Source organism: Neopsephotus bourkii, unplaced genomic scaffold (genome assembly GCF_033783945.1).
Source record: "Neopsephotus bourkii isolate Nb327-2 ecotype Australia unplaced genomic scaffold, CSIRO-AGI_Nbou_v1 NB_1413, whole genome shotgun sequence".
NCBI lineage: Eukaryota > Metazoa > Chordata > Aves > Psittaciformes > Psittacidae > Neopsephotus > Neopsephotus bourkii.
This window is the reverse complement of record NW_026901890.1, coordinates 341,056-413,144: the sequence shown is the minus strand read 5'-3', so window position 1 is coordinate 413,144 and position 72,089 is coordinate 341,056. Positions and strand designations below refer to the sequence as shown.

The 72,089-nt window shown below is 40.3% G+C and overlaps 1 protein-coding gene and 1 pseudogene across 1 annotated transcript; one reads left to right on the top strand and one right to left on the bottom strand.

Annotated features, from left to right (window-relative positions):
* The first annotated feature begins 19,537 nt into the window (after nt 1-19,537).
* On the top strand, nt 19,538-19,666 carry LOC133220095 (U2 spliceosomal RNA; annotated as a pseudogene).
* A 3,077-nt stretch (nt 19,667-22,743) lies between these two features.
* Nucleotides 22,744-47,603, bottom strand: LURAP1L (leucine rich adaptor protein 1 like). The gene is made up of 2 exons (XM_061367928.1): nt 47,110-47,603; nt 22,744-23,883 (listed from the first exon to the last, which is right to left on the bottom strand). The coding sequence occupies exons 1-2, from the start codon at nt 47,311-47,313 to the stop codon at nt 23,509-23,511; spliced, it is 579 nt and encodes a 192-aa protein (XP_061223912.1). The 5' UTR covers nt 47,314-47,603; the 3' UTR covers nt 22,744-23,508.
* Between the last annotated feature and the right edge of the window lie 24,486 nt (nt 47,604-72,089).

Genomic DNA, 72,089 nt, shown 5'->3' with positions numbered 1-72,089 from the left:
CTGCGGAAATGAATAGCAGTTTGGAAAGAACACAAACCCTGGGATACAACGCTGCTTCTGCTGCTACTACATAAATCATGTTTTTTAAAGTTCAGAGCAGCTTGTCCACAATTTTACCTCCATTATCTCTGCTTTGAGGAATAGAAGCCTGAATGACTCGAGAGCTAATTCTTGAGGCTGTCTCCAGCTCAAGAGATCAAATCCCATAGGATGTCTTAGTACTCACAATAATTTCCTATAACTTGACCAGTCTCTACTTCAAAACTGAAGAAATGCCTACTAGGTAACATGCAAGAAGCAAAGTGACCCCTGCCTGTGTTGTATCTTCAGTGTTAGCTTGTTGATATCAGAAACATAAATATCCATGGCAAAGATGTACAGGACTTCTGGCCTGTGGCTTTCTGTCTCCTTAGTGGTATCATACCAAAAGTAACGAAATCTCAGCCACAAGTAGTGGAACAGGCTATGCTCTGGAAAACAACCTGAAATTTTTCCAGTCTGCACAGAAGAAACTAAGTTCTGAACAACTGCATAACACTGGTGGGTTTGCAGTAAACCCATAATTTCTGTTTGAATTATAGCGTATCTTTTGAAAAGACAGCTTGTATTGATTTAATAGTTTCAGGTGGCTCGAAAACCACTCCACTGTTAATGAAGTGCTTTATTTTTAGTTTGCATTCACTTCTACCAGCTTGCTTCTCTTGATCTCTTTATGTTTGTTGTTTTTTTTCTTCTGCTAAAATCCATAAATCTCTCCTATGTAGGTATTTTAAAAATGAGATCAAGCCACTGGATAACCTCCTGTTGGATTATTTGATGGACTGATACCTTAAATCTTCCACGCAGAAGGATCTTAAATCTTATCCTATATAGTCCATTATTCAGACTTCAGACCATCTCAGCAGACCTTTTCCAATTTTATGTATTACTTTTAAATATGTATGTCAGACACACTTAATAGCCTCACTGATGCTATAAAGGGTGAGAGCATTTTGCTCTTCCTCCTAATATTCTCTGCCTGCTTCGTTTTAAGACTATATCTGAGGCATGTTTTTCAAGCTTCTTTTTAAATCAAAGGACACTTTTTTCAAGAAAGATGGACCTTTTAAGAAAGCATGTCATCCATAGATGAGAATTGCCATTTATCTTTTTGACTGAGTTTGTCCATTCAATAGGGTTTATATGGTATGTTTTAAAAATCAGAATGTGTGAACTGAGCCAAAAACTTTCTTGGTCTCACTCCTGGACAGTGAAGGTATGTTTCTACTGTGCAGCCCTGTTTTAAGTATTAAAAAATAAGGCCTTAAGTGTATACAGGACCACAGTGTACTCTGTAGCACTTTCTTCTCAAGCAGGTTATAAATGCTTCTTCAACTCTAGAATCATGTGAACCACAGAAAGGAAGATGCAATGGTGTTTGTATCAGAGCTTTGCTTAATACATAGGGGACAATCCCTTGAGGTTGAAATGAAAACTGTCCAACCAGCCTCACACTGATATTCAAACAAATTGGAAAAGCAAAACCATGTCAGTAAGCATAGCTAGTGCAGTCGTTCCCTCAAACATCTTTTCTCTCTGCATGCTAAGAGAAACACAGGACGAAGAGGCTCATTCCTCTGCCTATCAGACAAAAGCCTCTTGTTATATGCATTAAAACGTTGCATCCTCCAAGAGGTAGTGCCTCACTGCACACCCAGAACCATGATGAAACAAGCACGGTGGCTTTCTGAGGCCAAGAAGAGAAAAAGCAATGAGGAAATCTGTAGGAAATACACACACACACAAAAAAATATTTTTATCTCACAGCGCTTTACAAATATACACTTTTAGACATAGATCACCACATTAAAACCTGGAGATGGAATTACTTGTCCAAGATCTAAAAAAAGTTCAAGACAGGGCTGCTTGCAGTAGCATTCAAGTTTCAGGATCTTCCTTTAGGAACTATCAGCAGGATATTAGTAAATTACTCAGATTTAATTCCTTGGGAAAAGGACTGTTGCTCTGGAATATTAGAAAAGGCATCTAACATATTTAGACAAAGAATCACTATGTTTAAATTGTATAGTAAACACTCTAAAATCTATGGCATGCTGTAGAAAATGCAAACCATTTCTCCAGAACAATGAAGAACTTAGTAAAATCACACTGAGTGATAAAACTCTGGTTTAGAGAAAAATAGATATGGATATTTCCTTCAGAATTCTTGAACCAGTGTCTATATCTCTCCTGACTTTTTGCTTGGAGATTGAACTTCCCCTACTCTGCATCATTTCAGAATCATAGGCACCAAAGAATGTTTTAATGTTATTTATTATTAGGTCTGCTTAAACATTTTCTCTGGAATAGTTATGCTCGAAAACACTCTTTTTTAGAACATGAAATATTTTGGTTCTGTGAATTCTTGCTGAGCAAACAGCAGAGCTTCATTTACCTGTCTTCTGTAGTAAACTACAAGTCACCTTGTTCCCGGTTATATGGCACAGCTGCGGCCCAAACTAGTGGGGTCTGGTAAAGGAGACAAGCAAGATTTCAGGGACTTGTTCTGATGTTTTTTTCCATAAGGTGGATTGGTGGTTTTGAAAAATTCTGTTTCCAGTCTATCTTGGAAATGGATTTCCTGAAGTATCTATTGAAAAAAAGAGAACATGTGAGATAATAGGATAAAGTAATATACAGCAATTTGCTGATCTATAAGGGACAACTCAGACTTTTCCACTGAACAAGAAGGTGTGGAATACTTTCAACAATATATGTATATAGTGTATATGTATTAATAACAGACTAAAATCTAACTACCTATGAGTAATGTCTTTCAAGGAAAGAAGTCTTCACTTTCCTGAAGTCCTTTCTGACATGTTATAGGTTTTTGGCAATATGCATAGCATCTCATATCAGATTCCATGGTACAAGTTAAGGTTTCAGACCTACAGACCTACACTTTAAGTTTCCAAGGCTTTACTTTCTTTGCTCCTTAAAAAAAAAAACAACAAAAAAACCCCTAAACCCCCTTATCCAATAAATCTACCCTTTAAAATTTTAACTTTCTATTTCTGATGAAAACCATTTGGTATGTTCTTTGCTGATTAAGCAAACATATAGAACATTTCTTCATTATATTTGTAATAAAGTGTCAAATAAAATATTGTTCACTCTTTACATAATAGACACCCATCTCATCAGTAGTTCTCCATTAGCAACAAAATGAAATCCAGACCTCTACTCAATAAAACTGACACCTTCCCACATTCCAAGTAAAGCTATATCAACCATCTCTCATTCCTTAAGAAATAACAACTCTCTTCATGGTTATTATTCATGTACAATGTCTTTGCAAGTACTGTTATTAAACTCCTTTTGATGCTTGTGTAGAATAGCTCAGACTGGTTTGTTGTTTTTTTTATTGCATTGCCCCAACCTCCTTTTTCAACAGCACAGTGATTACAGGCAAATACTTTGAAGTAAGCCTTAGAATTAACGTTCCTATGGACAAATTAAAACTTTTTGAAACATTACTGTTATTTCTATGTATGAATATATTGTTTTTAACTCACTGGAAACATATCTCTATAATAGGAATTGAAGCTTCTTAATTCTTGCTTTTTGCATGATAACTTTTTCTACTGCTTCATTATTTTATTTTAATAAAATCATATTGTTGATTCTCTCCAATGATTTTAATTTCTATGAGAGTAAATTAGGACAAAGAATCCTTATTCACTAACATGCTGCAGTGGTTAGGGTCCAGACATTCCTGTTAGTCATAGATTCAGTCTTTTTTGCCCTATTCCAGCATTTGCATTAAATGGAAGTAATGACAAGTTAATTAAATTTAAAATTTGAAGATTCTCATATACAAAAATAATCCATACATATGAATTCTTAAAGTAATGTGCATTGAAACAGTTATGCCCCTAAGTTTGAAACTCGTTTTATTGATCTGAATTTTCATCTTCCTAGCTACCAAAGGACAGAAGTCAGGCAAGAACAAGGTAGTGACAGCACATACTCACACTTTGCTAAGGGTTATAGTAAAAATATAAATTAAGAAATAATGCTTTAAGTGACAAGATAGTCAGTAGCAGAGAGAGAAAGAGATCCACCTGAAATCTTTTCTCAGTAAAATTGCTCACTGATGAAATAAAAAAAAAAAAAGAGGAATTGAATGTAAATGCTATTTACATATTATGTGGTCTGATGTGCTAAAAGAGGAACATTAAAGCCAGAAGAGAAATTAGAAAGACCAGAAACTTGGGCAGGAAATAAGAAAATGAAGTTCAATCTGGAAAATATGCAAGCTATTGCATCTACGGGAAAACTAACCTGAAACACAGATATTTAGCAGTAGAGGGATTCAGCCAAAATCCTTCAGGGTGACACTGAATAGCAAATTATAAGGGAGCTTGCAAAGGAACACAGCAACAAAAAATGCCAGTGTAAGTTTAGGCTTCACATGTAGAGGCACAATACTGTGAATTAGGGAGAAGATAGCTCTGATCTATGTAGTATAAAGTAGACCACACCACACATACTGTTTATGGTTGCAAACACTTCTGTGATAAAAAATATCAGCAAGCTGGAGGGAGTTCAGGGAGAGCAACAGAAATACACATGTGGTTGTAGGGATTCATTTATGAGGAAAGCTCAAATGAGATAAATACCTTCGTTTAGATAATAGCAACTAGGAGGGGATATGTCTGCATGCTTCAAACACTTCAGGACTGTTATCATCAAGGAAGAATATAAATAAGATGCATAGAAGATCTGGCTCTACCTCTCCTTTCATAACATACATGTGCTGGAAAGAACCTTCTGTGCTCTCTTTCAAATGACCACTTTCACCTGCAAATCCCCCTTAAAAATAGAAGTCTTCGTGTAGAGGTCAAACTGGGAGAGGATGGGGGAATCAAACAAAAAAAAAAACAACAAAAAAACACCAACCGACCCCCTCAAAAAAGCCAACCCTCCCCCCCAAAAAAGAAAAAATCCACAAACAAACAAACAAAAACAACCAACCAAAACCAAATCAACTGACCAACCAAAAACAACAACAGAAAAGTTTCAGGTCAAATTAAACAATTTGTACAGCCTGAAATACTGCTTTAACTTTACTTCTCTTTCAGCTTGGTCTAGGGAAGACATTATGACAAAGTTTTGCTGTTTCATAACAAGAATGCCCTTAGAAGCAAGTGAGGAGGAGGTATTCTGTATATGAGCCCTTCAATTTATCCTGAAAATATGGTTCCAGTCTGTACAAAATGCATATATATGTATTAACAGCAGGACTGAAACTCAAATGTTTCGGTTCCCAGGGTATTGATTTAATCTGTAAATGATATCACTCAACAAGGAAGTATCTAGAGGCAAAGGAATTGAAGTCAGGGTTACGATGGATCTGAATCAGATTTTCACATCTGAACAGTAGGCTGAAAAATGGGCTTTAAGAAGAAGAGTCTGTTTTAAGAACTTTTTTCCTATTCATTTAGAATATTGGGGTTTGGTCCCCTTTCTAAGGCTGTCTTGGAAACTTAAAACAGAAGGTTCACAAAAAGTCAAAGTTAACTTTTTTGAGATCTCCAAAATAATTCTCCTTTCAGTTCAACCTAAACAGTTAAGTGAATTAGGGCTGGATTTATAAATAGCTTTAATGTGGCAAAACTGGTATTTCTCAACAAAGATGACTTTTAAACAAGACAGGAAACAATAGATCCCAAACATAAAACTCATTTCAGCTGTAAATACTTCCTGTATAAATCAGTTTATCCAAGTCATATCCACAGCTTAACTGATGCTCATAAAGTCCCAGTTAATTTTGAATCTGATGGAGTTAAATCATTAATGAAGCTGCTCAGTCATGTGCATGGTTAATTGATTAATATGAAGTTAATGGGCATTCTGAACTTAGCTTCACCACTGGGGCTTACAGCTGGTAAAATCAATCTTTCTCAGTGGAAAGACCTTAAATCTGGGTATGAGTTACACAACTTGCCAGAGTTAAATTAAGTAGCCAGTGTCACATTAGTAGGACTCCTCATGAGCACAACTGAGCCAAAAAATCTTCAAACTAACTGGGAAATACAAGCATTTTGGTGCCGGTTTATAAGTTCAAGGACTTCACTATGTGCACCTCATTTGTGCACTTACCATACATTTCCAGACACAGAAAATTTAATATGTTAATACCTTTCTGCTAAGATGCTGGAAATAACTTTCTGCTAAGTAAATGTGTAACTGTGACGAGTATGCAGTTTCACATTGCTGCTCAATGCTTTGGGAAAGTAAACCACTTCCTTATGTATGTAAATGTGAATTTATTTGCTGAATTTTAGACTATATAGTTTTAAGTAGCTGACCTTTATTTTAGGACAACTCATTCAAGGCTAAGGTAAACTCTCACAGAATTCAATAAAAGTAGTTAAACTTTATCTCACAATACTGACAAGAACATCAATATTCATCTAGTTCTGTTGGCTAAGGAAGTCAATCAACCATATGAGAGAATCACATTTAAAAAATAATTGACTCTAGCTGCCTGTGTTTTTTAAAGCATCAGGCTACATCCTTATTATAGGGAAAACATAAATATGAAAACCTCACACATAGAAATATCTCCAACAAGCAGTACAAAATGTAAAGGACACTTCTATGCCAGATTTTTTGACAAGAGGGTATGAGAGTTTCTGTTTGCACTTTTTTTGGCCAAGCAAATTGTGTTTTGTCTGTCTACACTGATACTGTTTATGATTCAGTCCTACACTTCTGTGAGATGTTGGCCCAAAATCTTCCTGATTTCTTCAACAATTATCTGGAAGCCTTTCCTGTGTAACCAGCATGGAACCCCCTGGAGCCATTTTACTCATAGCTTTTCAGAGTGAAATGAGTATAAACTGATGTTCTTGTCCTAATGCAATTACAGACATTCCAGCTCTTGTCAGACTAGTTCAGGCCCCTGTAAACATTTAGACAATTCTGGAAAAACTTACGCCACCTGTATTTTTTTGCCACAAAGATATGATCTATTTTGACAAAAATAACTGTCCCTGTCCTGCTTCTTCTTTTCAGTGAAAGCAACAATCGGATTGGATAATAATTCCAAGTTGGTTTTTTTTCTATTGTTGGGCTCCAGTGCCTAAACAGAAAAAAGCTTGAAAAGCTCAAACAATTGTATGTGTTTATATGCTTATACCCTGAGGATGCAATCTACTGTAATCATTCTTTTTTCAACAGCCATTGATTTCTTCTGCACTGGTCAATACTTATTTAATTCCACAGCCTATTATATAAGTTTTTTGGTTCTTGCATTCTATTTGCTGTACACAATTAAATGTGATCACACCGACCATTTTTCTGAATGCCTTTGAACTTCTCAATGATATAAACATTCCCTACACAATCTTGCATTTTGGGTGAAAACAAAACAGGTACAGATTCTGGTAAGCATGAATCACCTTTTTAATTAAAATGTGAGTTACATTAAAGAAATTAGGATTACTTATCTTGAACTTCCCTTGCAAGACAGTTTTTTATTTAAAATAAAATATCCAATGAATAATAGAAATGGATTTGAGCCACAAAATGAGGGCTTGGGTCTACTTTCTCTTTTCTAAGAAGAGTGGCAGTTCCAAGTCTGCCAACACCTTCTGGATTACACTAATCAGATGCTTATGCTTTCAGATTAAGGCTTGATTTCATGTACTGGATTTATGAATTTTAGAAGTCACAACACAACAGTGCAAGGAGGAGATAGAATGACACTAAACTTTGCTATACTGTATACCGTTTGTTGTCACACACGAATCACTTTATCAAATTCCCTGGGAATATTTGGATAAATAAATTCTAGCAAGTGTGTAGCTGTTGTCATAAAGAGGGTTAGTCCTCTAACATTTATGAATGATGTAGTTCATGCAAAGATCTTATTGCTATATTTTCATCTTAAAAGCCAGCTATTCCTATACATTTCTCCTTCCTCATTCCTAGAACTACCAAGACTATTTTCTGCTTACAGGGCCTGTGAAAAAGCATGAAGATAGTTAGGACACATTTAACTTTTTCTTCTAATTTTAAAAGAAAAAAGAAATGTCCTTTTGTTAATCCATATCCAGCTCCAGACACACTGTATGAAAAGTCCAGTAGCATGAGCTTTGTGAATAATGATCACAAGACACATGTAGTCTTCCACAGTGATACTGCTTCTTTTGTATGTCCCTACTAAAACCTTCTGCTGGATTTCTCTCCCTTTGTGTGCTATAGTCTCATGACTTCACAGGTTCTTTGAGTCTTTCTCCCATGACTTCTTAGGAGACAAAAAGAAGAGGCTTTTGTTGCTTGTTTTGTGCAGACAAAAATGGAAATCCAGCAGCAAAAGCAGCATTGGCAAAAAAAAAAAAAAAAAGCGCCTTTGCCTACAATCCAGTCTAAGTCACTACCAGTTGACTATTCGTGGAATGAGGATATCAGTAAAAAAATAATAGGGACTTAGCAACACTATCCATGCAAGCAGTTAGAGAATTACAGATAGTTTTATCCTTCCTTCTCCTGCTCTCATTTTCTGGATTTTAACACCACATGTAATGTCTTCAGGCACAGCACTACAGTATGTTAGTGCACAATTCACAGGAGTACATACTAGCAATGTGAAGGGCAGCTCTTCAGTGAAAGAACTGAGAAGTGCAGTCTATTACTCAGTATGATGAAACAGCTTCTCTTATTCTTTAATAACAATAATAATAGGAAAAAGAAAAAGAAAGCTGTTGATACTTCTTTCTTTTTTTCCCCCATGGAGCTAATTTGAAGGTATCTGGCAAGCTGACAAAGAAACTTGAAATGTAGAACATTTTAAGCAGGTGCTATGATGGAAAGGAGGAAATTCTTTCCTGTTAGGGTGCTGAGGCAGTGGAATAGGTTGCCAAGGGAGGCTGTGAATGCTCCATCCCTGGCAGTGTTCAAGACCAGGTTGGACGAAGACATGGTTTAGTGTGAGGTGTCCCTGCCCATGGCAGGGGGGTTGGAACTGGATGATCTTAAGGTCCTTTCCAACCCTAACCATCCTATGATTCTATGACTCTGTGAAAGTAGTACTGATTTAGCAATGGACGAATAATTAGCATTTTCCCTTACTCCTGACCAAACAGATATTTTCCATTTGTTTAGAATGACTGTCTGAAAAATTGGCCTAGATTATCACAACCCTTAAAAGAAATACTAGTTCTTAAAAGAGAAAACTACCTCATACCCTGACTAATAAACCCCCTGCTTTTTGGTTGAACCCTGGTAGCGTCACAATTTCAATGACAGGGTTATCAGAGAATAATGTTGCATGATGATCTCTGTGGTGATTAAGGAAACAATTTGAAGTTGAACTATCTTCTTGAACTATCTGTGTAATGTGATGATTACAGAAGAATTTCAGAGGCAGTGAAAACAATGAACTCTGGATACCAAGTGAAAACTGTTTGGCAAAGTTTCATTTGGAAAGCTTCAGTGTCTGCACAGAGTCTGCTCTGTGCAGGGTGAAAGGATAACCAGGAAGATTTACTTCATGATTCAGACAGGCATTTAGGGACATGAATAGTCCCATTGAAGTTAACGAGATTACTCACTTACTTGACGTTAACCACATGCTTAAGAATCTTTCTGAAATGGATGCCTACACTTGTAGAACAGTTGATGGAAACTGGTTTGCCAGAGACTGGCTACGAATCAGCTTTGTAATGTTTGTTTAGAAAGTCTGTCAGAGCTTTCCCAGGAAAAGGTGTTTCTCCACCTCACTGAGCTGCCAGGATAGCTAGGGGCAAGTAGGTAAAACAGATAAAAGAGTCCTTTGCCTTGTTCTTTAAGAAGATTATGCTGGGGCATAGAGTAATCTTCCAGTTTGCCTTGTGTGTCAAGAAAGCCAGTTGTTGTCTGGATTTGACTTTCTCATATTTGAATATAAACGAGCGAGCTTATTACTGTAGCAAAACATCGTCCTGGGAAATACTTCTGAAATGAAATTAAAGAAGAATTGTTGATTGATTTGCAAGATTTTCAAAATGTTATTCATGTTGGTTGTTTTTCAAAAAAGCCAAAATATCTCAACAGCATTATTCCAGAAGCTTGAAAGGTAGTCCTCTATCACTGTCAATGATCAGCGTTGTCAGCTGAAATGAAGTTGAAAGGGTGTTATTCTTTTTTTAAGCTCAATTAGATCAACAGAAGAGAGAAGACAATGTCCATGCTTTAGTGTTATGGAAACATGATGCTCCAAAGAAATAGAGAAGTAATTCATTTAGAACAATTTTAAACACCAGAAGGGCAATGTGGCTGTAAACAGATCAAAAACCTGCATAATCTGCAAAATGAGGCTTACTGCCCAAGAAACAAGTATGACTTATTCATCTGAAAAAAAAATAAATGTACATGTGAAGGATAAAAAAAAAATACTTAGAAAACATCAAGATTTATACAGTACATCACTTTTTTCCTTTAGAGGATGAAAGTCATATGCTATGCGTTTAAATGTAAGCAGGGGAAGTTCAGGTTAGATATAAGGAAGAACTTCTTTACTGTGAGGGTGGTGAGGCACTGGAATGGGTTGCCCAAAAAAATGGTAAATGCTCCATCCCTGGCAGTGTTCAAGGCCAGGTTGGACAAGGCCTTGGGGGACACGGTCTAGTGTGAGGCGCCCCTGCCCATGGCAGGTGGGTTGGAACTAGATGATCTTAAGGTCCTTTCCAACCCTAACTGTTCTATGACTCTACGTTAGAAAGTGAGGTACCTACAGCAGAGAATGGTATTTTATATACAGGAAAAGGTAGTCCTTGATAAAGTTACGTTACTTCAGATACTCTGGGCTTTATTCCAAAATGTACTTTGAATTTCCCTCATGGTAAGGGAAAAGATTTTTCTTCTTTCTTTTTTTTTTTTTTCCTTAAGTTCTTCATGGCAAAGCTCAATGCTTCTTACCTCCTACTGTTATATTTGACACAAATTTTTTCACACAAGCTGCTGAAACATAAACAGAATATGGACTGTTGCTGAATTAGAGAATTATCAAACCTATAAGCTTTGTCCCCTCACCACTACTTTTTGACTAATAAAGCTCTTTTACTGTACTGGTTAACATAAATCAGCATCTGGAAAAGCAGCCTGCAGTGCAGTTCCAAGAAGGGAAGGTTAGTTGACCAGTGGTCAATGCTCTCTCTGCTAGGATTCCTTCCCTGAGCGTTAAAAGGTTAAGACTTCTTCCAGGCTCTTCCTAAGGTGAAAAAGGAAAGTGGTTTGGGACATGAGGTAGAAAAGACAAGCAAGCCATAGCATTTTAACATGTTTATTAAGTTATTACCTATATGTGTAGAAAGAGCCAGTGAAAAAGAATGATGCCTTGTGATTGTCCTGCAAGTGTAAATAGCTATGAGATCTGCAGAGGTGGAAAGAAGATGGACTGGACAAATGAAATTTAATTCTTTTGCTGGTTCCTGTCTTTCATGACTGATCCCTCTATGTCCTGTTGGTTGTCAAGAACCATCTACATGACATTAGCACCATTTGCTATTGTCTATGTTGTAATCCTTTTCCCTCCTTTGTCTCTTGATTCCTAATCTTTCTTGCTGAATGGTTCTTTTCAATATCATACGCACGCCAACAGCCTCTGTAGTTTTGCATCAAATAACCTGGCACCGATGGAAATGTGTGTTCTTTTTCCAGGCCTGGCTGTGAGAAAGCCCAGAAAAGCAAGCCATGATTTTAAATCCGAGAACATGGCTTCTCTTCAATAACATGTCAAGTTTGTCAAAAGTGTTCGACTGAAGGCCTTTATTATGACACACTGGTGAAATGATTTGCCTGAAGGGGAAACAGAGCATTAATAACTTGCATGAATTGGACATTGTTCATGACATACTGCAATGGTACAGTCTTCTGTGTGCTCTGCATTCCAGATACCACCCCAGGTCCTATCTGATTAATATTCATCTGTGTAAAAGTAAAAGAATCAACTTGGGATTGGTTGTACAAATCAGCCATTCTTAGGATGCCTCACTGAAAGTATTTCCCAAGCTAGATTGTCTACCACTTAGTCTTCGACTATGGCAATATATCATGTTTACATTGTCAATGCCTCTTCAGCCTGACAAAATAGCAAAACTGGCAATTCAGGCTTTAAATATTCCTGTCATAGCATCTAGATCAACATTCACTTAGAAATGTGGAGTAAACTAAACTTGTACTTTTTATTGCCCTAATTGCCACGACAAAGGCTCTGATGACATGAATGTTGCCTTGCAAGTCTTATGCAATTTTTTAATGCCTTGAGAAGAAAAAAAAAACAAACAGTAAATTTCTCTGTCTTTTTAAATGATCTTCACATCTTGATGAAATAAGAAGAGCTTCGCAGTATTGCTAGGATTTCGTTGGCAAAAATGGCAAAGGGAAGGGAAAAAAACTCTCTATAATTTATAGTATTACAGACTCAGTATTGCGGAAAAGAGTGCTATGAGAATCAAAGAATTTACGGTGTGCAGAAATGTAAAGAAACCTTGGTACAAGTATGACTTCCTCAGTAAATTTGTTTCAAGTTGATTTTCTGCTAAGGAAATTCAAATATATACTAAATTATTTCATTCATACTTATTTAAAGATACAGAAATGTCAGTATGTTAACAGAAAGCCCAACTCCGTCGTGGTGTTATTTACAGATTAATATTATTCAGGGAACGTTTTACTGGCTCTGATATCCAAGCATTTGAAAATACAGTTAGAAAAAGGGGAGGAGGTATATGATTTCACAGTATCACAGTATCACAGTAGGTTAGAGATTGGAAGGGACCTCAAAAGATCATCTAGTCCAATCCCCCTGCCGGAGCAGGAACACCTAGATAAGGTTACACAGGAACGTGTCCAGGCGGGTTTTGAATGTCTCCAAAGAAGGAGATTCCACAACCTCCCTGGGCAGCCTGTTCCAGTGTTCCGTCACCCTCACCGAGAAGAAGTTTCTTCTCAGGTTTAAGTGGAACCTCTTGTGCTCCAATTTGTACCCATTACCCCTTGTCCTTTCATTGTTTGCCACTGAGAAGAGCCTGGCTCCATCCTCGTGACACTCCCCCTTTATATATTTATATACACTAATAAGGTCACCCCTCAATCTCCTCTTCTCCAAACTATAGAGACCCAGCTCCCTCAGTCTTTCCTCATAAGGGAGATGCTCCACTCCCTTAATCATCTTAGTTGCCCTGCGCTGGAACCTCTCCAGCAGGTCCCTGTCCTTTTTAAACTGAGGGGCCCAGAACTGGACACAATATTCCAGATGAGGTCTCACCAGGGCAGAGTAGAGGGGAAGGAGGACCTCTCTCGACCTACTAACCACCCCCCTTCTAATACAACCCAGGATGCCATTGGCCTTCTTGGCCACAAGGGCACAGTGTCGGCTCATGGTCACCCTGTTGTCCAGCAGGACCCCCAGTTCCCTCTCCCCTACACTGCTCTCTAACAGGTCGTTCCCCAGCCTATACTGGAACCTGGGGTTGTTCCTGCCCAGATGCAGGACTCTACACTTTCCCTTGTTATATTTCATCAAGTTATTCCCCGCCCAGCTCTCCAGCCTGTCCAGGTCCCTCTGAATGGCAGCACAGCCTTCTGGCGTGTCGGCCACCCCTCCCAGCTTAGTGTCATCAGCAAACTTGCTGATAGTACACTCAATTCCCTCATCTAAATCGTTGATGAATATATTAAATAATACTGGTCCCAGTACCGACCCTTGAGGCACTCCACTAGATACAGGCCTCCAACTAGACTCCGCCCCATAGACTACAACTCTCTGGCTTCTCTCCTTCAGCCAGTTCACAGTCCACCTCACTACCCGATCATCCAGACCACACTTCCTCAATTTAGCCGCAAGGATGCTGTGGGAGACTGTGTCAAACGCTTTGCTGAAGTCGAGGTAGACCACATCCACCGCTCTACCATCATCCATCCACCGTGTTATTTCCTCATAAAAGGCTACAAGATTGGTCAAGCACGACTTCCCCTTGGTGAAGCCATGTTGACTGCCCCTCATAACCCTCTTATCCTTGATATGCCTTAAGATGGCACCAAGGATAAGGTGTTCCATCACTTTCCCAGGAACGGAGGTGAGGCTAACCGGTCTATAGTTACCCGGGTCCTCCTTCTTGCCCTTTTTGAAGACAGGAGTGACATTTGCTTTCCTCCAGTCCTCAGGCACCTCTCCCGTTTCCCAAGACTTGGTAAAGATGATGGAGAGTGGTCTAGCAATGACCTCAGCCAGTTCCCTCAGCACCCGCGGGTGCATCCCATCTGGACCCATGGATTTATGGATATCCAGATTGCTCAACCGGTCTTTAACCCATTCCTCATCAACTAAGGCAGACCGCTCCGTTGACCTATCTTCATCCGGGGTCTCAGCGGTACAGGGCTCTTCAGGACTGCCTCCAGCAGAGTAGACAGAGACAAAGAAGTCATTTAGTAACTCTGCCATCTCTGTATCTTCTGTCACCAGGGCACCCGTCCCGTTCATCAGCGGGCCTACATTGCCTCTGGTGTTAGTTTTACCTGCCATGTATTTGAAAAAGCTCTTTCTGCTGTCCTTGACCCCTCTCGCCAGCTTTAATTCCAAGGAGGCCTTAGCCATCCTAGCAGCTTTCCTACATCCTCTAGCAGCAGCCTTATATTCTTCCCAAGTGGCCAGCCCTTCTTTCCATGACCTGTAAACTCTCCTCTTCCACTTGAGCATACCGAGCAATTCCCTATTTAACCACGCAGGTCTCCTGACCCTCTTCCTCGACTTCCTACGTGTCGGGATGCTCCGATCTTGAGCTCGGAAAAAGCAGTCCTTGAACGTCAACCAACTATCTTGGGCCCCTTTCCCTTCAAGCAGCCTAGCCCACTGGATTTCCCCTAGCAATCGCTTGAAGAGGCCAAAGTTTGCCCTGCTAAAGTCCAGGGTTGCGATTCTACTTGCTATTCTACTGACCCTACCACACAAGATCCTGAATTCTACCATCTCGTGGTCGCTGCAACCAAGGCAGCCCTCAACCTTCACTCCTTCAACCAGACCCTCCTTGTTAGTGAGGATGAGATCCAGCAGCGCACCTCTCCTGGTTGGCTCATCCACCATTTGCATGAGGAAGTTATCATCCATACACTGGAGGAACCTCCTGGACTGCGGCTGGGTTGCCGAGTAGTCCTTCCAGCAAACATCAGGGAAGTTAAAATCCCCCACGACGACCACGGCCTGTGACCGTGAGGCCGCTGTCAGCTGCCTGTAGAAGGCCTCGTCAACTTCCTCACCCTGATCCGGTGGCCTGTAACAGACCCCCACAACAGTATCGCCCCTGCCAGCCTGCCCCTTAATTCTCACCCACAGACTCTCGACTCGCTCATCATCTGTCCCCGGACAGAACTCAACGCATTGTAGCTGCTCTCGCACATAAAGAGCAACCCCACCACCCTGCCTGGCTGGCCTGTCTTTCCTGAAAAGGACATAGCCCTCCATGACTATATTCCAGTCATGATTTCCTAAACCATAAGAAATTTTGGTAGAACAGTACGGTATTTACCTACCATTCACTAAGGAAAAAAACAACAAAACCAAAAACCATCAAACAACAACAAAACAACAAAAGAACCAAAACCCCCTCAAACCTTAAAAACCACAGCCACCAAAACTTTACCAAGAAGGAAGTCTCTAGAAATACTGTATCAAATTCCCTATCTTTTTCAAGGTTCACCCCTGGAAATCCATTAAGGTTTTAATTGGCTTCCAGGATTACTATTAGTGCATACTTCAATGGGATCAGTGACTTAGTCTGTTATTCAAATTATTCTTTCCGCATTCATTGATTCACTCCCTCATCTGTGTGTTCCATTTCATCACAAAACTACACTCCTTGGAAAGCTTATGTTACCTCTCTTCTGATTTTGAATTCATGTCAGAGGAAAAAATATCATGATAATATTTTCATAACTGTTTTGAGTGGTATCTTTCTTTTTTTACTTATGCTTCCACAGAAAGGCTCATCAATAAATCACAGTTTTCTTATTACAACCTGAAGCTCACAGTTCAGCTTTCTTCAGTTGCCAAAGTAATTTAACCTACAGTACGACAAGTGGAATAAGACTGAAATACTTATGTTTACACTAATTTTTAAAAAATACAACTACTATCTAAAAGCCTTTCTTAACTCTACCTTTGCTGATGGTAGTGTTCTGAAGAAGCAATCTGTTCCATGTGAAATTTAATAGAAGTTGGTAGCTTGCCATAAAGCACTATGACTTATTTTGGATGATATCAGCACGTTGAATACCAGAAAGAAAGTGACCCAGCAATGACTTCGGGTAGCTTCATGGACTGAAGTAAATATTTACATTTCTTCAGGCAACGGGGAGGTGGGGTGCCACAATGAAAGACATATTTGTCCGAAGGATTATGTCACTGCTCCAAACACAGCCTCTCTGTGCAAAAAGCAGGGAACATTTTAATTACCCTTCTCCTCCCTCATCGTCAAAATATTTTTAGGGTTACTTGGCTGTGCAAACTGTGTGATAGCCAGTTGTCAGGAAACAAAGGGCACAGTATTCCTGAGGGAAAGGGCAGTCTTCAGAGCAATGAAAATTCTCAGAGAGGCACAAAATTTGATAACTTGTGATATCAACTGGGCTGATAATAAGTTTGATGAATTGATTGTAAAGTATATAAATACTGGAAAAGTCTTCTCATGTTCACAGGAAAAATCTGCCTTTTAGAAAAAATGTCATGTACTATGAGTAAAATTTGGCTCTCAAAAACTGGATAGGGGAAAAGTAAATACCAAATACTCCTGTTAAATAGTTTTTCATATATTCATGTATTACTTTAAGACAACTGTAACACTTTTTCTTCAAACATTGATCAGTCCCCTTGAAATCAGTGTTTCTTAGGCCTAGAATGAGCAGTCTAGGAAGCCAGACCACCAAATGCTAAGTTCATAATTTTTTTTTGCTCTGTTTAGCAAACAGTTTTAGGTAGGGTTTGGAAAATTGTTTGCTGAGGAAAATGCAGAGGAGGCATGCAGATTTGTTTTCTGTGCGTAGGACATTTAGGCTGCCTCCTGCAAGCTTGGTCATAGGTCCATGCAAGCACCTGTCCAAGTACTGAGGTCCACTATCATTTGAATGCACACAGGACTGGGTACAGCTCCTTTGCTATTGTCTCTCTTCCTTCTCTTCCTAGAGAAATGCTTGTGGTTTTCTTTTTTTTTTTTTTTTTTTTTTTTTTTTAAAGGCAGCACAATCTCTTTACTACAAGCACTACTTTATGCTGTATTGCTTAATTCTGATTTCCCTGATCAGTCATATGCTACTGTTTAGACAGTTATCTGGTAAAATGATGGGAACATTCCTGACAGTAAAACTTGAACAAAGAATTAACAAATAATTCTCTAAAAATACTCTCACTCAATATAGCATTTGTGGTTCTCTTTCTGCAGTGCTGGTTCTTGGATTTTGACTTGAAATGTGAATAAAGAAAGAACTTGAGAATCAAAAATTAGGGTTTTTACTTTAAGAGAAAGTTAGTAGCAATAGCAATATGGCCCAACAATGATTAGTTTACATCTAAAATTTCTAAAGTTTACAATCCATGTTTTAACTTAGCGTTTTAATGCATTCTTTTAAATAAGGAATTCTAATTGTTTGCTCTTACCAACACCTTTGAACAGTTGTGACAAAATCTCACTATCTCAAAAAAAAAGTAAACTGCTTTTATTTTCAGGTTGTATAACACATTGAAGAGAAACAGTCTCCAACAACACTGAAGTTGAACAGAGTCTACTACAGTAGACCTATTTCATTTCATTGTGTACTTTTCCTTTGAGTTCATAATTCATAGACCAAAATTTAGGGTGTTATAAACTTTTCCTTCAGAAAATCAAAGCAGTGTCCTTCATAAATAAAAAAGGTTTCAGTGGTCTCAAGTTTTCCAGAAGATAATCAATAAAGTGATCCCATGGAATGATTTTAATGCATTATGTTATAGCCAGTAACTGTAGACCCAGCAATGCTGACAAGTTTGTACTGAGGATAACTGGTTGTTCTACAGGTAAAAGCATGATTTCAGACCTTTGGGCTCAATTTGTTGCTCTCTATCTGAATTTTAAACAAAAATGGGAAAAAAAATTGCTCAGCAATACCAACATAGTTTCTTCAGCCAATTTTTAAAAATAAAACCCCAAATGCAACCCAACCGACCCACTCCAAACCCCAAGATAAATTTTGTTACCAATACCTATTCTATGACATTTTTATCATTTAACATTAACTAAAAGACATACCTTTCAAATATGTTTCTTTCAGGACTGAGTCAATAAAACTAAGTGAGACTATAGGTAAATACTAGTCCTGAAGGCCAAACATGTTTGCTGGAAGAATATGCTTTTAAAAAGGCTTCATGAAGGTTGTTTATCTTATTAGTGGCATGCCATAGCATAGAAAATTCCAGGGGGAAAGTTCTTTTGTTTTCACTCAGGATACACTTACCAGGGAAGTTTAATCTCTGAACAATGTACAAGTGGTCAACTGCAAGCAGAATTAATCTCTTTTTTATTTATGTAAGAGAAAACCTTTTATTTGTTTCAGGGCAGGGTGTTCTTATACTGTTTCTATACTAAACTCCTAATTATTCTAACAAAGATAAATAGAGCACATTTAAAGTGAAACAGTCTCCTTTGCTGTAGGGTAATGGATGCTTTCCACTGGTCTCATGTTTATTGGGTATATGTTAATTCTTTATATCAAAGACATATTTTAGGCTTCATTCAGAAGGAGTGTTGGCAACATGAGAAACATTAGCACAGGCTTTTTTGACATCTAAGTAACTGTTTAAGGCTACTAAACAAAACCCCCATAGTTTCATGTGAATTATATAGGGTTATATGAGATACAGCTACATGGTGTATCCAGACATTATTTCATACTAACTTCACCCACCTAACTAACTAGTTCTCTTTTTCAAAGGGAAATGCAAAGAAAGATTTTTGAACTTCAAACTTTGAAATATTTTAATAGTACTTTCAGCATTTTATTACTCTTCAAAAGCCAGGGCTCATTTTAACAAAACACACCAGATTTCTGCCTCTTTAAACCATCCTTTTTCAATTCAGAGGATAATGGGAGTATATCTTCCTATGGCAGAGATCCTATTCTGTCTTCAGTGTCCTAGTACAATATTTCTGGCCTACTGATGGATCCAAGAGCTCCTACTCGGTTCTTTATCCTGTCATAGCATTTGTGGAGACACAGTTAGGCTACCTTGACATCAATACTACACCCAGCAGCTGGCAGGGAGATTTCAAAGAATTTGAATTGCTCTTTTGAAAGTGCATCCAAACTTCACAGCAAGACTGTCTTGGCAGGATCTTTAAAGCACCGCAGTTTTTAGAAGTGAAAATTTTTTTTTTTCTTCTTTTCTTTCTCCTTATGCAGTTTGCTTGTGAAGCAGAGCATACAGTTCATTAGCTGCTTCCTACTATTAGCAGCAAACACTTTTATACAGAAAGCATACTGAATCACTACTCGGCCTTTTGGCTAAGATCAAGTGTAGTATCTGTTCTTATCAGTTTAGTATATGATGTGTCCTTTGTTGGTGCAAGTCCAGAGGGCCATGAGGATGATCAGGGTACTGGGGTCTCCCATATGAAGACAGGCTGAGAAAATTGGGGCTGTTCAGCCTGGAGAAGGCTGCATGGAGACCTCATAGCAGCCTGCCAGTATCTGAAGGGGGCCTATAGGGATGCTAGGGATGGACTATTCATTAGGGACTGTAGTGATAGGACAAGGGGTAATGGGTTAAAACTTAAACAGGGGAAGTTTAGATTGGATATAAGGAGGAAGTTCTTTACTGTTAGGGTGGTGAGGAACTGGAATGGGTTGCCCAAGGAGGTTGTGAATGCTCCATCCCTGGCAGTGTTCCAAGGCCAGGTTGGACAGAGCCTTGGGTGATATGGTTTAGTGTGAAGAGTCCCTGCCCATGGCAGGGGGGTTGGAACTTGATGATCTTAAGGTCCTTTCCAACCCAAACCATTCTATGATTCTATGAATATATCTTTTTGTATTGTCCTTTATTGTCTCTGAATTACACAGCTTACATAGTGGAATGTCTTTCAAAGACAAAACTTCAGCAGTATGGAAATAAGAATGGACTGGCTGTTGCTTATTGCCTACAATTTTGCAAATTATCTTGAAGTTGCTTGTCATGTCTGGAAGCAAGCTGAGTGAAAGAAGAGCCAAGATCTTAGGAGATGTCATGGCATAAATGATTTATATTTGCTATTTCTCTACTTTTTTTTTCTTTTTATCCATCTGAAACAGACATAGCTTTGTAAAGTGCTTTCATATACTCTGCCCTAGTCTACTGAATATCGATTTTTAGATATGTAAATCAGAAAAAAAATATTACAAGGAAACCCAGGGGAAAAAAAGATCACAGCCCTCTAAAATGCTAGAAGAGGGCATCCAGAGCCCTTTTTGCTGGACAAAGATTTTGCAAGACCAAAGTCAATTAAGTCAAGAGAAAGCTGGAACAAATACGTAAAATGTCCAAAAGCAAAACTATTCCCAATGGGAATATACTTTTAAGGAGCATTGAACATTCTCTAAATAGTGAAGTCGTAGTTTAATTGTAAGTTACTTATTTTAGGAGATTCTCAAACTTTGTGTCTTAAAACTAGAAGCCAGAGTAAATTATTTTCTCTATGGATTACTTCAATTAAGGAATCTAAGTCAAACCTAAATCTTTGAAGATTTTATGGTTCTAAACTAAAACTCAAGGTGTTCCCGTCCCTGGATACGAGAAACATAACACCTGGAAAATCTTGCTCAGTTCTCACAGTCTCCTGGCATCTCTGTTTTGTCATTTGTACTTTTTCTTCACCTCCGGTCAGTAAAAGAAGCTTCTAATCACACAGCATTTTTATCTCACCACCTCTAGTAGTAAGCTTTTTTTCTGCCAGGTTTGATTCCCATATAAATGGACTTTTTAATCATAACAGGATAAACCTATCATTGATGTAATTGCTTTTTATCTACTATTACAGCTGTGAGTGGGTGGTGACAGCTACAGCCTGTATTTTTCTTGCAGTCATTTCAGCATAACTTTAGGGGATATTTGAGAAGATACATTAAGAGGACTTCTGAACTTCCTTCATAGTAGAAAAAATTTATGTGTGCCTTGGCCTACTGCCCAAAGTCTCAGCTGGAGAAGAAAAGACTGTATATACTGCATGCTCATTACCTTCAGAGGGAGTATACATCCTGATGTCTAACTTCCATGCCAAGCAGTAAAGGCAGAAAAACTTTCAAGAGAGTCACAGTTTTATATCAGGGAGTTAGTTCTGCTCCCTAGATTCACATAATTTAAAGCAATAAACCCTATTTTTAATTCAGAGTTGATGTTCTATTTAATGGTGCACAGAGAAATAATTTTTTCCATATTTTTTCCTTGAAGCTTTTTTTTTTTTTTTTTTCCAAACTATGTGCAGCAGTCATAAGCTGGGGAAGGAATTAAAAATCCTAAAAACGTTACATCAGCACAGCATTGTCATTTGAGGGTTTGCCTCTGTTTTCCTTCAAGCTATCTGCAGTACCCTGGTTGACCTCAGAAGTCGAACTGAGAAGCCTCATGCCTGGTAGCCCTACATTTCTCCACTCTCACTGTATTTGAATAAATCATGATGTCTGAAGCAAAATATACGTAACTTGGTTTTTAATTTTGAATGACACGCATATCTATTCTGTTGAGAACTAATGGAACTAACCAGAAAGCACAAACTGCCACTTTCAATTTCTTTTCATCTTTCTCCACGTTTGATACTGATCAAGGCTGGACAAGACAGATCCCTGGCAACACAGCTTGTAAGAGCAGAACCTTATTGAACTACTACTTTCTCTCAAAATTAACCAAACCAAAATATGTCGACACCTGCATATACTAGATTTATTCCTTCAGAATGTGCAAAATAAAGAGGAAGCCTGTATTATACTTCGCAAACATTAGTTTCTTTGGTGAGAAATTTCACACTTTACTGGAAGCAGAAATACGAACATGGCAAGACTTTTAGATTATGTGTTAAGTATGAACATCTCTTTCACAATCTGAAAGCTAGAACTACATGTTCATTAACCTGTTAGCGTCCAGTTCAATGCTATTTCTTTTATTCTTTTTTATTTACTGTAGAAGGATAAAAACTTGTTTCTTTTCAATTCTCAAGCGATTAAAAGAAAAACCTGCCTCCTAATATTCTGCACGAAAGCATGGGCCAGAGAAGCTAAGGACTTTCGACACAGCAGTTTGTTCCTGTATTTCTGCTTCCAATATCAATGACTAGATGCAGCTCTCAACTGTACCAGTAGGCATGAAAAGGTTAAAGCAAATTTTTATTTGTAAATCAGGAAACAAAAAGACTGCACCAGCTACGAAGAAGGAGAAAAAATGACTGCTACTGCTAAACCCAGGACACAGGGCAACACTTTCTCTTAGCAATAATATTTGGCAAAATCAAAGTAAACTTGTTAAGGAGGAGGGTGCGCATACAAAAGCAGAACAGGGCATGCCTTCCAGCATGTTGTCTCCTGTAAAATGTTTCACAGGAGCCCTCTATATCTCACAAAACTTCAAGGTAAAAATTCTAATAAAGACTCTATATTACATTTTTTAAATAACTTTGCTGACAAACTTTAGCATCCAATTTGGATATTTTTAATGTGGGATGCCTCTTCTTCTCTTTTTTTTTTTTTTTTTAACAGATATAGACTGCACCTACAACACAGGAGGTTCAATGAAAATGAAAGGTGTGAAACACAAAACTGAAATACACTCTTACGCAGAGTTTCCAGTATTGGAATGCAACACTGCAAGACACCAATGAAGCCCAAAATTTAAAACAGTAACTCAACAAAGGTAAGAATATTCAAGAAGAAAGAAACTTCACATAGAAAAGTTTAGGATACTTTGTATTCCAACCAAAGACAGCTTAACAGAATCAAGTATCATTGATAACAAAAGGAAAATATATTCTGAAGAGGTATTTTCAAGGTTCAGATTTAAGGCTCAGAAAGAACAGTGTCACTGGAAAGGCCAACCCTGGTAGTCAAGAAAATTTACCACAACATATATTTATTAGAAGATATTTTATTACCAACAAATACAAAATTGTTGATCTTATCCCCTGATGTCTCATTTTAAAGATAAAGCTTTACCTTCACCACTTACAAAGACCTGTAAATATAGCATTGTAAAAAAATTAAAACAAAAATGAAAAATTGCAACAATAAATTAAGAAAAACAGAAGTAGGAGGAAAGCCCAACCCACCAAGGAGAAAATGTATTAGAAGCAATAGACAAGTTATGAAGTGGAATTGAAGTATCATATTATGTTTTACTTCCAAGAGAAGTTTGGGAGGCTTGCACACAAAATAAAATAGCAGCAAAGAAAAAGCTTAAGTACAAGTGCATTTGTGTCCCTCTGGAATGTATTCTCATTAACCAAAACAGTAGTACTCATCAGAATCAATTTTGGGATGCTTATGCAGAGGCTGTGAGTCCTCCATAATAGAAGAATCACTGAACTTGTCCATGTCTGAAGGAGTGTTGTGACCTGGGACATCATCCACTAAGGTGTCCAAATAACTCCCCACAGATATTCCATCCAGCCCATCACTACAGTCTTGTAAACTGTTACAGCTGCCATGGAGGGATGTCTCCTGACTTTCCAGCAAGCTGCACAGGCTGCCACTCAAACTGCTACCTCTGCTGGCAATGGTCTTCTCTTCAATAATCCACTTGATTGATTCAATACTTTCATTGATGATGAGTAGCTGGCGCATAAGCTTCACATCAGTGGCTCGGAGATTAACCTACAAGGCAAAAGTGATTTTAACAATTACTCATTTTCTTCAAAATCAAACTCTAAACAGTAAGCTGGGGGCAATGAATGTGTTAAAGAAACACAAAAAATCCACCTTTCACATCTAGGATGAATACATTTAAATAATTAGGAAAAGAAAAAAATAAAAAGTAAAACTACTGCTATACTAATGCTATACTTCCAATGAAGCTGAAGTGGGAATCTGATCAGACTACACAAGCAGTCCATTAACATGAACACTAGTCAATGACAAGACTTGTACACACACCAGTACAATGTCATTTATATAAGAAACACAGCTGCTATGTCAACTCTTGGGAATAGCTTTTTACTATTCAGAGAAGTAAGACAAACCCCATTTCCATTTACAACTACACTAGGCTACTCAGCAGATCCAGGCAGCTGAGCATTCACCCTAAACTACCCTTATGTCTATTTGGGCAATCAAAAATTTTCAGATGTGCATAATTTGGAAAAAGGTTTGTGGCCTTGCAACTTTTATTCATACTACCCCTCAGTTTAGTTTGCAAACTGCTGTATAAATGTCTAAGAGTTGAAATACTGAACTTATTGAAAACTGTAAATTTGAAATTATTTAAACCCATTAGCTGAAGATGATGAGTTCACCATCAACCACTTATTATGGATTAACAAAAAAAAAGCAACAATTTGCAAAAAAAACCCCAAACCTAAATAAAAAATACACATTAAGAACAAAGTCTTACTTTCCAACTTAGTTGTAGTGCTGATGCACGCACACAGAAGTGTTAATTATAAAGCACAATGCAATATTACAATGCTGCATTTCACAGACATTGTGAAGGTAACTGACTGCATGTTTTCCTTAACTGACACTTCATAAGCTACTTTTTTACTCAAATTTCCAGAGTGAGATGACACATAAAGGTGATCTCCAAGGGGTTTATTTCATGTTTTTTTCCTTTTCATCTAAAACATCACAAGCTGTGATGTTATCACAGCCTATCACAAGTCAATAAAAATCTGTGTGACCTCCTATTCATCACACAAGTAAAAATACTAAAAATTCAGTCTGAAAAATTGAGGAAGTTTCTGGGTTTGACCAAGTTTGGAGAGCCAGAAGCTACTTCCACCCACACTGTGAGAAGATGCTGGTTTGTGACCTTTCCAATAGCACCTCAGGACCACTGAATATTTGACATCACAACACACTTCCAGTCTCATCACTTGCACAGCAAGACCTTTACCTAGATGAACTTTTGCCACAGTGTCAGCATAGGGCATACGTGCTTAAAACCACTGGAAAAAAGATGCCAGTCGTTTCAGATTAACTCACAGGGGTACCATGTCTAGCATGTAATTTGTGTCATATTTTCTTACATTTTTTAATTGCACTAATCAAGCATACTCGATGCAAATATGTCACTCTTTATACTTAAGCATTTAGAAAATACTTTCTTTTATATGTAATTCGAGTATATTTTACAAAAATGTGTGTCATTATATGTAATATATGCACATACACTGCATGCTTTTCTTCCATAAGGCACTAACATCTTACCTTCTAGATTACTAATTAAAAAAAGACAATACAGTACATCAAATATTTGAATATCTTCAATCAAGAAATAAGAAAACAACTAAGATCTGTGATTCCAGACAATAGACATTTTATGCTATTCTCCAAGTCCACAACTGTCACACAGAAATATAGCACCTGTATTGTTCATACACAATGGACTGTGATGGAATCACTATTCTCAGGAAGCAAAGACTGTATTTTGTTTTGCAAAGAGTACAATCTGGACATGGTACTTTCCATACACAAACACCATTTTCTCAATATCCTAAATTACACTGACACAGCATAGTTGTTCAAAAAGCTATTTTTATGCATTTTTATTCTGTTAGCTATTGCAGAATATTGTACCGGTTCTAGCTGGGATGATTCATAGCAGCCAGTATAGTGCTATGTTCTGTATGTGTGATTAAAACAGCATTGATAGCATACCACTGTTTCACCTGATGCCGAACAGTGACGGCACAGCATCAAGGACTTTGCTGTTTTTCACTCTGTACCCTCATCAAGTAGGCTGGGGCTGGGAAAGATGTTTGGCAAAGTCAAAGATGTGTCAGTAGACCAGAACTGACCAAAGGGATATTCCCTGCCATATAATGTCGTGCTTAGCAATAAAATCTGTGGGCTTGGTCTTTCCAATGCAAACATTGCTTGGGGGCTGGCTGGACATTAGTCTGTTGGGAGATCGTGACTGACTTTGGACCACTTGTTTGGTTTTGCTTGTTTCGGGTTTTTGGTTTGGTTTTTATTTCCTTCACTTTTTAAACTGCCTTTATTACAACCCATGAGTTTTTCCTCACTTTTCTTCTTCCCATTCTTTCCCCTATCCCACTGGAGAGAAGAGGGAAATGAGTGAATAGACAGTGGGTGCTTAGTTTCCAGCCAGGGTTAACGCAACACTAACACAGTGTCATAGAATTATAGAAGAGTTATGGTTCCCGTATTTCAAACTTTTCTACCTACAGACTGACATATGCATTACCAGTCTCCTTCCCCAGTCCCCAGAACGAGTTCTGAATTATCCTTTATTTAGTATCACAGGATTTAACATAGCCAACTAGGTACTGTGCAGAACAGCTTTACCATTCAGTTTTAACAATACTGTCCATCTGTCATTGTTTCAGATATGAGATTCTGAAAACAGATTGACCATTTTGTAGCCCTCTTGCTCAAGCTAGTTCCTCTACTCCTACCCATAAATCACTACAAACTGTTTGCTCAGCAACTAGACTGCCATGAAAGCAATAAATTACCCAACTACTCAAATGCAACTACAGATGTCAGCAACTTGCTTATGCAAGCTCAGAGACAGCAAACTGCCCAAAAGGCTGATTAAGGAAATATTTAACAGAGCTAGCACCAATACCCTTGTAATGAAACAGCCCCTTTTAGATCAAATAGAGATCTCATATATTTCAGATTCAGTTCACAGGAAGTATTTATTTTGTTCTTGTTCTTGTTCTTGTTTGCCTCTATACAAATGCCCGCAGCATGGGTAACAAACAAGAGGAATTAGAGATGCGTGCAAGTCTGCAGGGGTATGACATAATAGGCATCACAGAAACATGGTGGGATGGCTCCTATGACTGGAGTGTTGGAATGGAAGGTTACAGGCTCTTTAGAAAAGACAGGCATGGCAGGTGCGGAGGGGGAGTTGCCCTTTATATTACGGATAGGCTGGAGTGTATGGAACTCTGTCTGGGAACTGGTGAGCAGTTAACAGAGAGTTTGTGGGTCAGGGTTAAAGGGAAAACAGCGATGGGGGACATTACTGTGGGGATTTGTTTTGATTTCCTGGAAAAAGGGAAATATAACCCCCATTTTCAAGAAGAGGAAAATGGGTGACCTGGGGAATTACAGACCAGTCAGTCTCACCTCTGTGCCTGGCAGAATCTCGGAGCAGGTTCTCCTGGAAGGCATGCTAAGGCACATGAAAAACAACAAGGTGCTTGGTGACAGCCAGGATGGCTTCACTAAGGGGAAATCCTGCCTAACCAATTTGGTGGCCTTTTATGATGGGGCTACAGAACTGATGGACAGGGGTAGAGCAGTTGATGTCATCTACATGGACTTGTGTAAAGCATTCGACACTGTCCCACACAACATCCTTGTCTCTAAATTGGAGAGACATCAATTTGATGAATGGACCACTCAGTGGATAAAGAACCGGCTGGATGGCCGCACACAAAGAGCTGTGGTCAATGGCTCAATGTCCAGCTGAAGACCCGTAAAGAGTGGTGTCCCTCAGGGATCAGTGTTGGGACCAGTCTTGTTCAACATCTATGTCGCTGACATGAACAGTGAGATTGAGTGCGCCCTCAGCAAGTTTGCTGATGACACCAAGCTGTGTGGTTTGGTTCATACGCTGGAGGGAAGGAATGCCATCCAGAGGGACCTTGACACGCTTGTGAGGTGGGATGATGCCAACCTCATGAAGTTTAACCATGCCAAGTGCAAGGTCCTACACCTGGGTTGGAGCAATCCCGGACACAGCTACAGGTTGGGCAGAGAAGAGATTTAGAGTGGCCCTGAGAAGGACTTGGGGGTGGTGGTCGATGAGAAAATGAACATGAGCCAGGAGTGTGCACTTGCAGCCCAGAAAGCCAACCGTATCCTGGACTGCATCAAAAGGAGCGTGACCAGCCAGTTGAAGGTGATCCTGCCCCTTCATTCTGCTCTCGTGAGACCTCACTTGGAGTATTGTGTCCAGTTCTGGTGTCCTCAACATAAAAAGGACATGGAACTGTTAGAACAAGTCCAGAGGCAGGCCACGAGAATGACCAGGGGACTGGAGCACCTCCCATATGAAGATAGGCTGAGAAAGTTGGGACTGTTCAGCCTGGAGAAGAGAAGGCTGCGTGGAGACCTCATAGCAGCCTTCCAGTATCTGAAGGGGGCCTATAGGGATGCTGGGGATGGACTCTTCATTAGGGACTGTAGTGGTAGGACAAGGGGTAATGGGGTAAAACTTAAACAGGGAAAGTTTAGATTGGATATAAGGAGGAAATTCTTTCCTGTTAGGGTGGTGAGGCACTGGAATAGCTTGCCCAGGGAGGCTCTGAATGCTCCATCCTTGACAGTGTTCAAGGCCAGGCTGGACAAGGCCTTGGGTGATATGGTTTAGAGCAAGGTGTCCCTGCCCATGGCAGGGGGGTTGGAACTTGATGATCTTAAGGTCCTTTCCAACCCTAACTATTCTATGGTTCTATGATTCTAAACATACCCACAGCTTCAACATTTCTGTGGAACAGCCTTGCTGGGAGTAAATTTTGTATTCCTGTGTACTTGACTCCTTCTCCTCCAAGCTACCATGTTGTCCCAAGTCTGATATATTAAAATTTTCCTAAAGCAAACATTAAAAAGTAGTTCACCAGGTGTCATCTTTCTTTAATAGGAATTACTTTATCATTTGCTTGATAACACATAAACGTCACTGCAACATTTCTTGCCTCTTACCTGCTTTAGCCCAGACACAATCACATTGGTTCATACGTACTTACACAGCTGCAGCTCATGTAACTGTTGGAGTAAAGAAGTATTTCCAAGATGGTTCAACTAAAGGGACTAACCACAATTAAATCTCATCATGTTTGACAGCTCAATTCCTTATGCACAGGAACAAGTGCATTCCAGAAATAATCTACACAGTGTATCATAGCTAATACAGGTATTTCAGAATAGTTTCTGTTCTGAATGAAGCTGCTTTTTTGAGTTAAAGGTAGAGCACCGCACCACCACATGGAAGGTGTACTTGAGCATGTATCAGTCCTCAGCACAAACCTGAGGTTTACAGAGGAAATGAACTGTGACAAGAGTGAAAAAGCAATTCTGGTTACAGGCGAGCTTTTACATCTTTTTGCTTAGTTTGTACATTCACATTAGCACAGGTCCCCAGGAAGGATCATAACTGCTTAACATCAGCTATTCATGGCAAGAGAATAGAACTGAATTAAAGAAACAGCATCTTTTAATTGATGCAGTCTGGCAGCACAGGTGGACAGAACAGATTAGCATTTAGACACACCAGATTTTCAGATATGTAACAGGTAACTGGCTTAAACACCTCTCTGTGCCTCTCTCCCTCTCATAGTGGTTGTTCTAACAAGATATTTCTTCCTTACACAACTAACCTATGGTCTTCCATAATAACCTGTGCAACACAGTAATAATTTATTCAAGAGAATTTTTATATATACAAACATATGAACACGTGTGTACATATATGTATACACAGCTATATACAGATATTTTTTTTTTTTAAATGTAAAGAGTGTTTTTCAAAAAGAACTCGACTTGGATATTGCTTTTAGAATAAAACTCTTAGTGACCTGGGTTGTCAATAAAGACAATTATCACTTCCTGGCAATCACTCAAAATAGTGCATTGGCTGTCCCTAGCCTGGTCACTTTTATTTTTGGCTTTCAGTCAGCTCCAAACACAGAGGGTCCTCTTCCCCTTCAAAAATGACAAAGCTAAATATTCTGCTCAATATATCATTTTAATCTGTCAAAGATGCCTGCAACTCTAGTGCCTTTCTGCAGATTACTTTCTTTTAGATTCCTGGGGTCATGTGCTGCTGCTGCTTATTTTAACTACAAGAAGTCTGCAGGGATTTTACTGATAACCCTAAAATGTGGTCTGAGGAAAAGATACTCCTAGGTTTATTTAAAATATATTAGTTTCATTTTTTTTCCATAGCACCTTGAAGCTGTGTGCTGTAAAGAGCCCACTAGTAAAAGGAAAGGAAATGACTGAGCCTGAATAATAAGGCATTTCCGTCAACACAGATCTTTTAGCCAGAGCACAGTGAAATAAGTCTCTACAAGATAGAAAATCTTAAACTCACAAGTTAATGTATTCAGGGTACTATTTAAGTCACTCAGCTCAGAAGTTCTGCTCTGCACAGGATCTTAAGCAGGACTCAAGACACTGATTTACGGCTGGCAACTATGGAATCCGTATTTCGAAAGCAGAATTATTTTTGATGGATATTCCACAATAAATGCAAGTTGGATGGAAACAGTAGCAAAATATAGTACCACAAAAGACACTCAGAGGTTCAGCACATGAGCAGCATTGCGGAAGAGAATTAGCACATGAACAGTTAGATGAAATGGACATCAGACAGCTCTACTTCCATTTTACAAACAGAATTTCAACCCAGTAGAATCTTTCCCTCATCATCATCATCAGCCAAAGAGATGTTTGTGATTACTATGGTTTAGGAATATTAATACTGCTGTTTTCTAGGGTGTGTCAAGACACAGCCTTCCACTTTCCCATTCAATTTCATTTATTTCCTGTGTCATTCAGGATGAACAGATTTATGGTTATTCAGTTATACCTACTTACCCTTTGTTTTATTAAAGGCAGATTACCTCAGGTTTCCATGGAGTAATGAATTCCAGGAATTCACTTGAGATGTAATAAAATCAACCAACCAATCAATCAAACTCCTCTAACAATCAATGTCTAAATAATAATTTGTTTTGGATTCTGAGAAGTCTCTTTCTTCACAAAAGCTAAGCTTATTCTACTTTCTCCTGGCGTTACTTCTGCTATTACAAACACCGAGTAATAATTTTTAAAGTAACTGAAAAAAATAATTCCCAAGGGGAAAGGTGAGAGTATGAAAAATCAAATAAACATTGGTTGGCAATGATGAAATATGTGAGTCTTATGGAGATACAAATTTGTAAGCATAAATAAAAAGGATATAAAACTCATCAATAAAACCTCATCAAAAATTTCTGTAGGAGAATACATACAACATGCTAAAAAGACCATAAGCAACATATTCAAAATCCAAAATTCAGAATATTTCGCAAGCAATATTTAATTGGAGTCACTGAGCTACCACATTTACAACAGGGATGAGTGTGATCACACACACAGCCTTTGTTTATTATGCAACCACCATAAAGCATGAAGCATGACACTTGAAGGTTAAGAAGCTCAGAATATCATTAAAATAGCTTTTTAGCACCAGTGAGTAAAATAAATGCTTTCTCTTCCATTTAACATGTCTAAAATATAACTACAAATGACAGATGAAGAACAATGTGTGCTCCTTATACACACAGAATGATTAATAAGCTGTGCATGAGCATCATAGTACTTTAATTAGCACATATGCATCATGTTAAACCTCTTCAAGCCTACTTCAAAATTGCCCCACTGATTGAGGATGGTTGCACTGTTTTCTTCATGTAATTAAGCCACGTTGGGCAATATTATTTCAGGATCAAGATGAAAAAGCAGAATACCTAGACTGACTTCTGAATTTGAATGTAATCTTCATCATCACCTGCCAAAAAGCCAAGGAGCTTTTCTGCTGCAGAGAGTAAGAGCACAGGTTTACTACCTGTGCTGGAAGGGATCATCTATGCACAGGTGGATCTGTAACTGCTTGTGGAATGCTCTATGTCCATCTCACTGCAAAGTCAACTAGCTTGGTTTAATTCAGGCACAATGATAATTCAATCTAACCCAGTCAACTTGACACTATATGTGAGGTCTCTCATTTGTTCAATTTCTTCATATGCTTAAACAAGTGGAGGTGGTGACCAAAGTCTGGCAGAGATGAGACTGTCAGTGACTTGAAACAGGTGCTCCAATGTTTGTCATTACGCGATGTCTGTTTGACTGTGGGTTTCCTCATTTGATGATAGAGGTAAACTAAATTTCAGTCAACGGTGGTATATATATATATAGATCAACAGGGGTTTTTGTGTATCTGGTTTCTTTCAGCATGGACTCATGGGTCATTGGTGACCTTATTAGTGTATATAAATATATAAAGGGGGAGTGTCACGAGGATGGAGACAGGCTCTTCTCAGTGGCAAACAATGAAAGGACAAGGGGTAATGGGTACAAATTGGAGCACAAGAGGTTCCACTTAAACCTGAGAAGAAACTTCTTCTCAGTGAGGGTGACGGAACACTGGAACAGGCTGCCCAGGGAGGTTGTGGAATCTCCTTCTTTGGAGACATTCAAAACCCGCCTGGACACGTTCCTGTGTAACCTTATCTAGGTGTTCCTGCTCCGGCAGGGGGATTGGACTAGATGATCTTTTGAGGTCCCTTCCAATCTCTAACATACTGTGATACTGTGATACGGTGACATTTCGGAACACTTGCTGGAACATTTTCCGATTTCTTTCGTTTTCTAGGCTTGTGGCAATTTCCAGACAACGGAGTACACATAAAAGTTACAGATATAAAAGCTAAATTTTTGTGAACCATAATTGATTTGCAGTTGCATTTTGCTGATATAGGTTATTTCGACAAGTTGAGCATGTCACACTGAACTTTCTCAGCTGTACTTTCATGATGAGTTGCAATAAAAACACTGAAGGAGGTTACAGAGGTTATCTTGATTGCTTATTTTTTGCTTTCTTTTACAAAATATCTTATTTACACTCTTACTTCTCAGGAAGGCGCCAAAACGGTAAAAACCCTCACTGTAGATTTCCAGGCAGCATTCATTACAATCACTGAAGTACCAGCTGTTCAGAAAGTGAGCAGTCAGTAAGTCTTCAGCTTCTGTCTGCACCCTTAGAATCATAGAATAGTTAGGGTTGGAAAGGACCTTAAGATCAAGTTCCAACCCCCCTGCCATGGGCAGGGACACCTCGCTCTAAACCATATTACCCAAGGCCTCATCCAACCTGGCCTTGAACACTGCCAGGGATGGAGCATTCACAACCTCCCTGGGCACCCATTCCAGTGCCTCACTACCCTAACAGGAAAGAATTTCCTCCTTATATCCAATCTAAACTTCCCCTGTTTAAGTTTTAACCCATTACCCCTTGTCCTACCACTACAGTCCCTAACGAAGAGTCCATCCCCAGCATCCCTATAGGCCCCCTTCAGATACTGGAAGGCTGCTATGAGGTCTCCACGTACCCTTCTCTTCTCCAGGCTGAACAGCCCCAACTTTCTCAGCTGATCTTTATACAGGAGGTGCTCCAGGTCCCTGATCATTCTCGTGACCCGCCTCTGGACTTGTTCCAACAGAACCATGTCCTTTTTATGGTGAGGACACCAGAACTGCACACAGTACTCCAAGTGGGATCTCACGAGAGCAGAGTAGAGGGGCAGGATCACCTCCTTCAACTGGCTGGTCACGCTCCTATTGATGCAGCCCAGGATACAGTCGGCTTTCTGGGCTGCAAGCACACACTGAACCTGGCTCACATTCACTTTCTCATCAACCAACAGCCCCAAGTCCTTCTCCACAGGGCCACTCTGAATCTCTCCTCTGCCCAACCTGTAGCTGTGTCTGGGATTGCTCCAACCCAGGTGTAGGACCTTGCACTTGGCATGGTTAAACTTCATGAGGTTGGCATCAGCCCACCTCACAAGCATGTCAAGGTCCCTCTGGATGGCATTCCTTCCCTCCAGTGTATGAACCAAACCGCACAGCTTGGTGTCATCAGCAAACTTGCTGAGGGCGCACTCAATCCCACTGTCCATGTCAGCGACGAAGATGTTGAACAAGATTGGTCCCAACACTGATCCCTGAGGGACACCACTCGTTACGGGTCTCCAGCCGGATATTGAGCCATTGACCACAACTCTTTGTGTGCGGCCATCCAGCCAGTTCTTTATCCACTGAGTGGTCCATTCATCAAATTGATGTCTCTCCAATTTAGAGACAAGGATGTTGTGTGGGACAGTGTCGAACGCTTTACACAAATCCAGGTAGATAACATCAACTGCTCTACCGCTGTCGATCAGTTCTGTAGCCCCTCATAAAAGGCCACCAAATTGGTCAGGCAGGATTTCCTCTTAGTGAAGCCATGCTGGCTGTCACCAAGCACCTTGTTGTTTTTCATGTGCCTTAGCATGCCTTCCAGAAAAAAAAAAAATAATGGTAGGAAAAAAATAATGTGTCCCTTGATCTTGCTAGTTTAAAAACCTCTCTCCTACTCATTACTTTGTTTCAACCTCCTGCAGTCCCAGCACAATCCTGCACCAAATGCGTACAATAATTATTTCTACGTGTCCTCCTGTACAATTTGGCAGCAACATAACATAACTTTGTGAACAGTGCTTTCTAACTGTGAAGAAGAAAGTGTGATTTCACATCATCAGGAAAAGGATTCTCCTGTAAGCAGAGCTTACCATTAGCTAAAGCAAGGAAGTGGGCAGGTCTGATCTGAGCCACCATCTGAATAATGAGGAAGCAGAGCTACTTCATAAGGGAACAAGTTAGCTTAGTAAGCAATGAGTGTAAATACATGAATGAATAGGTCTCAAGGAAATTTCTTTCAAGTCTTTGAGCAAAATATTATGCCAATTTGGTTATCTTCTGGTATAGGAAATCACATTATAGGTGATTTACATTTCTCTTACAACACTCTATTTTAATACATAAATTTTATACATACTAATCGATCCCCTTCAGACTTACCAGGAAAATGCATACCACCAAGTTGTGCAACTGTTTAATTACATTATCTCCATAACAAAATAGTGGATCTCAAGGCCTTTTCCCACCTCACTAAAATATGGATGATCCTTTTCTTTGGCATATGTGTGGTCAGCCTCCTGTTTGCATTAATACCTAGTAAAATCTCAATGATTTGGATGAATCATTCACCCAGTACAGTTATGGGGGTTTCAGTTTGTGGGTTTTTTTTTAAGATCACACTATTTGAGGTCTCTTGTATGCTTAACTGTAACACAAAATTCTGATGGGGAAATATTTTTTGTTTGTTTATTTTAATTTTTTGGCCATCCTTTTATTTTACTGTGAAAAACAGCAGTTTAAATACCTACTAAGTAGATATGACATTATTGGAGAGAAACGTACTCTACATCAGAGAGCAAGTAGCAGCAAAAAAATAAATGTTAGTTAAGTCCCTATTTCATCACTTCCTGCTCAAATAAAAAATGCTAAATCAGCTTTTTAAATATGGATGCATAATAGAATTCAGAGACAGAAACATCCAGCCTCAGGAGTATGAATGAATATAAAACGAAGGTTTATAAAAGGGTCCTGATTATTTTAGAGCTTAGTCGAATGAACAAAAGAGGGAGCAGTGAGGAAATGCTGTGGTTTGAGAACAGCAAAAAGGTTCTAACACAATGGGAAGTTTTTACTGCATGTTTCCAAGTACCTCATACTGCTGTCATAAAAGCAGCATCTGACCATAGAAATGTATCTAGTATGACAGAGGCGAAGACGTCTGGAAAAATCCATAGTAGGGACTCACATATGTCAACAGACAAGATAACGCCACTGCAAAAATTCAGGTCAATATCCAATGGTAACAATCGGCTATGGGTGTCAGAAAGTGTTACTGATAACGGATGATCACAGCATCACTCTAATGTCCTCTGGACACCAGTCACAGCATAGAACTGTGTCTTCCCCACCAACATGAGGCAGCACTGGGGCTCAACAGCAATATTTAGATTTATTTTTTTTCACTGGATTTCACTCTCTACCTTACTTATACTTCTCTTGACCAAACCATGCTCTTCAGAATACCATGCAAAAAAAAAACAAAAAAAACCAAACCAAACAAAACAAAACAGAAAACATACCAGTTAATTTATGAATTAGGTTTGACTAACAGGCACTCCAGACCTGCTCATCCCTTTAAAAAATTAATAGGATTTAATACCGGCACTGTGGGAGTATGTTTAAAAGCCTAGAACTAAAAAGCCAAAGCAGAACCAGTTTGAAAATGTTTCTACCGAGACAACAGTGTTCTTTGCCTCATTATTATTTTTAGAATGAAAACAAACAAACAAAAAACCCAACCCAACCAAAACCAGAAACAAAGCAACAAAAGAAAACACCAACAAAAACCAACCAACCAAAACAAAACAAAACAAAACAAAACAAAAACAAAACCAAACCCAAACCCAAACAACTTGTTCCGTTAAGTCAGAACTAAGACATGACAATGTTACTACTGGGGACAAATCCAAACTTTCTTGAAATTGAAGCCTGCTTTTGTGATACCAGCTCTATGAATTGAATTCAGAATGGTCACTGTGAGCTATCTCATCTGTCTATGTGGAAAAGAGCAGCTCTGCCTCCACTCCATTGCTCCAGTCACAGCAGCTAGTGCTAAGAGTTAACAAAGGAGTATGCAAATTCCATGGCCAACTGAAGGTGAAGAAAATGCCCGTTGCTTTGACATGCTTGTGGTACTGCTCTTTCTTGCAAAGAGGCTTTCTCCTCTACTGCATTTAGTTTCCTCCTACAAACCCTATAAACGCAGAAACCTGCCCCAGGCCACCACCTGAGACTTAAAATACTTCAGTGTATGGAACAATTCTCCCACAACACATGGACAGTCCATTAACTGTGACAGTCGCTGAGGTGAGCCTGTGAAAGCAAAATGCGTTTGTAGTTACAGATCAGGAAAAATCTAAAAATTATCACACTTTTTTGTGCTCACTCCTCATAACTGCATAGTTTTGAGTAGAACAATAGTCTATATCAGAGACATTGTAAAACTTGAATGACTTCTCCACCTTGAGATATTTTTTAGACCCATCCAAATACTTTTAGTCAGAAAACCTTCCTGACCATGGAAAGTAACAAACTACATAAGAACACTACATTGCCACTATTTTATCATTATGTACTTTATTCTCAACACACATCATTTGGCTTTGCCCAAGAGACAAAACGGTCTGTATTAGCCCCCAAACTTGCAGAACAAATTCAGGCTTGCAACGTGGCTGGAACAGTCTTTCTCCAGGCATGCTTCCAAACTTACGTGTTACGTCTTATCCCAGGAAGGACGCTAGATACTCCATTAGTTTTCTGAAGAACTGACAAACCGATGAAGATCCTTCTTACATAGAAACGCTTCACAGTTTCCTCCTTGCTGTCAGAATTGTTTTTCCTAGTCATTTATAATTATTTGAAGGTCTAAAGTCAGAATCTCAAGCTTTGCAGAGTAAAAAAATCTTTCCAGAAAACACTCCAGATAAAGAGTCACGTCCAATGCCTGTTATGTCCCATAACCACACGAGTTACAAAAAGCAGTACAACCATTTCAAATAGAATTTTTCTTTAAACTATGCCTTCCTACAGAAAAAAAATACTACTTAGAAAAATGGAAAGCAACAGAACTGTTCTATCTTTGCCTCCACATTGGGAGCTTGGAAACACTCAGTACATTTGTTACAATATAATTGAACGACTGCTTCCTTCTCTGCCTAGAGAGAAGGAGGTTTCATGGCCAATGCAGCAATGCAGTAAAATGACTGTCCTTCTGGAAACATTTTAGTCACGAATGCAGCTGATATCTAATAACAGGAAACAAAATTAGCAATTAAGCCAGTAGAGTGTTTATAAAATCTGAAATTCCCAGTAGTCAAATAGCAATTTAACACGGATTTACAGGCACTAAATGCTTTAGCTTCACCTGACATTGCACTCAGCAGGGCCTCAGAGTATTGAGAAGAGTTTATTTTACACCACAGCAAATGAAACATTCACCTAACTTCTCCTAGCAGCTTAGCTAGTTTGTGTTTCCTGTTAATTAACAAATGTGCCATACCATTCCCCTGACAAAACACAACTATTAAGAAATGCCAGATTAGTTCAAAGGGAAGAGAAGGATTAGATTGCTGACGCTAGGGTTACATAGCTGTGCCAGTACTGCACATCTCCATGTTCATGGAAGCTCTGAGGCAAGTTGCATACTTCAACACCTGACATATATATACTCCTTAGTGTTCTTTCCTTATCTCCTCTTAGGGAAAGAGGGAAGCCTTCTTTCGTGCAGCTTCATGGGGAGAATCCTCAGGCACATTTTATTTCACATGCTCATCCACAGCACTAGAACACAACACAGGACATTTCTAAAATAACTGACCATCCAAATATGCTTCTAGATTCGAAAACACTTGAGCTGTGCTGTTTATACTTTTCAAAGCTGTAACACAAGGTGGCTTACAGACCCTCTGGATGTATTTGGTCACTTATTTTGGCTATCCTTCAGGCTAGGGTTCCTTCCAGATGGTTTTCATGAACACTTCCCTAACACAGGCAAGCATTTCTTGATGCTTGCAAAACTGCTCAGGTACATAGCTGAACAGCTTTTCAGAACCTGAGCTCTTTATGGGACCACTCTGGACAGAACCCAGCTCTCACCAGAGACAAAGACAGACATGGTAAGTCATCCACTGACACCTAAGCTGTAAATGACTGATGACAAAGAGAAGGCATATTAAAAGCTGTGACAGGGCTTTGAGCAAAAAACAGCGTCCCTGCCCATGGCAGGGGTGTTGTAGCTAGATGATCTTCAAGCTCCCTTTCAACCCAAACCATTCTGTGATTCTATCCAGTGAGAAGGATATTTCAAAACTGTGCTTGAAAACAACTACCAGCACATACAAGGCCACAGGACAGCACAAGAGAATAGCTCAAGTGACCTGGAAATTTCCTAACAAGAACATCCAGACTCTCATTCTCCTGAAAGGCTGAACCAGATGATCTTTTGAAAGCCCTTCCAACCTGGGCTGTTCTATCAAAATCATGCTGTTCATCTCATTTAATCAGAAAGTTTGTAACAGATATGTAAGTCATATGTTAAGTCTTACAGAGGCTGGGTATTTTCCTTTTTTTCCTTTTTTTTTCCTTTTTCTTTTTGGGGTGGGGTGGATTTGTTTTGTTTTGTTTCACCTACCTGTTCAGTAAACTAATCAGACCAAACTGGGTAATCCTGCTCTTCAGAATTTCTGTGTTGATGGACACCCTCACACTTCAGTCCAAATTCAGTTTTCTCCTGCCTCCTTCTTCAGTTGCTTTTAACAGCTGGCATTAACAGTTTCTTCAGCTTTGTAAATAATGCAATAGCTTTTTGACAAGCCTGAAAAGGGCAATTTTTGTTTCAGCTATTTTAGAGCAGTATTTCTGCATCATCACAGTGTGTAAAGTCATTGCTTTCCTATCTATCTCCAGTACAGGAGGTTTGCAGTCACAAAAAAAAAAAAACATGCTGAAGTTTCAAGCACTGCCTGTTACCTGTGTTTCAGTAAGATTTAAAAAATATCTACACAGACAATTACAGATTGTGTGTGGCACAAAACCTCTGGTCTGAGATGGTCTTACTATTGCTATCAAAATAGTTACAGACTTCTCAAATTCAGAAACTAAATGACCTGCTGATGCCATCTCAGGCTCCAGTTGCCCTACTAGATGCCAGCTCCCATTCCACACCAATAAGGATGAGTGATTGAAGTCAAAATTCAACACAATGGCTTGAAGGCAAAAAGTAATCCACCACTGGTAAATGCTCGTAACTAGCAGCCCCACATATGAGAGTGATGGCTGGAAAACAAGGATTACAAGTCTGCCTTCATAACAAAAATTCCCCTTTTATTATGAGATTGCCCATAATTTTCTGTTCAGAGCTCTTTACTTTTAAGAACAGTAACCTGAGAACTCTCTTTTGACACTACTTACATTTAGGATGCCCAATTTACATGGTTATAAATGCAGATGAAAATCCGAGAGAAATTACACTCAATTTAATTAAATTCCAGTTGCTTTTCAAATGCTCAGGTCCTCTGTCTTTTTACTCCTGTAATTTGATCCTCACTTGCTCCAGATTCCTGTATCCAGCCTCTCTTACAGGGCAAAGGCAGAAATGAAATACACAGGAAATAAACATGTCAATTGTGGAAAGTTTACTGGGGTTTGAGCTTGAAAGCAGAGAACAGACAAAAGATGTTGTAAACTTTAAAAATTACCTGAAAAGGTATTATTTTCTTTTCAGTATTCACTGGTGGGGGCAAGGGGGTGAAGTGTTGAAAAGTAGAAAGCCACTGGTTGGCCATTACCTCTTCCTCAATACATGTATTTGGTATTGTTCATTTAGTTTTTTCTGCTCACACAACACAAGGTAATTTTTAATTATTGTTAGCCATAAGTATCCACAGAAAACAAAGTATCCACACAAAATGATGATGATCAAAGTATCCACAAAGTATCCACACAAAATGATGATGATCAAAGGAGAGCCTGCCTTATGAGGAAAGACTGCAGAACTTAGGTCTTTTATCCCTGGAGAAGTCTTGGGTGAAACTTCACCAAGGTATTTCAGTACTTACGTGGCTGCTACAAAGAGGACAGATACTCTACCTCACAAAGAGCTACGTGGAGAAGAAAAGAGGCAATAGGTACAGTTCCTACTGTTTCATCTTGAGGTTCCATCCTGAGGTAAGAAATTTTTTTAAAGTGAAGACAATCAATGACTAGAACAACCTCCACAGGGACATGGTGGAGTCCCCATCACTGAAGGTTTTCAAGATGCAAATAGACAGGGTGCTTGATAACCTCATTCAGGCTCCCGTTTCCCTGAAAGGCTGAATCAGATGATCTTTTGTGATCCCTTCCAGCCTGGGCTATCCTATGAAAATCATGCTGTTCTACTGCTTTCATCAGAAAGTTTGTAATCTATTTGTTAAAAGCTATAATAAGCCACTTAACTGTAGCGGTCTCTGCAGAAGAGGTTTAGTCTTAATGTCTTTTCATTAAAAATTGTCAGCAATCAGACTTTAAAAAGCATCATAAAAGATGAAAAGCTTTCTCTTCCCTTGAAACAAAGTAATCAGGAAAGAAGCAACATCAAAGCATAATATATACTCTCTGAAATAAGTAAGGGCTGGCAAGTGTCTCACCATACATGAGCAGTCTAACTGGAAATCTGAAAATATCTCTGACACTGCTGTGATGATCCATATATGAGCACTTCTATCTCACGTTGATGATGCTAGGTAAGGGATCAGCAACATTTCACAGACTTTTGGTCCAGCAGTAGCTAATAATGTAAGCATATTCACCTGTACTTCCCAGGGACTTAAACCCTTCAATGGCTGCTATAGCTGAATGAGAACAGCCATAAGCCCTAACAACATAAAGATGTTCCACAGTTTGAACCCTTTTGTCAGGCACTGGATGAGATTTGCCAGTCAAAATATATATTTAAATATGCGTTAATTTAAATAACCTTGCTCACCTTGTCCTTCCAAAGATGGCCCGAAAGATGGAAAACTTGGCAAAGTTCTGGTACTGGGTTGAGATTTTTTCTTGCTAGATTTGATCTTCTTCCTTTTTTCCCTTTTTCCCTAAGGTTCAATTTACAAATCCTTTTTAACCCAAGTATCTTGATATCACTGTCCAACATGCATTATATGTAAAAATTACAAACTCTTCCACTACATCATGCAAATCAGGGTATGAAGGAGAAAACTCATCAGCAAGATCCAAGATTACCTCATTTTTTAGTGAACTTTCAGGAGGACTTGGAGAAGTAAGTGTATTTTTATTTCTGTATGCTACCTTTCTACTTCCAAGAACAGACTCATTTTGTAATTCACTGAATAACTGCTCGCTAGGAAACCAAGCTCAATCAAACTCTCCTATGTAGGCTTGAGGCTTAGCCACTAGTAATTTTCTATTTAAGATTTTATCTTCAATCAAGTTTTTAAGCAAAAATTTCAATTAATCTAATAGAAAACCAGCATCTGATACACGGCTTTGTGTTGCTGACTAGACACGCTGAACCAGATCTTGGCTTCAGTTAAGTCAATTGATGTTATCACACAAAACACTGAATTTAGCAGCTTGTACCTACAGCATGGGTTAGAGACGTTTCACATCACAGTTGTTGACTTTTTTAAGAAGGTCTTTTAAAGAAACTAATAAAGGCAGACCCCCCACAACTGTGGATCTAACAAATCTAAGCAAATCTGAAGTTGTCCAAACTTTTAAAAGGTGGTAGAATAGAGTTGCAACAGCTCTGCCCTCCAGCTTGTGCCTTCATTTACATGCTAAGGGTATGTAACAAAAAAAAAAAAAAAAACAAAAAAAAACCACCAAACGCAAAGGACTGGCATCACAAAGATCGTATTTGCCGTAATTCCAATCAGTAAAAAGTACTTCTACTTCATTTTGTCAGGACTCCATGCTAATTATCCTATTAAAAATTATTATACAAAAATAGAACTAGGAAAACAAAGGGGAAGAAAACTCAGCTAATGAGAGAGCATAGGAATAAGTCTCTACCCCAGATAGCTCTAACCTAAATAGGATACACTCAGCCTCTTGGCAGTAGGATTGTTTATATTTTATTTTATTGCTTCACCCTAAAAACTGCTACACTAAGAATACCCAATTTAGCCTTCAAACTCATGAATATTTGATCCTCAATAGTGTTCACTGGAAGGACTCTCACCTAAAGTCCCAGCACTGCCATTTACCCTTCAATTCCAGGACACAGTTTACCTTTCCAGGCTGTATTAGTTTTATGCAAAGCATGCTGGTTTTTTTTTTTTTTTTTTTTACTGCACGTAACACAGACTACACTTGATTTAGCTTTTTTTAGCTTTCGAAGAGGCAATAAAAAGCTTATTTGGGAAACTTTTTAACAAAAAACCAAAAAAAAAAGCAAACCCACAAACTTTTTTCATGTGTTAAGGAAAATCTCCCTTTGAGTAACCCTAGAACTTGTGAAGGAGAAATGAAGCTTTTGAAGCAGTATCATTTTGGCCTGCAGAACAAACCTCACTGATTATTTACTGCAGTGTGTAGCTGCTGAAGTCATACATATTGAGTGATGACCTCAGCAGCATGATATAACAGGAATAAGACTGCAGTTGTAAAAGGTTACTATTAATCCTCTGATGGTAACCTAGAAAACCACACGAGCAAAAAGTTTAACATTATTGTTGTGACAAATTTCATACTGAATCAAGGGCATACTGGCTAGTATGAAGTATTCATCACATCCTAGGATGACCAGACCTCAGTGTTTTGACCCACACTGGCAATTATGTCTTGTTTGTCCCTCTTACTTGATGGCTTTATGCCTTAAAGGTCTGCAGGATTTAATACAATCTCCATCATAGCCTTGGTGGGGAAAACAAGGTAAAGAAGGGACAGGAGGCCTGGCCAAGCAGGTACACATTTCAAGAAAGATACTCCGTGGTGCCTCATGTGTAATTCAAATGACTACCAGTTCAATCGGGCTTAAAGTATCAGGCTTAATGGGAAAAGAACCATACACTGGGAACAGTAAAAGGATCTGAGGAAGCAAGATACAAGCCTCATGGACACACACACCCACTACCCATCTGCCAGGTGCTTTAATTCACAGTCAAAACCAGCATTTCCAAGTCAAATATTGGCATGGTAATACCCTTATCTCTCAACAATCCCCTGCAGCAGATGACACAGGAGAGGTAATCACTTCCACCATATCATTGATCCTTTTCCAGCCCAAGGACATGGCAACTTGCTGAGAGTTCTCAAAGCTTTCACCATCTCTTCTCTTCCTCCTAAGTATACAGTTCACATACATATAATGCTACTGTGTTCTAAAAGCAAGATATGCACTAGTTTCTCATAAACAAGATGGGCAGAAGAACAGAAGATCGGTTTATTTGGAAAAACAAAGCGTACATTGACAGGAAAGGAGATGGCCCTCCAGTTTTAAATAAACAAAAACTTGCACCTGCTTTCACTCCTGTACATTTGAATTTACTCTGGCCACTGGAAGGATTACAGGTTGCCTGAGCTAAAGCTTTGTGTCTACTTCCAAGCTTTAAAAACAGGTTCAGGTGTTTCCCTTGTTCTTTACTGTCAGGGAACAAACAATGGGGTGATGAAGGAACTCAGAGGTATTTTATAGTAGCTATGAGCTGCAAAGTGACAAGAAAACACAGTTAACAGTAAAATACATCCTTAATACAGCCAAGAACTTTGGGATCACCATTATTTAAACATAATGATGAGTCGAAACATACTAAGGCAGTGTCTATAAAAATGCTCTGTCAGATTTAGTAGAAATTTGTCAGCATAGGCAGTCATTGTGACAAACAATAGCTGTGGGAAAGGACAGAAGTCAAGCTGCATAATTGCACAATTTGTATAAGGCCAAGTTTAAAAAAAAAGCAACCCTCAAAAACTGTTCAAAATATCTTCATTAACAAAAACAGAAATACAAGAAGACAATGAGACAGGATTGCTCAGAGTGAAAGATCAAGGTGTCACCACAGTAACCAGCCTTGAGTATTTTACGTATGACTAGATCAGAGTCATAGATAAAAAGAGCCTGGATGACCTTGTTCTGTAAACACTTACAGGTTTGTCTCAAGTCTGAAGCAAGCAAGCAAAAAAACCAGAGATGTGCTTATTCAAAGTGCAGTGAGTACGCTTCAGAAACTGCCCTCACAGCACAACTAGAAAAAGATAGCTTGATGACATTTGTTTTTCTTAATTTTTAGTATTTTCCTTTTGCATTTGTTTACAACTGCAGCAGCTATAAACTACTTTTCTACATGTTTAAGGCCTTTTAGACCTTGCAGTGAAGCCAAAAAATAATGCACTCCAGAGGTGAGAAACAAGAAGATAGATAGAAATTTTGGCTCTGTTTTAGGCATGATGTGCAGGAGAAGAAAAAAATAAACATAGGAAGAAACAGTACGATTTTTACCTGATGCTGTTCTTAAATTGATAATATCTGCACAATGTCAAAAAGAAAATGGATAGGGGAAGGTGACAGACTAAGAACAAAAAGAATCCTTAACAATAATGGAAAATCCTTAAGTGACCAGTTTCCTTGCTCACTAAAGATAGCAGGGAAAAACCCCAGCCAGGTAGATCATTTTCATGCTCTGGATTACATAAACTGGCTGAGAGCACGGACATACATGGACTAGAAATCGAACGGGAAGAGGTATGTAGCAGAACTCCCCTTACTTAGCATGAGCAATGAGTTCAGATTCTAAAAGTCAGTCTGACTGACGAAGTGACAAAGAAACGGAGCAGTCAAGGATGTTGGGGCTAAAACATCGTCATATCCAGGGTAGGCAAGGAAAAGGGAAACTCTATGGCAGGGGAAAGAAGAGGCAAACTGAAGACTGTGACATGAAACTTGCAAGTAGGAAGTAGGCGAAGAGAACAACTCAAAAGGAAAAGGTGATGAAGGGCAAGTCACTTTTCCTCCCCTCCGTTAACAAGCCTAACTGTCATGACATGTCTGAACAGTCATGCCAAGAACTCTGCCCACCTTGTTTCCTTTTCAGTCCAACATCCCTAATAGTTTTACATGACATTGTTTCCTTTTCAGTCCAACATCCCTAATAGTTTACATGACATGCTAACTGCAGGCCACTCTACAACCCTTGCACAGGCTTAAAATTAAAAAACAAACATGACCTATGCTGCCAATATAGAACTTACTGTTAAAATTGAAATCCACAGTGATCTTTAGACTAAAATACATTGATAGTTTGTGAGAATCTCTTAAACCATATTAAGTTATACAATAGCAAGCGTAATTTATAAACTACCTTTCCAGATTAACATCATTATCTTGGCTGTTAATTCTCACAATATCCTTTCCTTGTTTCCCTTTCCCCCTAGCAAGCTTATACTTTAAAAACTCTTACTAACCCACCTTTTGCTTATTTATGTGTAAGGTTGCACAGCAACTGATGGTATGGCATTATGCTTGTTCACACAGGATGAGATTACTTTGTTTGCTGTAAACGGCCAAGTTCCAAGATAGTTGCATAAAGTCATCTCAATATGTTGTCAGCAAAATCCTCATTCCAATCAAGTTCAAGTTCCATACTGTTTTCAAATAAGCTTAGTGGCAAGAGCTAGGGAAAGAACTGCTACTAAAAAAGTCTTTTGAGACCTCACCTAACAATTACAGTCTAGTAGAAATGGAAGCCAACTATGCTCACACATCTCAAGTACTACATTGTAAGAATCGTATCTCATGAGTGCTTACTAGTTCTTGCTTACTTGATTGCAGAGGGTTGGGTTTTGGTTTTTTTTCTGTACTAAAATAGAGCCAGCATCATCACTTTACATCATCATCAAGAAAGAAGTTTATTGAGATGGTGACATACCAAGTAGGAGAAGCTCCTGGGTTAAGACGGTAAACAAGTCTTAAATACCGAACTAAACACAGCACAGTCCCACCACAGTCCACTAACAAAAAACCAAAACAAACAAACAAACAAACAAACAAACAAAAACACAACGGAAAACCCCAAAACAAGCCTCTCAGCCAAATTATAAATTGTTGTTTGTTCAAGAATTACTGTGCATCTTCTGCAGCCTGTTTAGAACTAAATAAGCCTCTGAAAACCCCTGTCCAGAAACTGTGTCACTTAATACCAGGTCAAATTTTCAGCCTGAAAACATCTAGTCTCTTTGGGTATTAGTCATCCGTAAGGAAGAGGTGGGATGCAGAAAGGCATTTGCAAGAGAGAGATGAGAGCGCTATTTCGTTTATTGCTACAGAAGCCTTCGGTACTTCCAGCGAGCTGGCAGAAGACAGGTGCCAACAGCGAGTCACAGCCGACCAGCTGCACGCCGTCCATAGAGCAGTCCACCGCTCCCACGGGCAACACCCAGGGTACCGCCTCCCTCCTGCCACCCCGGCTCCACATCCCCGCACCGGATCGGTGCGAGGCGGCGGCTGCTCCCCGGAGCCGAGCAGCACCACCTCCCTGCGCCGGAGCCGGCTCCCAGGGCGGGCGGAAAGCCGCCTCCGTCCCCGGCCGACCCCGCCGGGATCGCTGCCGGCGGCGGGGCGGGAAGGCTGCAATTGCCCCAAGCGCTGCGGCAGGGCCTGTCGGCCGACTCCCAGCTACTCACCATCTCCTGCCTCAGGAGGTGAACTTTTGCCTCCAGCCGGGCCAGGGCGGCGGCGCGGCGGCGCCGGGGCCCAGGGGCCGCAGCGGCAGTGGCGGGACGTTCCGCGAGCTCCTCCCCGCGCAGAGGCCGCGCCAGGCTCTCGGGCACTTTGCGCCCCAGCTTTTGCTCGACGTCGCGCAGGTCTAGCGGGGACCCGGGCTCCATGGCTTGCCCCGGAGGGGCCCGCGGCCGCGGCGCCGACACTACCCGCGGCCACCCGGCCGCGGCAGGGGCGCGGAGGCGCGGTAATCCGCAACCGCGCCGGGGCTGGCGGCAGAGCCGCGCAGGTGACCCGCCGCAGGCATGGGGACTTCCTGGGCCAATCAGCCCTCGCTCGCACTGGTCCTTTACCACAGAGTGGAAATTCAAGAGCAGGCGAGTGAGAGCGACGGAGAAAAAGTCCTCCTAAAAGAAAAGGGGGCGCAGCCTCGCTCCAACCGCGAGGCCGCAGAGCAGCCCAGGCCCCAAGTCATCGCGCCGCCCGGCCAGCCTTGACTTTAAAGGCCGGTGGCAGGTGGAAGAGGCGCGGCGGCCCTCCTACCGTAATGCATAGAGAAGAGGCGCGACACGGTGGTGGGGCGCCCCCGCCCGGCTTCGAGTGCGGCCCTCGCCCAGGAGGTTCCGGGCAGCGCTCGCGGACAGCGTGTTCCTTCGGGAAATGGGAGAGGACAGGGAGGAGAAAAAGAGAGAGGAAAGAAGAGAAAAGCGGACAGAGAGGAAAAGAGAAGGTAGGGAGGAGAGGAGAGGGAAAAGAAGAGGGAAAGAGAAAAAAGAAAATATGGTAGAGGAAAACAAAAAAGAAAAAAAAAAAAAGAAAAAAGAGGAAGAAAAAAAAAAAAGAAAATAAGTCTCTAGAGCTCTGTCGACCTAGATTCCTTTCTAATTCGGGTGGGAGTGTACCTACCGTATGGATGTTATTTCCACTTGTCAAATACATTTTATTGCAGGCAGGCTGATTCCCCCTCCTCCCTGCCTTGTAATATTTTTTTACTCTCTTCCTCCTCTTTAAAAAGCAAGGCTTGAGGCTGAGCCAGTTGCTGTAATTCTGACACTGAGGCATGAAGATAGCAGTGCTGGAAGTGCCCTGTTGCTCCTTGACCCCAGGTGTTGCTGCATAAACCTCACTGCACTGAAAAGTCTTTTATGTGTGAATCTTGGGGTATGAATAGCCCCAGTTGTGAAGCTGCAGTTGATACATGTCGGGGGGGTTGAGAGAGTGATGCCAGCCACCCTGTCTGGGTGCCAGCTGCTTTATAATGACTAGAATCACAAAAAGTGGTGTGGTGAGCTTGGAAGAACAAAGTATTGTTACAGCAAACCGGATGTTCTCTGTGAAATAATTTCATCAGTACTTTAAGAGTTATTGACCAGAGAGAGAACTTTGCAAGGGTTTAGTATGGTCAAGCAAAAATGCCACAGACGTGTGAAAATCTTATAGCTGCGTTGATTTTAGGCCAGGACCCTTACTGTATCAATATAATCAGACCAGGTTAAAATCCGTTGCTTGCGATATATGTAAAGACATTTATTGTCTCTCATGTATTCCATGACTGTTTAGTTTAGATGACCAAAAAAATCCCTAATATTCCTATGAGAAAGAGAAAAACAGCCACACACACAAAATCAGAATCCTTCTTACTGCCACCACCCCAATGTGTCGTACCCCAATGTGTTGTATGTTCTATTTTAATCTATGGATATTTGGAGAACAGCTTTTATGCAACATCAAATTACTTTTGATTTGTGCCATTCTGTACATTAGCAAGTTGAAGTTCTTCCTATGTGAACAAAGAACTTCTTACTAAGTAAAAGTTTTATATTATGGTTGCTACAGTATTAAACTACAAAAGGAGGATTCTTTGTTACACAAGAAGCACCTCATAAAAAAAGGTCGTAATTCAACTATATTAAAAATTATGTTTTGAAGAGACTTTTGAAAAATAAGGTCTGAAAGATTTTTTTTTTTAAAGATTTCAGGTTACCTGAATTATCAAGCTTTTAAAAGCAAAAAATATAAGAAGAAATAATTAAAAGTTTCATGTTAGTTTTAAAAAAGCTGTTCTATTGATAAAAAGTTCCCCAAACCCTACTCTGAAAATAATGAAAATAAGTTCTTTCTGTTGTTCCAGATGAACAACATGCAGAAAGTAAACTACATATTGTACCTTATCCATATGCATTCATGCGTTTATGCTTTACTCTCTGATGATCTTATTCTCACCTCCCACAGGCTTTTTCATTTGTATAACAACATGCAAGTCAATGGGTTTACTCCTGAATTACAAAGATTAAAGAAATATGCCTATGTTAAAGCAACTCTGTTAAATCTTCAGGGTTACCAGATTTGGTAGACTAATTTGCTTTTCAAGGAAATAGATTTCTCTTTAAGTACCTCTTACACCATTTACTGTAACTCTTTGAGTTCTACCAGTCAACCAGTTGCTGACCTAGTGTATTATGGACTTGTCTAGCTGTACACTGGATATATCATCCAGAAAGACACTGTAAGACAATGCCAAAAGCTTTTCTAAAATCAGAGAAATGCCACATCCACTGCTTCCCCTGGTCAACTACCTGGGTGGCCTTGTCATAAAAGGAAATTAAGTTACTTAAGCAGGACTTTCCCTTCACAGACCTGTGGTGGCTGTGGCCAATGCCTGTGTTGTCTCTTAAGTGACTTTCAATAACTCCCAGAATAACCTTATCTGTAATTTTACCAGTTACTGAAATGAGACTTGACAGGCCTGTAATTACCAGGGTCTCTCTTCTTACCCTTGAAAACTGGGACAATATTTGCCATGCTTCCAGTTGACTGGGACCTCTCCAGACTCCCAAGACTGTTGAAAAATAGTGGAGACAGCTCCCTCCCCTGATTAGATCAGCCAGCTCTTTCAGTACTCTGGGATGAATCTCACTAGGCCACATAGATTTGTTCACATCCAGCTGGAGCAACAGGTATTGAACAAGTTCAGAGTGGGCTGAAACTTTATCATTCCCCCAGTCACAGTCTTCCAACACAGGGCTTTGGGGGTCCCACAGCCTATCACTGGTGTTAAGGACAGAGGTTAAAAAAACCATTACATGTCTCTGCTTTGCCTGTGTCCCTATTTGTGAGGTGACTGAGCTCATAAACTAAAAGATCAATGTTGTCTCTGGTTCTCCTTTTGCTGTTAACATATTTTAAAAATGTGTTTTTATGGTCCTTTACAGTGCTGTCCTTCACAGCTTGAACTCTAATTGAGCTTTGGCCACACAAATTTTCTCTTTGCAGTTGCAAACAGCATCTCTGTAGTTCTCCCATGTCCCCCTATTCTCTTCTGCTCTATGCTGTTCACTCTTTGGGTGAGATTCAGAGCTTTTTGAATCTCTTACTTTGAATTGCTAAGTAAGGACATTTAGATCACTCTTTGCCAGCAGGTGGTTGGTTTTTTGGTTTTGGTTTTTTTTTTTTTTTTTGTTTTGGGTTTTTTTCTGTTTGTTTTTTTTTTTGGGGGGGGGTTGTTTGTTTGTTTGTTTTGTCCAGATACCAGAGAGTCATATTCAGTGATTTTAGTGCTTTATATGCTTTGTTAACTCCTCCTATCAGCCACTTCATTCTTTCTGTAGCTGGAGGACTTGGCTGTTCAGTCCAGCAAAGCGTGGATTCTTGTGTTGACAAGAAATTAGGCTATTCAGCCTCTTGTTGGATAGGCTTAGTGTTGTCACACCATCTCATCTGCATCTCCTGCTGTCTGTAGGAGTCAAGTAATAAGGATTTCTTCACACGACTCTACTGAGCGCAGCCTTAGACTTGCCTTAGGTCAAATCATTTTACATAAGAATTTGGGACAGTGGATGTTTTACTAAACATTTTGAAAGTAAACTGGTGATCCTAAAATGACTCCGCTGTGTAGTTTTGCTTGATGCCTGAAACCTATGGGGTCAGGAACATAGTACTGTCTTGTCCAGAGAGGTATGAATACTGTAAACAAAACCACAGTGCTATCATGCAACACACCTGCATTTTCCAAAGATCACATCATTGTCAATTTTATGAGCTTCAGGTATGTAGTTTAAGCATGTAACTACTGTTCAGCCTGTAAGGTAGGATCCTTATTTTAATGGTAGTTCTTTGCAGATTTAGCTCTTGAGTGATTGCTGAGGCTAATCAAATGGGAGATCAGAGGACATCTGAGGGTGTTCTCATTAAACAGGACAACAATGGGCAGCTTGAGAAAGAAGAGGCTTGTTTTCAGTTTTTGTTTCTGCTTTCTGTAACAGGTGGTGCTTATTGAAGAGTGCTAGAATTCAAAAAATGGAATGGAACAGAAAAACAAAAGTAAATTTGTTTGTAAGGATGTTACACTTCAGGGATGAGACATAGCAGCTCAGGTTATTTATAACATTGACTTGGATAATAATCTGTCTCTTTAGAATACATTTATTTTCAATTTTTATTAAAGAAAGTCTTCAAGATGTCTTAGAGGTCAAAAGCAGCTGTAAGATAATCCTGCAATGTAGGCATTTTCTTGAAGCCAGATCAAAATATATATAGTCAGGCTCCCCCCTTGGAAAGAGTGGAGTCCAAGAAGAATTTGACGTGATGTTAGTAATAATAGCCGAATCCAGAGGCTGATCAGTGTTTCCACTTAACTGTGTGGGCAGTGAGACACATCTCATCCTTTGGCCATACTAAGCTGAGTGCTCAGATGTTGTAATCACCAGTTCCCTTTCATAAAAATTAATCTGGAAAAATATCTTGGTAAGTAGCTAGTATGTACCTCTAAGTCCATGCAATTTTTCTGTTTCCTTAATCTGTTGATGGTGTCAGACAGATTCCTGCAGTACAGCAAAGTTTGGTTGATATTTAACTAGGAGTTATGTTATATCAGACTGTGAATGAGTAAGGGTTTAAAAAAAATGGGGGGGATATTCCATAATGTCATAAAATAGACTTTTTAATAAGGAAACGATTTCCAGTAATAAAGTATACTTCCTCATAAGTGCTGGGCAAAGACAATACTGTATATAAAGAGGAGAAAAATATTCTCTTAATTGCTTATGCCAAGGATCTGGCGGCTTTTACGAATAAACCGTAAGAGGTGAGATTTTAGTAATTTGGGTCCTGGAGGAATCCCACAGCCTTACTGATGTAAGTAAGCTTTAGAGAAGTAATTGCTGGAAGTGGATCTTCCCTTAGAATTACAGGCTGCAAAAGTGGGACCTTCGTCTTGTCTTCAAAGTTTGCAGGAGCATTAAAAGAGCTCCAGGTACGTGACAACACAGGGTGTGGTAGACAGGTCAGGAGTCTTGCCTTTCCTGCTTTTGACTAATTACCTCACCGATGCCAATATTCTTTGTCAGAAGCTTCTAGGAAGCAATCTTTATTTGTTTATTCAAACCAACACCCAGAGGAGGGTGAGGTGGTTTGAGCCAGACAGTCATTGGTCATGTGTCAGTGTCATATGGTGTGACTCCTACTCGGGAAGGATAACACTGAGCTTCTTAAGTAGGTCACTTAGGAGGAATGAAGATACTCTAGAACTACTGCAGATGAGTAAGGTCAGGTAGGCTAACAGACGCCATTAGTAATCATCATTGGGGTGACACTCAAACCCACTAACAAAGTAAAACTTCATTCATGCTTACATAGGAGAAGTTTTGGTAATACCAACCAGAACTTTTATCTGGGGCAATGTGGTGTGTCAGTATTTCACCCTGAATAGGCTTTCCCTGAATTTAAGACTGCACCCAGCTGTAAGAAAAAGAACTGTGCATGTCTGAAATGGCTATCCAGGGCACCTTGCTCTCCTTTGAGAATACCGCTCTGATCCATTGTCCTGTGCCCTATGGTGGTGGTGCACCATGGTAGTGAACAAAGGAGCAGGGCATTTTATATCTGTTGGTTTTGATACATTGTCTCAGCGATGCCTTCTATAAGTCACTAATCCCCTTTCCTGAGCTCCTTGCCAAGGGCTAGGAAAAGAGAGGAGAGAAAGGAACACAAGAACAGCATTTAGGAAAGCAGATTAGTATTTTCTTGGCTTTGCTTAAGAAGAGGAGATGAGACTGCTGCACTTGCTGTTTCACAGGCCTGTGCAAGTGCGCAAATGAATCAGAACTGAAGGCACACGGAGGCCCAGTTTAAAATGTGTTCATAGCAGGTTGTACTAATGCACCCTGTTGACTTCAGAGGTATTAATAATCATGCAGAGAATACAGAAGCATATCTAAAGCATTATTATCCTTTCTGTGCTGCTTTGCCTATGTACGTACATGATTTCATTAGCCACTGGGCAAAGATTGTAGATACTAGTTGCACAACTGAGCCTGTACTTAAAAAATACATGGAACAGTGAACCGCACATACAGGTCAAGGTTATTATAAAAGCCTTAAAGGTTGTGGTAAGCATCTATTTCAGAGTTATAGTGGTAACTATACTAATTTATATAAGGCTGTAAGCAAAACTGGAGACCGTAGAATTCTGGGTAACACCAGAGAGTGTGTAGCCATCTCAGCAATCTCCAAGTCCAGTGGTCTTACCTTTGTTCACAATTGCAAGCTTAGTAATATTTGCCTGCAGAAAGACACATTGTTCAATAGCTTTAAATCTACTGACAGTAGTTTTTACCGTCTGCTTAGCAAAACAAGCCTAACAAAGAAACAGTCCATGGATCTCCCAAGGCTTGTGAGCCACAGACTGAAAAACTACTTCAGCGAACTGTGTTCCTATTGTGCCAATGGAAGAGCCCTTTAGCTGCTGTGAAATTCATAATGTGTATCAGGTTTACAAATGAAATAAACAAGAGAAATGAAATCTAGACTGAAGCCTTTTTTCCCAGGACAAAAAACCTCCACTGTCCAGTTTCCCTTAGAGTTGAGTGAAAACTTCTACATCAGGACCAAGCTTTGGGTTACATCACATCTACAGCTAAAGCAAACTGAATTTTTAGAAGTAGTCAGATCTGACACATAAGCAAGCAGAAGAATAACAACATCCTATGAATCATGCTCGTCCTCTGATGTTTTGACATGTTGCAGGAGGAAATGTGAGAGTTGCTTAGGGGAATTTTTAAATCCTTCGATTGTCTTCCCTTCTAATATCACAGATACATCATAACACAAAGTTTAAGTATGTGGATTGCTTTTGCTATGAAATTGAATGTTATTGTTTTATTTCAACACCATTTCCAGACACCATCACTTTGCTGGAAACTATTTTCACTTTTACTGCTTGTAGCATTGGACATACACAAGCACCAGTAGTTCTATTCTGTTAAACATCCCAGACTTTGCTGTGAATTGAGAAAACAGCAACCAGTATCCACACTGGAAATATAAGGGGAAAGATATTTAACACACTAGCTAGAGGAAATCTGTGGGGACAATTTTTAGTCTGCCATACTGATGTAGAAATGTTACCTGAGAATCACTTGACCTGAAGAGGAGAAAAAGCCTCAACTGAAAAAGCTGGGTGCATCAGCATAGCACAAACAGTCAAGTAGTACTGAATTAGCATTCAGGAGATCTTAATTCAGTGTTCAGGCATTTTGTGGCCTTCAGAAAAATAACTTCAGGTCTGTGTATCATGTCTCTATCTGTAGAGTGGATGAAACTCTTAAGAAACTTTTCAAAAGGGTTTCAAAGGAGCTTTATCCTAATTATGATTTTGCTTATCTGGATGTAGAATAATGAAGTAACTTACTGTTGTAAATTCCTGGTGCTTTGCCTCCAAACCATAATCTGTCTGTCCAGAAAGGGAAAGAGTTTCCATGCTACTGAAAACTCAACTACTTTTGTGAGGCTTAGAACACAAAGGCCTTTCCTCACATAATCCTGACATATCCTCATGAAACTGTCAAGTATACCCCATCCAAGGGCGAAAATGCTCTTGCATAAATTTACTGGGTTGACCCTGGCTGGACAGCAGGTGCCACCCAAGCTGCTCTGTCACTCTCCTCCTTGGCTGGACTGGGGAGGAAAACATAAGAAAAGGCTCATGGGTTGAGATAAGGACAGGGAGAGATCACTCAGCAGTTAACTCTCACAGGCAAAATAGACTCAACTTGAGTAAATTAGTTTATTACCAATCAAATCAGAGTGGGGTAATAAGGAATAAAACTAAATGTTAAAACACCTTCCCCCTCCCCCTCCTCCCCCCCCCCCCCCATCTTCTACCTGGGCTCAGCGTCATTCCCAAATTCTCTGCTTTCTCCCCCCACAGCAGTTCAGAGGACAGGGAATGGGGGTTGTGGTCAGTTCATCACATACTGTCTCTGCCACTCCTTCCTTCTCAGCAAGAGAACTCCTCACACTCTTTCCTTGCTCCAGTGTGGGGTCCCTCCCACATCAGAAAGTCCTTCATGAACTAAATTCTCCAACATGAGTCCTTCTCAGGGGCGGCAGTTCTTCACACGCTGCTCCAGTGTGGGTCCCTTCGATGGCTGCAGTCCTTCAGGAACAGGCTGCTCCAGAATGGGTCCGTCCCATGGGTGCAGTCCTTCAGGAACAGGCTGCTCCAGAATGGTCCGTCCCATGGGTGCAGCCCTTCAGGAACAGGCTGCTCCAGAATGGGTCCCTCCCATGGGTGCAATCCTTCAGGAACAGGCGACTCCAGTGTGGGTCCCTGCGGGGTCACAAGTCCTGCAGCAAACCAACTCCAATGTGGGCTCCTCTCTCCATGGGACCACAGGTCTTGCCAGGAGCCTGCTCCAGCAATGACTTCCCATGGGTTTACAGCCTCCTTTGGGCACCACCTGATCTGGTGTGGGGCCCTCCACAGCTGTAGGTGGAATCTGCTCCACCATGGACCTCCATGGGCTGCAAGGGCACAGCTGTGTCTCACCATGGGCTGCACCATGGGCTGCAGGGGAATCTCTGCTCCTGTGCTTGGAACACTTCCTGCCCCTCCTTCTGCACTGACCTGGGTGTCTGCAGAGCTGTTTCACCTGTTCTCACACCTCTCTCTGATGGCAGTTGCTCCTGTGCAGTCACTTTTCTCTGTTCTTGAATATGTTATCCCAGAGGCACCACCAATGTTGCTGAAGGTCTCAGCCTTGGCCAGTGGTAGGTCATCTTGCCGTCTTGCAGCTACCAGGCATTGTCTCTATTAGACATGGGGGAATTTTCTAGCAGGTTCTTACAGAAGCCACCCCTGTAGCCCCCCCCCCACCCCCCCCAAAAAAAACCCCGAACAAAACAAACAACAAACAACCTTGCCACACATATACAATACATTACAGCAGCAGTTTTTGTTTAGTTTTTGTGAGTACAACTTCCAGTCCTGGCAAGATAGATTTCAGCAATAAAATCCATCAGGTTTCTCAGGAATCTTTTCAGCAACTTGCAAAGAACAGATGACTTGGCTGGCAGTATACTAGAACAGTCTCAGAAATCATACATGTTTGTTTACTGCATACCCTGAAACTCCAAACAAACCAGAAAAGGTACTGGAAAACCTGTCCTGAGGACTTAGGAACATGCTGCCCTTTCACCTTCTCAGTCTTTTACACAATTCCGTTCTTGTCAGATGTGTGCCAGCAACATTGCATACTCAATGCAGTCTTTCCTACTTGAGTCTTGGCCATGTGCAGCCATGTGCTTTGCCCTGGCACAGCTGAGGAAGTGGGCCCTGGTAAGGTGGAAAATGCTGTGGTTCTTCTGGACCAGGATTGTGATGGTGCCTCCTGGGTGCCGAGGGCAGAATTTTCTAGAGAGTCTACAAGATGTTTAATTTACTTTTTCTATGCTTTATACTTTCTGGTCATTTGCCAACGTACATGTACTTCTGTGCCTGTTGTGTATTTACCTTTAGCTAGTACAGCCTCGGGATACTGATCAGCTGTAGAGACCCATCCTGCTGTCTCAGCCAAGGGTACCTGCCAATGTCTGCGCGCAGTGCTGAGTGTGGACACCAGCTGTCCTACAATGTGTTGAACAGATTCCTTGTGCCTGATTCGTTCACTTCTCCCCTTCATCTTCCACCTGCCTGCTTCCTTTCCACTCGGCCTTTTCCAGTCCTTTATCTACATCTGACTTCCAGCTGTTTTTGGTTTTGTTTCTGCCCTTTGCAGCATGTAGTACATGTTCCCTTCCCTTACTTCCTGAAGGTCAGCATGGTGGACTCAGTAAAAAATGAAGGAGAGAGTAGTTTTCTGCTTTCAGATCTTGCACCTGATCTCACCAAAGTCAAAGGCAAACATCAGGATCTGTCCTAACTGTCAGTGACTGACCTGTATGTGCCTTCTCATTGCACTTGGTTGTAAGGGTATAGCCCTCTGGTCATCGAGGGAACACATTCTATGAGGGAGCATAAATCATTGAGGGTTTAGTTTGGAGTGGAGAAAGCCAGCTGAGCAGAGGTAAGGTACCGTTTTCAACAACAGTCAGGTCTACAAGCTTTGTGGGTGTATTACACATTTTACATGGAAAGCAAAGAGGCGCTGGAAGAGAAACAACGCTTTCTGAGAGGAAAATTAATGCATGTATCCAAATGTAAAATAATGGATTTGCAGTTTGTTGGCTCTTTTTTTTTTTTAATTTATTTTTTTTTCCTAGTCCCCCATTTTCTTCTGCCTGGTTGTTGTGGTTTTAACCCAACCAGACAGCTTTTTACCCACTCCCCCCCCCCCCCCCCTTCTTGCCCTCCCCTTACTTCTGGAGGGACGGAGAGGAGAATCAGAAAGAATGCAACTCCCACGGGTTGAGATAAGAACAGTTTAGTAACTAAGGTATAACACAAATCACTACTGCTGCCACCAATAATAGTAATGATAAAGGAAATAACAAGGGAAGAGAATACAGCACCCCATCACCAGGCGACCGATAACTTGACCCCCCCAGCCCGACCAAGCACCAACCGATACCTCCTCCAACCCTGCAGTCCACCTAGCCCTTCTGGGTAACTTCCAGTTACATCCTGGGCATGACGTGCTGTGGTATGGAATACCTCTTTGGTCAGTTTGAGTCAGGTGTCCTGTCTCTGCTTCCTCCCGGCTCCCCTCCTCCCTGGCAGAGCATGAGGCCCACAGAGTCCTTGGCCAAACCAAAACATCATTGTTTTTCAGCTCTGTTCCCAGCTGAAAGTCAAAACACAGCACTGCACCAGCTACCAAGAAAGAGAAAAATGACTGCTACTGCTAAACCCAGGACACTGGTGAAAAGTACTGGTTTGTTTCTTATACCTCTTGACTGAGTTTTCACATGTCTTCTCCTCTGTTTAACAAGGAGAAATAAACCCCAAATTCAAAACTTCCCTTATTTCAGTAGCTGCTGTAAAAATCTACTATCTTAATAGATGTCAAGCTGCATAAACTTACCTGAGGTTACTGTAGGTGATTGTGCTCAGCAAACCAAAAGGGCGTATCAATTCCTTGACTGACTCTCCTTTGCCAGCCTAGAATATCCATCATATTATTTATTGCACTTATTTCCCTTTATGGTGTTGCCAGTATTATCACATGCTCCAGCCTTGCTCTTGGAGTTGTCCAGACATCTGGTAATCTCATCGGTTTAGTACTGTGAAACAATTTAGAGTTTGTAATAGATTTTTAATAATAAAAAACTTTCTGTAGCTTTGGGATTCGCAGTTTAACCCTGGAAAGAATTAGGAATAAAAGGCTGAAGTTGTGGCTCTGGGATACAGTGAGTTGCTGAGAAGTTAAACCAACTAATTTTTAAGGAGCTAGCCATTTTTTACTAGGTGTACGTGTTTGCATATTAATTTGCAGATATTTGTATATAGATATATAGATAATCAGGGGTGAAGAAAGGCTGCATTTTAAGAAATTCTGTGCCTATCGCTACTACTGTTTGTCTTGGCTGCACAGAGAAAACTTTGTGGCTTTGTAAGACAATTGTGATGTTTTACTACTTTTTGGCACTTTGAAGAAATTCAGGATCCTGAAACTTTGTATCAGATGAAACTGAGTAATGTGAAGATGCATATTTTCAGGAGTAAAGGTTAGTCTTGGTGATCTTAAAGGTCCTTTCCAACCTAGCTCATTCTGTGATTCTAAATGGTTTCTTGAATTACGGGATTTCATGATGTGCGTAAAATTATGTGACTTGGTGCTAAAACCAACCTTCATTCCTCAGAAATTTCAAGAAATAGCAAAATGCATCTGTCTTCTGAACAAGGTCAGCAGTACTGTCATTGAGAGCATATTATTAGCTCTTCTATGAGTTCTGAGTTTTCCAAATAAATAGTCTCCCAGGTAGATGATAGCAACCCCAGCCCAGACCTGGCACAGGTCTTCTGGGGTTTCCTAGCAAAGACACCATAATTGCTATTCAAAGCACAAGGCTTCTCATCCTCTCCAGGGAGACAGTGGAAGAGCATGGGAGGTCAGAAAGTGCATGCAGAGGAGGTCATGATTGCTGTCCTACTTTTTATCTTGCTGTTGAAAAATTCACTTTTGACATTTTATTAAAGGCAGTTCTTGCGCAACCTCTCCCCTTTTTCCCTTTGCCCACCACTTGATGTCAGCTAGTCATTGCGTATTAGATAGAGGGGGCAGATGTTTATTTAATACAGTAGTGGCTATGCAGACAGGCTCAAGACCTGTCACAAACAGGGTAATGTCTGTGTTTAGCCTTGCACTGATAAAAAACAGTGTCACAAGATAAATGTCTATGAAAGTGGTACTGAAGGCTGATGCTATTTATTATGGGAAGTGAACAGTGTTGTCAAAGCTGCCAGGTGTAGAAGAGTCATTTGGTACAGACAACTCTGATGTCTTTGAAAGGAATGAAATGAAGAGAACGCATTCAGTTATTGCCAGGAATGACTCCTCACCCTTCCCCAAGACAATTATAAGTGCTCGAAGGAGAGGAAATAGCTCATTATTCTAAGTGGCTTGAATTGCTTTCTATACCTCCCAGTTCTACTGGGAAAATATTTAACATGGAACAAACAAGTGGAATCAGTAATATCCCTGTTGTCAGATTTTAACAGCAACTTCACTAACATTTATGGGCAGGGCTCAAGGGGCAAAAAAATTCCTAAGACGATTTATTTCCTGCCTAGGTAGGTAAAGCACACCCAAAACTCTAGCACATTCCCAACTTGGTTACACACAATTATCAGCTGAAGATTTCAAGTCTGTAGCCTTGACAACAATTAAATAACAAATTAATTAAACAAATTAAGAGAAAACACCAGTGTCCACTAAGGTCAACCAAAACACTCTTGTGTGTCAGTGATGCTCTTTGGCTTCATTTGAAGCGGAAATCTATTTCAACTGTAGTAAACATGCAGCGCACCTCCACCCTCATTTAAGCATGGTGGCTCTGTGGCACCAGCCAACCAGCAAGTTCAACCATGGTAGTCTTTAGGTCAGTTCCAATAACCCCATCAACCTAATCTTACCTGTTTATCTGAACCTCAGTCCTTGGTTGATCCTGAACCTCAGTCCTTGGTTGATCCCCAGCCCCAGTGACCAGCCATAACCCCCCTCAGCCATTCTGTTTGCCATTTTGTATTTGCGTCTAGCAGTGTCATTTTCTCTGAACCCAAACACACCCCAAACGTAGGTTTAGCCTCTGTGATGTTTTCAGCTGCTAAACCAAATTCTACTAATGCAAATTCTGGCTGCCAAAACAGCAGATCAGTCCTTGCTGGTTTTAGCCCTAATCCCAAAGTAAACCAGTGACTCCTGGCAGTCCCTGTGGCTTTTAGAATTTGGTTTATTGCTTTTAATATGGATTTGATTTAGTAGTTTTTCTTTAAACAGAAAACCTTAATCCAGGTTTGCAAACTTGCCCCAGACATTATATATAACCTAGCATTCACTTCCCTTAAGTGTCCCTTAAAGGCATCCACTTTAACATATACTCAGCAATCCATGCCAATACAACATTTTATATTTAAATGCTTCTTGCTGACCTTAGCCACTTACTCTTCCCTAACCACAGACCTAATCTTGAAAACTCTTCAAAAAAGTGGTTCTTGCTGCTTGTCTTCCCTGCCAGCATGAATGTTAATCCCAATGCTATCATTAGTTTAACCCATCAACTTTCTATAATTTGAGCCAAGACCTGGAGGAAATCTTCCAAATCAGTTATAATACCTTATACAATTACTCAGGTCTGAGTAAAGCCTCCAGTTGCAACAGTGGCTGCAGATGTACACCAGAGGCAAGTAGTTTTCATTTCTTGCAATATTGTGGCAGTATTCACCACAACATACTGAGCAGGGCTGACCCTGCTAAATTTAGCCTGTTAGCAGTAATCTGGATTTACACATACATGCACTATGATATCATCCCTTCTGCTTTACCTTAGCAGGTAGTGCTTGCATGGCCTAGACCTAGAATTATATAGTTCACATAAGTCACTGTGAACATTAATCTAGACAGCCCCTCCATACAAAGCCTAACTCTAACTCCAACTGATCCCCTCATACTGGATCGAATTGGTTAATCCGTAGTTTTCATTGATAAAGCAAGTAAGAAAATTAATAGCCCCTGATAGCATCAGTTGTCTAACAGGGACTGTAGCCTAAATCACCTCTTTGGGTATTTCCTTGTCCTAATTAAACTCTGCCACCTTGGAGAAGAGCCAGATTGAAGCCTGAGGAGGTGACCAAGTCTGAATATCAGGTGATCATGTTTAGGTATGATTTGAGGCTAAGGTTAGTTGCAGTCAGCTGACTATAACCATCACGGGTATGAATTTTGCCAGGTGGCTCCAGGTGTGTCTGTGAGGTCTTAAATATAGTCAGATAGCTCAAGCCTATTTTTTTTTGTCCTCATGAACCCTAACTGCAGTTCGTGGAGGATTTTCTAGCACAAAACTTTCCTCTAGGTGATGTGCACCATCTTATCCTTGTTATTTTCTGATAAACTTCATCTAGCAAGGTGATGTTTGAAAACACCAGTTTTAAATGAAAGGACACTGTGCCTAGCCATAGTTGAAGAATGTGTCAGCCCAAATTCAAGCACTAGAATAATTTAAGAATGCACATTATCTTTATGCTTTTTATAGAAATAAACATTTGCTTCATGAAAAGAGATCCAGAAGCATGGTCTATGCCAATCAATAGCTTGGGGTAGAGCAATGTGGAAGTTTACAGGCTGACTCTGCGTAGTGTTTAGACATAAAGTCTTTTGACTTAGACAGTAATAGCATTTCCTTATACAATGATGAAGTAATAAAAAAAAACCTGAGCCTTTCAGGAAGCATCTCTTCACTTAAAAATACATGGTGTTGTCAAGTAAATAGTCACACGAGCACTTGGCTTTTAAGACCACAAAGTGTTATTTTGAGATTCTGTTTTATTCTTAAAGTACAGATTTTGGTCTATAAACTCTGTTCGCTAAGTACAAGTCCAGAAGGAAATACAATACCCCATTGACTAGTTTTATGGTGTCACAGATATCCTTTCAGACTCTCTTTGCTATGGAGAAAGCAAAGCTGTAAGTCAAAATGCAATCATGATCTTGCCCTTTCTTTGCCATCTTGGTCTCATTCACCACGTGTCAAAGGAGACATGTCGACACATATCATCTGTAATGATGAGATGTGTAATGATGAATAGTCCCATCTCTCAAGGATTATCGGGAAGGTATCCCCTAGGCAGCTTCAAGTGAGAATTCAATGTCACCAACATCTAGTGATAGATGATAAAATTTTCCTTCCTCTCTTCCAGCCTGTGCATACCTGGGACAGGAATGCGATTTTATTTGAGAGGTAATGCTCTGCATTTGTTTCTCTGGGGTGGAAATGCAATACAAGCCAATTGAAAAAACAGAACACAGGATCTGAAGTTAACCTGCTTGTTAAAAGCAGAAATAAAATACTCTGCAGAAAAGGCTGGAGAGCTGCACTGGCACCCCTCAGAGGATGCCAGGCACAGGCAGCAGAGCCCTTTCCAGGACCCCTAGCCACAGCAGTGTCCTGAAATACCACTACCTCGTGGCATGCTGGGGACAGGGCATTGGCACCAGCACCAGCACTAGGCTCAGGGACTCTTAGCTCCTCTGCAGCCACCCAACCTGCATTGCTGCTGGGTAGCCGGAGAGTCCCAAGCTCCAGTCCTGAAGGAAACAAGAGCTGGTCTGACTGCTAAATCCAGTTCCTAGGGAAGACCTGTGGACATCCAGTGCTATGCTCTTTTCCTCCTAGGATATTGTCTGCAGAAAGGGTTGATTAGAAGATGCTGTTTCAGTTTGGATTTGGAACTTCTGACAAAGTTGTTAGGAGGCATAGCACATTATTTTTTGCAGAAAACACATAGATGTCAAGCAACAAATAAGATTATTTGCTATCCTGGAAAGAATGCTGTGCTAGAATGATAGATTAAGAATCACTTGTACAGGAAGACCTGTGCAGGATGGAAACAACAGCTGTTTAAATACAGGCAAATATTTCCACAATGGAATACTTACTAGTTCTTTTTCAAACATCTTCCCAAAACTTGATGTAAACAAGCAAAATTCATTTACCTTTTTGTGGAGACAGTGTTCTCACGGGAGAACGCATAATTGGTACATAAACTGAATAATCCTGAAAGATACAGCAAGGCCGTGAGAGGCCCGAGGAAGCTTAAGCAAGCAAGATAAGAAGAAGCTGTAATTCACTGAGTTAATGAGGACTGTGGGCTGTTGGCAAGCTTTCGAGGTCAAGTTCTCACACCTGTGCTTAACCAATTGTGTGTTAGTCGCTAAGGGTCTTCAAGACATGTATCCAATCATAATATGCCAAATCACTGTAAGTGAAGTGCCTGTAAGAAATGGTATATAAGGAGTTAAAGCTTTGTAATAAATTGGCATTCGCTGATCACATTGATCGTTCCTGCGTTGTCCGTGACTCCTGCATCGACAAATGGCGCCCAAACAGGGACCCTTAGATTGGTAACTTGTGGCATGCAGATTGAAGGTCTGATCAAAGAAGAAGGGGTGGAGAGCCGGCCGAAATTCGGCGCTGCCCCGGTGCTGTGAAGTCAGACGTCTGAAAACAGTGGGATCTCGCCCTGATCAGGTGAGCAGCCGGGGAGAAGAATGGGCACTTGCTATCCAAAGAGGAACAGGCAGTGATGGAGCTCCTCCAACATATTCTCTCTAAGAGAGGACTGCAACATGATCGTGCCGCCTCACAGAGGCTGTTAAAGTGGGCCCCACAGCGCAAGCTACCTTTGAGGTTTCTGAATGGGAACGTATAGGCCTGGCGTTGTGGGATGAGATTAGTAAAGGGACAAAGGAAGACCTGAAGTATTCGTTATGGATATTGATAACTGAGACTTTAGAGGAAATGAAATCGGAACAGGCATTAGTGGCATCTGTTTTCCTGGCCACTGCTCCTTCACAAAGTCAGTCAGAGGTATAGAAGCGTGCTACATCTATGGTATTTGCCCCCCACCGTTGTGCCTGGCACGGCACTGCAGAAGTCTCCTCGGTATAAGGGGGAAGACAAAGTGAAACGGCGCTCACGTCTGAAAGTACGAGTAGAAAGTGCAAAAGCAGTCACCTCCGACCCAGAGGAAGGAGACCCCGAATCAGAACTGGAACCAGACCCAGAGTCTCCGGCAGAACCGGACTTGTACCCTTCCCTTCCTGATCCCAACTCAGACTCAGACGGTTCAGACAGTTCGGCTTGTCGGCTGATGCGAACCAGCCTCAGTGATGGTCAACTGCGACAGCTGCTGGAGAAATTAGACGTATTGGAGACAAAAGAAACCTCCGAACCCTCTGCCCCACCCCCATACAATCCAGTAGTAAAGAAAGGGGAGTGGGATGGGGGTGTTGGGCACGGGGTAGGGGTTATGGTAATAACCCTGCTAAAGGTTGCAATGGGATGATCAAAGATGTAATTGTTATGGGGGAATTTTTGGCTATGGGTCCCTAGCATTGCCAGTGTTTAACACTCCACAGGGGGGAAAGGAGTGGGAGGCATTGGATTTAAAGGTAGTAAAGGAGGCATGTCAACCGGTAACATCCTCCGGGTTAAAATTGTCGTATACTCAGGCAATTACTGCACATATTTTTTCTGCATATATCTTAGCACCATATGATATCTGTATGATAGCTCAATCGTTGCTTACTCCCCACCTTCAGATATGGTTTAAAGGGGGCACAGCAGAGGAAAAGGCTGGATACATGGGTACTGCCTTTGCTGCTGCTGTTAAACCCCTTCTACAATAAGGTTAGGGTGATCGTGGGGGTACTAAAGGTATGAGATGCTATAATTGTGGATGGATGGGACATTTTAAAAAGAAACAGTGTACTGTAAAGAAAATTAGTTCAGCAGCCCCCGCCCCTGGTGGGGTTACTGGTTTTGCAGATAATGTATTAGATGTGACAAATTTGGAGACAAGACATTTGAATGTCATTGCTTTGCAACCTAGCTTGCCTAACCCTTCAATGATACCTCAGGGTTGGGATTTAATAGTAATTTATTTAAAAGACTGCTTTTTCACAATTCCTCTACACCCAAGCGATTGTGAAAAATTTGCTTTCTCTGTCCCAGCAATTAACAAAGGATAGCCTGCTAAGAGATATGAATGGGTTATTTTACTTCAAGATATGAAAAATTCTCCCGTTATTTGTCAACTGTATGTTGCCTGGGCATTGCAACCGATCCAACAAAAACTGCAAAAATGTGTTATCTATCACGATATGGATGATATCCCAATTGCAGGCAAAGATTTAAACAAGTACCATCTGCTCTACCTGCTACAATCAGAATTAGCGAAAGCAGGACTGGTAATTGCACCAGAAAGGGTGCAACGTGAAGCCCCTTGGAAGTATCTGGGGTAGATCATTTCTGGAACTGAAATTGGGCCTCAAAAAGTTAAAATTACCACAGAGATAAAAACCTTGTCTGACGTGCAGAAATTGATGGGTGATGTTCAATAGATCCGCCCTTTGTGTGGAATCACAAATGATGATCTGACTGATCTCATGCCCCTTTTAAAGGGTGAGACAAAGGAAAAAAAAAAAAAAAAGGCAATGATGTGGCAAACTCCTTGTTTAACCTGTCTACTTCTCAAGAACTGATAACTGGAGGAGGGGGTGTATTTGTGTCCTCCTGCCTACAGGTCCATAGCAACTGCCTGCTAAGTTTGTCAAGCCTTGCCATGAGCTGGACAAGCGAATGGAGGAACCTGATGCCTCAGCTACAGGAGCTGAACGTGAATACCCCAAGCAGAATGAGATAGAGGAAGAGAAAAAACAATGATTGCTAAACATCATTTGCGGGCAACTGAAAAGTAACAGCTTGTATATGTGTGTTTGTAAAGTAGCTATTGTTAGAGGCTTTGATTTTGTGAATGAAACCACCTATATTTACTAGCCAGTTGCTGATAAGAGACTACACCTTGTATTATATGGATTTCTCACTTGTAAAAGAGATGTTAGAGTATGCAAATTTGTAGTAGCTGCTAGAAAATGCTAAGGCAAAAGATAGAAAGATTCTAATAGTGTTATAAAGCAGGTAATGGAGCAAATTAAGAGGGTGGGAGAATTCCACTGGTAAGAAATTTCTTTGGCTAGTCCCCTACTGGCATCAGCATCTTCAACATGCTGCTGCACCCTGTAATAGTTACTCTTCTAATGTAAATCTGTGTGTGTGCCTTGCCATAATAACAACTTGCTATTGGATGAAGCAGGTGAAACTGCATTGACAACAAGGTGCAAGGACTGAGGCTGACCAAATGCCTGCTACCACAATCAAGGGCAAGACTGGGTTGACCTCTGTGTTTACCACCAAGAAGACCCTTTAGCTCCACTGCTGGCTGCAACCCAGCAGGCATGGAGCAGTGGGGACACATGCCATGCCAGACCTTGATGTGAAGGATGGCCTCCCCTGTTACCGAAGACCCATACAGCAGAAAAAAGGGGCAGGCCCAGCAGCCTGTAGTTGGCATATGTTGAAAATATGATCTAGCCCAGATCCCCTGCTCAAGTAGGGTCATCCAAAACATATATAAAACAAAAAGCGGGAGATGTGGAGACAGTGTCCTCACAGGAGAACATACATTGGTACATAAACTGAATAATCCTGAAAGATACAGCAAGGCCATGAGAGGCCCGAGGAAGCTTAAGCAAGCAAGATAAGAAGAAGCTGTAATTCACTGAGTTAATGAGAACTGTGGACTGTTGGCAAGCTTTCGAGGTCAAGTTCTCACACCTGTGCTTAACCAATTATGTGTTAGTCGCTAAGGGTCTTCAAGACATGTATCCAATCATAATATGCCAAATCACTGTAAGTGCCTGTAAGAAATGGTATATAAGGAGTTAAAGCTTTGTAATAAGTTGGCATTTGCTGGGCACATTGATCATTCCTGCGTTGTCCGTGACTCCCACGTCGACACCTTTTAGCTCTCTTTTGCCTTTATGGCCTACCATCCCTCAATTTTTCTTAATTTTACTGTTTTTTTTTTTTTTTTTTTTTACATTTGTCAGCAAAACAATCAATTATTCTACTTCAGATGAAAAATTTCAAGTCAAAACACTGGATGAAAGTATTTTACCAAAACGCAAAATGTCCCCTCAGATGAGTGCAGTTCATTCACACACTGAAGGCAGCATCAGCAAGTCATGATGCCAACTATTACAAATCCTTTCAAAACTCAGATAATGAGCAGACACCATGCGCAAAGAAAATGTTCCCTTGAATGAATCAGCAATAATTTCTGTTCTCCTCTCTCCCCTGTTTATGAGTTCTCCTGACCTGCCCAGCTCTCCAACACTGGCATTACCAGCAACTCTTTGGAGGTTTCCAGCCTGCAGGGTGATGACATATTTGAAGAGCAAGCTGTCCCTTCTCCTGTGGTCTCACACATTAACTTCAGCGCTGCTGCGCTGCATCCAAGTAAGGACTGAGACAGGAGGTGGAACAAGAAGGGTCTTTTCACAGTAAAAGATGGTGAACAACTGGACACCACGCAGTCACACTGGGGGATCTCATACAGCCTTACATGACTCGGGCATATTGTCAAAGCTGGGGCTCTGGTTCCTTGGGATGTAAAATGAAACCCTTGAGGATGATAGGTGACATGACCCTGAGATGTCAAGCTTCACAGCATTCATGCCAGATATCCACTATTGGTTGATTACTAAGACCAATGGACTTTGCTTTCCATGTTGTTACTCTTCGTTGACCCATTTACCTCATCTCTTCTTCCACAGCTTAGAGGACAGACTTCACTAACACATGAAAGGTAAGAGATGCTATTAACATTTATGCCTATTTGCCTCTGGATTAGAAATAGTTTTGAGGTAATCTTTTGCTGTACTTGCTGCCTGAGATGAAGCTGAAATGTGAAGTACTCTCCTCTCTGACCACAAACCTCCACTCCTAAACCAGACATTTTAAAGAACCCATTAAAGGTAATTACAACAAGCCTCAGAGTGGTGACTGAACATGTGGAAAACTTACTCAGAAAAGGAGACGCCATCAGAGAAATACTGTTTCAATCTCCTTTCTGTGCTTCATGACCTAATTTTAGCCTGTTCCCAAATTATCATTGATTAATAATACCATACAGTTTTTCAAGAATGGGTGAACAGGCCTCTGATGCAGTAAGGCTGCAGTCTCTTTTGCTCATCCTTGCAGAGAATACCACAGGGGAAAGGCATAGTGGCAAAAGCTGAATGGTGGTCTGCAGGGGGCCTCAGCAAACAGATGCACTGTAAAGCTTTGGAGTTGCTCTAGATTACCACCAGCACCTACACCCAAGCCAAGCTGAGGTAAAAATCCAGTCCAGACCAGGCTATTGAGTGATGGTGTCCAGCTGATAGAATTTTGTCTGGCCTCTTCTTTGCCAGCTTGATTGTTATCAACATCACTTTCCTGAATTATTAGTTACCTGAAGAACTGGTGCTGTTTTTGCAGGCCCTGCAGCTGCAGCTGCTGATTTGTCTACCAAGGTTGCCAGAAGAAATACATCAGCAGTGCTAAGAGGACAAATTCACATCATAAGGTGCTAATACAAAATTGTATCAGTGTTTGGTAGGCATTCTTTGTATTCTTCTAACTTGTAGATGCAGGGGTAAAAAAAACATGATATTACAATTGCTTCCCCACACCTGTTAAAAAAAAAGAAAGAAAAAAAAAAAAAAGAGGAAAAAATTACCTTTCCCAGTGGACAGCATTTATTATATGACTTTTATGTATTTGCTGTTGTTAACCAGTAATTGCAGAAACAAGACTAGCACGTGTTGTTTCTGTCCAGGATTTGTTTTCAACATAACAGGCCTGCAACAGTTTAAATACTGTCCCGAAGAAAAGCGAGACTTCTTTTGGAACAGGAAATGGAGGCACAAAAGTCACAATCCCTTTGGAGAAGACTGTGTTTAGATCCTGGAGCGACTTTTTATGTAGAATCGTACTACTCAGCGTTAGAAACCGGAGCAGCGCCACCTGGTGGCAGGCAGAAAACCCGTCCCCTGTTCCTGCTTCCTTGTGGGCACACTACGAGGGTATTGTGCCGTGAGCAACCTTGAAGCCATGGAGCAAGGAAAGATACGCTTCCTCAGGAGATGAAAAACCTTATTTTAGACGCTAGACTTTTGCTGTATGCTCATAGTACAACAGCTGCTTAGTAGGTGTTAGCAAGGGTGACATATTTCTTGCCATATAAATTGAGGTGATTAGTACAGATGATCCTTGTTGTCCGAAGTCCAGTTGAAGCCAGTATCTTCACTTTTGCTTCATGCATAACATAATAGTTCAATCACTTGATACTATTTAATTTTATTTCATTCTTTAACTTTGCTGCTCATGCTGAGAATCATTCCTATATATTGATTTGTAGAAGGTGTTATATAGAAAGACAAAATTCCACTTGGAGGCCTTAGGTGCAATGATATTGTTTGGAGCTGCTCTTTTTCTGGTATATTAGTTGGTAGTCTAGAGAGCAGTGTTGTTTTTCCTTCAAACTTCAAGCTTAATAGCCTGAGACCATTTCAGCTACAAAACAACTTTCAGCTTCTAAACAAACATTTTCTTCCCCTCCTCTTTTCTCCCTTGAGATCTTTTCTTTGGAAAAATCTTCTTCAGCACAAGGCCTTTTCTATCTGTATCAGTAGTTTTCTTTCAGCCTTTCTGAACTGCAGCAAAATGAAACTCAGCACCGATAGTATAACAGGTTGTGTGGAAAGCTTAAAATCCTCTTAGGCAGTCATCCTATCACCAGTTCAGCCTCAAACTGAGGATGTTTATTTCTGCAGCATTGCTTCTGTCTTCATTTGCAGCTTCTTTTGCTTTGAGCAAAGGACCGCAGGTCCCTGTTGTGCTGGGATAGGTGATTAAGTGCACTGACTTCAGCAAGATACCAGTCCTATTCCTTGGAGAGCTCTTACTTATTACAAAAATACAAATACACGCTTGTCTGATTGCCAGAGGTCTTAAAATCAGTTCCTAGGTGCATGCAACCCTAACTTACTGTAACAGTACTGTTTAGATCCCCTCCCTTGACCACAGTGTTTTGAGGGGTGAAGGGGAAAAGAGATGCACATAGTTGGAAATGGTAGTGGCTTAATTTAGAGTCCTCTGGGCATTAAGGGTGGGATTGGCAGGAAGACAAAAAATAATGCACAGTATGCTCTCGGTGTTAAAATCTACACAGAAATCAGCTGTTTATTTTACTTGGAATCATGCTATTTTAAATTCCCTCCAATGAGCAGCAAGAACCAAATACTGTGAATGCCATTTCTCTTTCTGTTTACCATAAAACAGCGCCTGAACAAAAGCCAAAACTGTCATTCTAAATTGGAGGCTAAATGAGATTTCAAGTTAAAATCTAGTTTTGAGAGAGGAGATCCATACGTTTTGCTTCAAAATAATATTTTGAAAACAAATACCTCAGTTTTAATCAAGCTTCCTTGCCAGATTATTCTTTCAGTGGTCAAGTGTTTAGCTGGGAGGTATTGGACAATAAAAGGTAACAAGATGACAAACTGAAAACACTTAAGCAATAAATCTTGTTTGGGGAGTTATTTCAATTCTATGCCAATGTAAAACCATGATTAACCAGCATTGCTTAGCTCTTCCACACATAAAGTGATGAAACTTCTGGGGTTAGAAATGTTTCTTAAATGTTACAAAACCAGTTCAGCTTTGTGTCCAAAGCAGATGCTCATGCAAGTTATGATTTTACAACCCCCCATTAAGAGCTAGTTAACTGGGCAGCCTAATTACCCACCAGCTTCCATTAAAATCTTCATTTTGCTGCTGAAAATCTTTTCTTTTGTGTAGAAATACCAGTTTGCAGGGGAAAATTTCTCCCAGGTGCTGCCTTTATTGTAGGCAGCCAACTTACAGCATCTTTTAAACTTCCAGGAAACAGATACATTTATTGAAAAAATTATGCTTCATCAGATGAACAACAGCTTTCTCTGTTTTTACACTAGTACCACGTAGGTGGCGTAAGGTTTTCTGTTATAACATTGCAATGATTTTTTGTTCCTTGCTGGAAAATTTTGCATGTGGGAATAGAAATTCTTGTTACCAGAATGTAGGGGAAGAGGGGAGATATCGTGACTGTGCTGTTTCACCTTTTCTCACCTTTCTTCCAATATCAAAGTTCATAAGGTACTTCTGCAGGTTTTTGTATGTCTCAGTGTGATCTCTTCCAGTAATGTCCTCGGGGTGATGACTGTCTTATGCACTGCAGTTTTGTGTATCAATATTTCTCTTAAAAGAACTAAATGAGGCTGATTTAGTCTTCATAATTCTGTTGATAGAGAGGTACAGGGACTAACCATATAGCCCTGGTACTTCTTTCAACACTGTATCATCTTTCCTCTCGTTAACTCTCTTCCCAGTCTTCAGATTCCATTTCAGTTCCTAACTTTTCACTTTATGAAAAGATACAGTGTCATTATTATTCCTAAATAAAATCTTTGAATTATCGAAGACAGCTATTAAGGTAGCTAGCATGGTCTAACTTTGATAAGTCTGGGCTGAATTTTATTACAGTTGTATTTTCATGGTTTGCTTTGGAGACTGTCATGCTAAT

Coding starts and splice junctions, on each gene's coding strand:
- LURAP1L (XM_061367928.1), bottom strand. CDS start 47,313: ATGGAGCCCGGGTCCCCGCTAGACCTGCGCGACGTCGAGCAAAAGCTG. Junction 23,884..47,109: donor ACCTCCTGAGGCAGGAGATG/GTGAGTAGCTGG, acceptor TTTGCCTTGTAG/GTTAATCTCCGAGCCACTGA.